Here is a 72,089-nt window from a genome sequence, read left to right as displayed (position 1 = left end):
TTATTCGGGTATCTTTCGCCCAGATATCGGACAGTGCTAATTCACTCGGGTTGCTGGTCTTCTCTTTTGTCGCGATGGGTACGAAACGATACGGAACTGCCTCACGTGTGCTAGTCGTCTCCGATGGAATGGTTCTCAAATCCGAGTGATCGCGAAGCGGATCATAAAACGACCCTAGTATCCGTCGAAAATGATACTTCCTACCACCACGTCGTATTCTCGGAATAAAGGAATTTATGATTTGGTAATGCAGAATAATAACTCGTGCAATTCGTACGCACCTCTAGTTATTATTTAATGGATGGTTACAATAACTCGTGCGATTCGTAAGCACCTCTAGTAAATAATAACCAAGGTAAAGGTTTCACGTTTATAGTGGTAGCCTTATTAGCTCCGAACTTGTCGACTGCGTAGTAGTAAGATCTTGAGGCTCACGAGAGAATTTAATGAATTTAAGTTAGAATTACGCGAGGCTGCCCGGGAAGCACAGCCGGGGTTATATGAACAAACACTGATTTAAACTTAACAAAACTAATTTATTAATAGTTGCCAAGTAACACTGTACAATCGTTTAAAATATTAGAGAACGAAATTCGTATAAGAAGGAGACGTAACGTATAGTAGCCACGTAGTGTAACTGACGAACGATGAAAAATAACCGAAGTGAATTGGTTGAACGACAGAACGATATAACCGAATTGTAGTAGTCGAACGACCGAACAATATAACCGAAGAGTCATGGAGCGCAACTACGTATATATCGGCTGCGCTGCGGTAGGCGGATCGAAGTAGCGTCGTAGTGGGAATAATGTCGTCGTGCGTAGTGGGGGATGTCGCCGCCGTGAGCCATGGCAGGGATGAATTTTAGAAAATTCCGTCTGAAAAACATGTGTGTTTTCACTTTCTTTAAATTCCTTCATCCCTTTCAGCTTTTCCGGAATTTGACATCGCTTTCACAAATTCCTTAAATTCCTTCGTCCTTTTCTACTTTTCCGGAGATTGACATTGCTATCACAAATTCCTTAAATTCCTTCGTCCCTTTCTGCCTTTCCTCGAATTTAGTGATTGTATGTTCGTTACTTATTTGCTAATGTGTATTTTATAATAATGTTAGTTAGTATTACTAGAGAATCCCTTTACATCTGTCTCGAATGTGTTATATAATTTTGTTAGTTACTAATGCAGATAAGGTTCTTATACGCTTCCTTGGATTAATAAAAGAGTTGGAAAAAAATATATTATAATGTGTAATACATAAAGTGTCCCCACTTACTTTCTATACTGAATGATCTAAGAAAAATTTTGTTCACTCACTATTTAAGAAGTTCTGTGATGGTTTCAAAACACTCGTCCACGATGTAAGCAAAAATTAAAAGAGTATGGATTCATAGAAAGTTGAAAACAATGTAGTTCGATATATAAGTAAGTTAAAAATGAAATAGCTCAATTTCGTTCTAGGCTGATAAGACACGATCATAATGATGATCAGTAAAAAGACAAACAAATTTTTATTAAATTTAAATTAATAGAAAAATTGTCAAATTATTAGGTATGAAATTTAGAAATTTACTTAGTAATATTCTTTTATAAAAGAAAATGTATTTATCATTCGATTATCTTCATTGATGCACTGACTCTACTATGTGAATAGTGTGATAATATAAAAAGAAAAATAATTTTAAACTTTACAGGAACAAATCATAACTCTGACTGACTGCTTTGCTCGCAGTCGATTTAATTGCATATGATACTAAACCTTAAATCGCGAAACATGAACGAAATTAAATTAACGAACGAAGGATCCTTCTAATTCATGATTATTATATTATTTAAACAGTACAACACTATCACCCGCATGATTGCATTGATTATTTGAAAAAAAAAGAAGAAAAAAGAAAGTTATTAGTATAATAATGAAAGATTTTTTAATGAAAAATTATAATAATGAAAGATTTTTTGAAAGATTTTTATAATTAAAGATTTTTTGAATTATGAAGGAAATATTTAAAAAAAAAATTTACTTACTAGTTTTTGCTGATCCTTTGCACGATGAGCATTCTGCCTCAAAACGATAATGAATGATTCTTCTTTTATTGAACCTGAAAAAAGGAAACAAAATTATTAGTATCATTGTTATATAATAAAAAATTATTAAAATTATTAAAGAAAAGTCTAAAAAGAAATTTACTTACCAGTCTTTGTTGATCTTTTGCACGATGACCTTTCTGTCCTAGGATCATGAAGAATATGTATCAACACTGACTCTACATCGCGAATTTATATTGCATCTAATTTTATTTGATCAGATTATTTTTAAAATAAATCAAACGGGTTACGAATAAATATATATATATATATCGACTGATATATTGGAAAAGGATGTACCTTAGAAAAAAATCTACTAATTATCTGTAATTATGCAAAACGATAAAATAACTCGTTACAACGTCGAAGATGACGAAAGAACCACTAATAGGGAACTGAAATAACTCCTGTAATTCGATTATTTCATATTACTGCGGATACAACGCGAGTCAATGCAAATATTATTATTATATTTATTTAGTTAAAAACAATAAGAACATGTAAAAAAAAAATATGTGAAAACATCAAATGTAATTAATTCGAATTGTAAATGTAAACAAAAATTTTGTTTCCTAATTAAATTTTAATATAAATATAGAAATATAAAATAGACTCACACATGAGTAAACGCGTATGCAGAACATCCGTTCTATATTACGCGCGAAATAATGAATAATTATTAAATCCAATAATTGGAATGATTTATCTATTTACGTATTTCTCTATTTATGCACATCTTTAATACGTTTCTACTTGCATCTGGGGAAGAATAAAACTTTGTCGAATTTTTATTTATAAATATTGAATAATAGGTCATTTACAATTATAGTTATGTGTATCATAATTTGGTAATAATTAGATGGGAATTGTTCGACTTTCGAAAAGGAGAAAATATATATACACAAACAACCACACACATATATGTAAATATCTAAATGTGAAAGGGTCAAAATTAATACATTCGTCTTCGAGAATAGAAAATATTTATATGGAAAATAATTATACGCGGACGAATGAACATTTTCCATAAATATTTTGTTTTCATATTTAGGAGCTTTATCTCTACAGGTATCAAATTGAATTGATTAATTTTCTCGTTTAGCTTGGACTGAAAAGGTATCCGTTTAGACAGTTTTAAAATTCTGTATCATATTTTTAACGTTTCGATATTTTAATATAATAGAAAAATTATAAGCTTTGTGAGGTTCATTGCACAGATGACATAATACGCATGAGCAACAATCCAATTAGTTTCTTTGCTAACGATGAATTAATCAGTTTGTATAACTTTGCGATATAGGCTGCAACCAAGTCTCGTCGTCTTGTAGGTAATTAGAATATTTTTTCAATTGTACACTTATTTTATATATTAATCAATTGTTAAATGGACGACTTTCGCGCGTTAATGTTGACATGACATGGCATCCTTTCGTTTAACAAATATCTACGAAAATAAAATCGGCGTCTCTGCGTTTCCTGGTGTTTCTATTTTGAATTATTGTATCTTATATTTGCAGTGTCAGTACTTGTTTCATTTTTAACGTTTTTATTATTTTCATAAAAAATTAGTGGAAAATTGTCGTACACCAAATCGTGGCTTTTCGAAAGTAATGCCATTTTTTCATCGGGCTAATGCTTCATTTTTATCTCGTTTTTAAACGTAAGTAATTAGTCTTAGGGAATAAGGATGACGATATCTATATGGTAGGTTTTGTGAAATTTCGGCGAAAGCTTTTGCTATTTACTGTTATTTTATTTCTGTCAATTCTTTTCCTGTCAAATATGTAGTGTCATGCGGAAGATACAATCTGTTTTCATTGGAGAGGTTTTTCCTAGTAATTTCTTAGCACATCTTTCTAATTAACGCGAAGTATGTTGCGTGACAATTAAGTCGAATTATTGTATTTATAAGTGAACTTGGCAAAGTTTAAATGTGAAGTAAAAAATGTCTAAGATAATTGATAGAACGAAGAGAACACGTACAATTTTTCGATTTTTCTTTCTGATCTTATGTTTAATTCAAATACATGTATTATACGATCCTCGTGATTGGCTAATTTTTAGCGCTGATTAAGAACGTTGAGTAGTTAGTAATTGGTGTCCTAGGAATACATTGGTTGAATAATTGCGTATTTCCACATTGAGCTCGTTGATTGGACGGTAGGTGCGGGTTAATAGGATGATGTTGTTTGATCGATCTTATGAAATAATAATTTTGTCTGGTGTATTTTGTCGGAACGAATTTATTTCATTCATATAGGAATATTTAGCTGTATTTAAAAATAAATATTTGAGAAATAGGGTTTTCGATATTGCGAGGTAAGATGTGATTTAAGCTTTCATGTGGCCGAGTGAGAATATTTTTCTGTTTTTTCCGTTCCTAGTTCCTTTTTTAGGGATGTTTGCAGTTTCTTTCTAGTATTTTACCAGCCTTGTTAATGATTCGAAATGAAAAAATGGAAAGGTTTAAATTTCGCCAATTACATAAACGGTAATGATCTTAAATGGGTTGGACATATATTCATTTTTATTTATAAGAGAAAAATCTTGTTGAATTGTGCGAGCGAAATTATAATATTCATTGGTACATTATCTTTCCTTCATATTAGCTTCTTTTTTAAGCAATCGAAGGAATGCTTTTAATGATTTTTTGATCCTTTGAAATTATACAATATGTGAGATTTAATTAAAGTTTAATAAAAGATTAAAAATTAAAAAAAAAAAGAAATAAAGAAAAAAAACTTGTCCAATTCAAACGCACTTTTTTCCAAATACGCTTATACTCTCCAAAACCATATATCAATGTTTTTTACAAATGCAAACCTGGTGAAATAGTAGCGCTGTTGTCAATAAACGTCTAAGGTTAAATTAGCTTAAGGTTAAATTAGCTTAAGGTTAAATTAGTTAAGGTTAAACATGATATTTAATGCTTATTTAAAAAATAGTTTGATAGATGCGTTTGATCCTATAATTTTTTCAAGTGATATGCTTTCGTTGTCTATAACAAAAATGTTGAGTTAATACCAATTTACAGAAAATCATTTGCATAACCATACTATCTACATATATATCATAAAATGATATCTTATTCATAATGTGTTTGTTGGGAATTATTCGATATCAACAACACACTATTTTTCTATTAGCTGCAAGGTAATTGTTCTTTTTTAAATTATTATAAATAACTTTAGTAAAAAAATTGTATTTGACGTTACTATATATTTTTTTTCTATCAGTCATTTTCTTTGTATATTACTGCTAATATTGATCATCATTAAAGATAATAAATATAAAAATCGTAGGTCGTTTTTTTCAGGGAATCGTTTCTAACTAATCCATCCAAAGGAAAGAGTAATGTCGTCGTTCAATTTAAAAGAGATTTCAACGCCACGTTTAGGTTATCTATTAAACAGGAATACAAGAAGCAAAAGATTCTATCAAGCATTTACAAAATGAAAAGTTGATTGAAGGACATTATGAACAGGTCCAGTTAATATATTGAAGGTAAATATGAAAGAAGCAATTAAACGAAGTAATAAGGCAACAAAAAATAGTGATAGGCCGTAATCGCAATGGAAAGACTTTTTGGAATATTTATGTCCACAGTTATTGTTTTCTTTGTCAGTAAGTATGAAAACATTGATAAAAAGTATTTATAACTCTAGGTTGATTTAATCTTCAAGCTACTTGAGATGTAAAATTTGCTCGTATTAAAGTAAATCAATTTTACACAATAAAATTTTCTTCCTTTAAATGTTTATACAAATGATGTGGCAAAAAATACTCTTACTGGATCATAGGAACAAATATAGATATAAAATTTATTTATCGACCGACAGATATTTACCTAAATTTATTATATAACATAAACTTAGTTAATTGCGTGAGGGCACTGTTTTACAGGACCCATGCCATCGTTTCTATCACCTATTTTATCTTATAGTACTTAAATATACTACCATTGTCAATGATGGTGGGAGAGAAGACATTAATATATTAGGAAAACTCTTAAAAGAATTGAAGAAAGTATTATCTACAGTCAAGGACGTGAATTATTTAGAAAACGAATTAAAAGTAAAAATCTAAAACGATAAAGGATCGTTAATTGTATAAGCTCGTCACAAATAAGAGATAGATGGGAAAAAATAAAATAGATTAAGTTAACTACCTGGAAATATAACATTTTAGAGGAATAATCGAATCTTAACAGCAAAATCATGGAGAAACAACAATGAATTAAAGGATTATTCACAAGAGATTTTTCATCAGAGGTAGCTTCTCATTTTGTATTGCAGAAAAAATAGAAAATGTTCAATATTTAGAAGATCATCCTCAAATTATCGAAGATGAATTGCACAAGTAAAAATTAATACGCAAAAATTACATGAGCATAATGTAATCTTTTGATGCATAAGTATACTTTGAAAATGAATACTGTGAATTTCACAGTCATTTTGACAAGACGTTGAAAAGGAACCGCCTGATGAAAATAAAATATGGAAATGGAATAAAGGATTCAGACCAAATAATTTGGATTTAGATCATCGAAGAAAAGAGCCTTCAACAATATTGTGAAATCTTGTGAATCACAATCTTGTGAATTCACAATCAATCTTGTGAAAGTCAAATTTAGCAGGAACAAATGATACGTCAGCTTACAGACTGCAACAGAGTATTCTAAGATATACACATCAATGAAAAAGTAAGAAGTAACGTTTTATATCAAAAGTCTAGCTCAGAATTGCGACAAATAGAAACACTGAATAAAATAAGCACCAAATCACACATTTCAGATAATCGAAAGGATGAAACTATTACACATATGTTATCTAATATTCAATCACCGCTTTGACGAAATAATAATGGAACGCAGAACGGTACTATGAAAAAGGATATTAATCAGCAACAACATAGTAATGACACAAACACATTTTGGTCAAAATCACTTGTCAGCTGATTGATTTTTAAACGTAACGGTTATTGAAATAACAATCGAAAACAAGAAACTTATTCAAAATTCACTTTTAGATTGCAATTAACAAGTAATATACTTTAATACGAACTTTAAATAAGCTAAACTTTTCATAAAGCTCACATCAGAAGATCCAAACATCTGAAAATTTCTAATAGCTTTATAGTCTACCATCAAAACATTTTTAGGATTGTATTCTTTAGGATCAATTATATCAATTACGCTGGATGGTGGACTTATATATTTATTTATCTTAGCGATATTCAAAATTTTATAAAGCGCTCTTTTGATCGCTTTCAAAAAAGAAATTGTGAAGGAAATATGAAGTACGAATGAATATTATAAATTCGCCCACACACTTTGACCAGATTTTTCTCTTATAAATGGAATTGAATATATCAAATATATTCAATTGATATACATATATATATATAAGAGGGTGGAGATGTCAACAGGTGCAGTTATTGCTTGGTTTAATCTCTCGTCCCGCCCGATCCGCTTCTGGTCTCACCACTCTCTTTAGAAAAGACTATATTTGTGACTAATTCGTCCTTATTGGCTGTTTTGCATTTTACACGAGTTGTTAAAATGACCCTCACGTAGTATTGGTCATTTTCCTACATTTTCATGCTTTTACTATTATTATTATTGTTATTAATGTTAACTTCGATTTGAAACTTATAGAAATTTCAACAAACAATTTTTTGGACGAACTTGCTTATCATCCGGAAAAAGAAAAAAACTTTGAAAAGTATAAATTTTGATAAAATGAAGTATTGAAGTGACAAATAATAGTAGTAATAATAATAATAATGATGATTATGATGATGATTATAATGATAAGAAAATTAAAAAATGAGAAAAGGAAATATAGAAAAAAAGTCGCGAATTTTTCATAAAATGGCTTTAAGCAATTAAAAATAATTTTTGTTTGAAATAATTTCTAATACATATTTATAGAAGTTAAATTAAAGTGTATGTGTAAGAGAGAGAGAGAGAGAGAGAGAGGAGAGAAGATGTCTTGCAAATGTTTTTTCCAAAACGAATCTTCGCGCTTCTCCATTTCGCGAGTTTTACCTATCGACCGATTGCATCTTCTAAACTTATTTAAACTTCACCATATTTATACCCTTGTTCGTAGACTATCACGAAATTCGTTGAACCAAGAGGGGAATTGGATAAAGGAGAAGGTTTACGAAAGGAGATCATTCGACTGTATCCATTTATTTTTAAGAGAACTAAATCTTTGAGAATAGATATCATATTAAACATTTGTTCGATTATTCCCATTTATTTTTTTTATTTCTTCAACTTCAATTTATTTGACCAGTTCTAATTTGTTTGTTTACGATTATTATTTTTTTTTCTTCTTTATCAATTCTATAATATTTATATGATTTTGCTGGCTCCTTCTTTCTTTCTCCTTCTTACATTGACTTCTCTATAAACATTTTTCCTATCCATAACATAATCATTTATAATTAAATCATATGGGTAAATATATACACACATATGTATATATATATATATATATATATATATATATATATATATATCAATACTTGGTTTTATCTATTTGATGAAAAATATAATTGTCATATATTTTCCAAATTAATATTTTATCTCGTATTAATTTCACACATAAATACATAAGTACAATAATGTAATGTATTTATATTATCTATTTCTCTTTCTCCCACCCTCTCTCTCTGTCTTTCTCTCTCCTTCTCTCTATCTCTCTCTTCCACTCTTGTATCATTAGTAAAACTTTGATTTAACACAGCGGATCAATGTTTGTTCTATCGAACTTGTAAAATGCAATCCTCTGATTGTATATTGTTTCTTCATTCCGCTAAAAGAGTATGAAATTTTCAAGATAGGAGAGAATTCATTATGGCCGGGAAAGCATAACGATCGAGAGCAATTTGCGGAGAGCAAGAATATATAAAACGTTTTGTTTCATGCGGATCTCAGCGAGAAAATAGCGAGAGATGACGGCAAGAAGTGTAAGATGATGAAGGAGGACATGGAGAATGTCAGGAAGATTATGATTAGAAAACTACTAACGCCATCAGATGATCATGAAGCCATTGTGAATCTCTGTTTCGACGAATGTAGAAGAAGTTGAATATATAGAGAGTATAAGGAAGAGAAACAGAGATAGAGACATAAATAGAGAAACGACTATGGAGGAGAAGGTGGAAGAGCATAACAAAGAACGGACAGGAGGAGTGATGTATAATGGAGAGGAGTGAAGGGGAAAGGAGCAAAGATAGGAGCAGAGGTAGGAAAGGAGAAGAGAAGAGAGGAGATTAGGTAGATAACTAGTTGAGAGTGGGAGTAGACTGGATGCAACTAAGAAAAAAAAGATAGAGTAAGGAGAGATAGAAAAGATGGCCAGTAGGGGGAGATATAATGAAAAAAGGAAGGCGTGATCAGGAGTACTGAGCGAGTCATGAATGAAGTAACACACGAAACGAACGATATAGTAGCCATGCCATTCTACGACTTTCCGGAACGTCAGCATTCCATTTTTTCTTATCTCGTTATCCTTCTACTTTTGCACGTCCTCGTGCTTTCTCGTGGATCCAACCACGCGATCTTATATTCCAATTTTCTCTTTTATATACGTCATTTATCGATTCTCCACTTCAAAGTAATGAAAGGTAAGAAATAAATTGTTGTGAAAGTTATTGTTCATTCAATTCTGTTTGTTTTGCGGAGTAATAATTGACCGATTATGCGAAAATAAACTTTATGTGCAATACCACTCGCTCATTTTTTGATTTTCTATGAGATTTACTGCTCATTTTCGTGTAATAATCAATTTTATGGAATGAAAATATAATGATGTCTCAATGATAGCATACTTTGACATATTACATAATTATGATTTGTTTTTATTAATTTGATTAAACGAAAAATATAATATATTATTTCTGATTAATACTTTCGAATATTATTATTTTGAATGTGCTACTTTCAGGAATAATTTTCAAGACTTGTAATGTATTTAATAATATAAATACAATAGCTCACATGAGCAAATTACTTATAATAGTCATTTTTCTGTCAGTAGGTTGTTTTACGTGATAGATAATTTGCTCTTTTAAGTATTTCTTAAATAGTTTTCATAATTTTTTATTATAATGATGATATTATTGCCTTCGTGTTTGTTTTCATCTAAAAGCAATTGAGCCATTATTCTGTTGTACTCTAAGAGTTTGTTATTCTGGCACATTATTTTCACTATACAAGGATCATCATAATTGAAATCAAAGAGAGCTTTGCGTGTATTTTATTTTTTGCTTACTTGTTTCTTTATAAAAAGAAATATCATGGAGTTCATTGTTCGCGTGACTGTCGTAGCTGTGACGTAGACGTGTTAGAGGACCATCGCAAAATTTTTCTAAGCGATGGGTGAATTTTTCAATTTCTTCGATTTTTCAATCATGCCAACGACGAATAGGTTCGAAAGTCTGACCCTACTACACCGAACTTGTAGTCACCAAGGTCATCCTTTCATGATAGCGTCTGCTGTGAGACATTCGGATTTTTCTGATTGCTTCGTTGATATATATGACGTCAGCATTTAGTTTACACTTGCGATTCTCATACGTCGATATTAAAGATTGCCATATTGAATTCTTATCGGTAATTCATACTTCTCTTACTATGATTTTGTACATTCTTTGGCTCAATAGATTAATATAACTATTAACATAATAAGCTACTGGATAAATTCTGAAATTGTAATAGTGATACTGCTGGGAATAGCTGTTACTTCTATTTTTATATAGTTAATTTTATTCATGCAGAAAGTTAATGCTAAGGACAATTGAATTTTCAATTAACTTAATCGAATTTTATCAGCTTTATCAAATAAAAGGTCTAAAGTTTCATCATATGTGATGACATATAACCGATAGAAGTTTTATTGATAAACACGCGTTATAACGAAAATTAGCAAATCTAAGGTATTAATTCTAGTTGCGACGTTCGCTTATACAATAGTTGAAACGATTTAAACATCCATTCGATGAACGGTGCCGATGTTATATTATATCCAGGGAAGAAAAATTTTTGAGAACTTTTCGAATATTTGGGATATAATATTTTTGCTTTAATCCGATAAAATCATAGGGAGTGCGCCAGATATGAACATTACATTGTTTCCGATATCAGACATTATAGTAATATTACATTTACTCCATAAATTAACGATTTACTAAATATATATATATATATATATACAATATGAAGTAGAAGCAGAGTTTATTCGTAATCGGTTTGATTTATTTTAAAAATAATCTGATTAAATAAAATTAGATGTAATATAAATTCGCGATGTAGAGTCAGTGTTGGTACATATTCTTCATGATCCTGGGACTGAAAGGTCATCGTGCAAAAGATCAACAAAGACTGGTAAGTAAATTTCTTTTTAGACTTTTCTTTAATAATTTTAATAATTTTTTATTATATAACAGTGATACTAATAATTTTGTTTCCTTTTTTCAGGTTCAATAAAAGAAGAATCATTCGTCATCGTTCTGAGGTAGGATGCTCATCGTGCAAAGGATCAGTAAACACTACAGTAAGTAAATTTCTTTTTTAAACATTTCTTTCATATTTAAAAAATCTTTCATTATTAAGAAGAACAAAGTTATTATACTAATAAATTTCTTTTTCTTTTTTTTTTTTTTTTTTTTTTTTTTTTTCAAATAATCAATGCAATCATGCGGGTGATAGTGTTGTACTGTTTAAATAATATAATAATCATGAATTAGAAGGATCCTTCATTCGTTAATTTAATTTCGTTCATGTTCCGCGATTTAAGGTTTAGTATCATATGCAGTTAAATCAACTGCGAGCAAAGCAGTCAGTCAGAGTTATGATTTGTTCCTGTAAAGTTTAAAATTATTTTTCTTTTTATATTATCACACTATTCACATAGTAGAGTCAGTGCATCAATGAAGATAATCGAATGATAAATACATTTTCTTTTAGAAAAGAATATTACTAAGTAAATATTTAAATTTCATACCTAATAATTTCACAATTTTTCTATTAATTTAAATTTAATAAAAATTTTGTTTGTCTTTTTACTGATCATCATTATGATCGTGTCTTATCAGCCTAGAACGAAATTGAGCTATTTCATTTTTAACTTACTTATATATCGAACTACATTGTTTTCAACTTTCTATGGATCCATACTCTTTTAATTTTTGCTTACATCGTGGACGAGTGTTTTGAAACCATCGCAGAACTTCTTAAATAGTGAGTGAACAAATTTAAAATACCTTCAGTGCTCAATCATACCATGATGATGAAAGTGCTCCGAATCAGCACAAGTTACTGATTGTAATTTTTTAAATAAGTTATTGACGAGCATGATCATAAGCAATTCCTCTTTTGTATTTATTCGCAAGTGGCATATTTTTAATTGTCTATATCAATTGTGCATTCTTATTTTTATTAGCTTAGGATAGGATCTTCTTGTTTCATCGGTTTAATTAATTATTTGTGCTACTACTATATTAATATATTATTATTTATATCGTTTTGAACATATTGCATGAAAATACTCGTATATTAATAGGGTGCATATATACTATTGTAGTATGTACTGGTAGTTTTTGCTTTAGTCATTTACGTAATAATCTTTACCCTTGACAATCGATTATAGCAATTGGTACGTACTCCTTATTAATTAAGAATCATACGTGCTTGAGTTAGGGTACCGCAAGTGCCTCAGGGCATACTTCCTATTTGTTTTTGCACTCTGGTGGTATGAGAGACAGTCGTGGAGTGTGCGTGTAGGAATGATCTTTTTGCTATTTTTTAAATACAGATTATTGGTAGGCAAGTAATACACGTTTTTCTGTGTGGTCCAATATTTAATTTTAAGCAGGTAGGACCGGTGAATGTTGTAATTTCCACTCGAGAGAAAAGTTCCGTCTTCGGGTATAACGCGAAGTTCTAGCAAATTTTATAATTATTCCAGTATATCTGTGTTTATCTTTTTCCCCTTATTTTGATGATGCTTTATATATATATATATATATATATATATATATATATATATATATATATGTATATATATGTATATATATGTATATATATCAGTTTCAAAGAGTTTAAAAGTCTTTGGATTTATTTAGAAATTCATTTCCTCGAATTAACAAAGATTTGTAAACTTGTTGGATACCAAGCATATTGATACTTTGCATTTTCTTTCGTGGTTGCTTCAAGAATATATAATTTGTTATACATGTAAATATAAAAAATTAAATGTATTAAGGATGCAAAGTAAAAATGATCCTATGAAAAACTGAGACCGCCAGACGTATCATAGATTTAATAATTTCGTTCGGTACTTTATAATTTTTTTAATGCAGAGTATTAATAGTAGGTTTATTGATTAGTTTAAATCTAGGATATATTGGTTTGTTATAAAGGTCAGTGATGAAATGATTGATGAAAATGAAATAAAGAATATAATGGTAGGTATTGTTAAAGATGAATTAGATGGCTTTAAGAAAGAGATAGAAGAAATGATGAAAAAGATGTGGAATATTGTGTCGGCCGGAGTTGCCCAGCGTAATTACTCTGATGTGGCAAAAGAAACGAAGAAAGAAAACATTATTATATTATAGCCGAAGTAACAATAGGAGAGTGAGAGGACAAAAAAGGTAAAAGAGAAGATTGACATCTAAAACATTCCTGTAGGCGTATCAAAGTTGAGGAAAGGAGGAAAGGGAACTCTTATCCTGTGTTGTGAATGTAAGCAAGAACAGAAACGACTGAAATCTACTGCTTTAAATAAATTGGTATTAAGGTACCAAATTATAGAGACGAAAGGTCTATAGCTCAAATCTTTGTAGCTCAACCTAAATTGCAAATATTCAATTTGGCCGAAGAGGAAATGGAATGTAAATGGGAATAAATAATTGAGATGTTACTAAAACAAAATCATTTGGACAAATCAAAGAAAGGGCTCCATATGAGAATTCTGAAAAATATAATTAGAACGAAGGCAGTAGTAATACTAATAGAATGAAGAAGGGTAATGATACATCAATAATTGAGGTGGATTATGAAAGTAAATATTAAATGGAGGAAATGTTATGTTGCTGATTGTATTAATGTAAAGAGATGTTTTGATTGCAATATTATCATGTTGCGAAAAATTATATAGGCCTGATAATATATTTGAAATATGCTGATGATCATAAAAGCAATGACTGTAAAACTGAGAAAGAAAAATGTGTATATTGTATGTATAACAATAAAACCCATACTTTGAAGTTTAATGAAGGACACTATGCTTGGAGTGGTGAATGTCCAATACGCAGGAGGAGGATAGATGAAGAATGGAGGAAAGTCGATTGGGAAGATGCGAAATAGCAGGTGCGGAAGGAAGAACTAATAGTATATACAAATGTACAAAGTTTGCTTAGAGATACAAAGACGAGATACAGCAACAGATTATGAAGAAACTGAATCCTCCAGTTATAGAAGTACCTGAAACTAAACTGACTAGTGAAATTGAGTATAGCAAGATGAATGTACCAGGCTATAGTGTGATTAGATGCGACTCTGAAAATAGAAATACAGTGGGAACAATCTTATATCTAAGATACGATATTAAATATAAAATATTAGTGACGAAAAAAATAGTGCTCAATTATGGTGTGGTGCAATAGGAGTGAAAAAAAAATTGTATAAATGATAATAAAGAAAATCGTATGAAAGATAAATTAGATAATAAAGAAAACCCTACGAAAGAATTAATTAGAGGCGAATCAAGGGATATGAAAAATATAGATAATATAGATTTTGAGATATTAGTCAATAATAATGGATATATCATAGCTGATAATTTCGACATGTATTATGTAAAAAATATTACTAATATAGAAAATCTGTAAATACTCATAAGTTGAAGTAACGAGTAAAAGGATTATGTATCTTAATGAAAGTACAGGGATTAATATAGAAAACTTTGAAATGCTTAATATATAGGATTTACATATTATGAGATTGTTAAAAAAGGAAGCTACTGAAGAGGGAATAACTACTGATATATTAAAGTTGGTGTTTTATGGGATAAAGGAGGAATTTGTTGAAATAATAAATAATTCCTTGAAGGAAGATTGCTATCCAGAGATTTGGAAAACATTAACGATAATACCGATTTTAAAAAACAAGCGATTATAGATCGATTAATATGCTACCAATATATGAGAAAGAATTAGTAGTGAAGAAGCAAATAGAAAGGTATTGGGAAAGAAGGGAAAAATGGTGGGAGTAATTTTTATGAATCTTAAGTGAACATTTGAAACAGTAGATAGAAAGAGACTAACTGAAAAATTATATCAAAATAGAATGAGAGGGAATGTTTTAGAATGGTTTAAATCATATCTAAATAACAGAATGTAGCAGGTTCGTTTCAACAACAAATGGTCTAAATTAATTAACACTGATTATGAAATGTAGCATGGATTTGTACTGGGTTCCTTACTATTTATTATATATATAATTGATATAATTAAAGTGTACTCTAAAGTATGTAATATACAAATGTTTGTGGATATTAATTAAATTATGTCGCTGGAGAAAGTAGTATGCAGTTAGAATGATAAATGAATAAAGCATTTAATACAGTAGAAGAATGGATGAATATAAATAAATTGAAAATGAATGCATAGAAGACGAAATATATAATAATTAGATGTCTAAGAAAAGAGCTGAAAGGAAATATTGTATTGATATGATTAGTTGGTATATTATAGAACACATAGAGATAATGAAGAACTTAGGAATAATTATAGATCATAAGGTTAAATTTAAGTATCATTGTGATTACATGTAAAAAAAAGGAAAGAAAACTGGTTTTTTTAATGGAATAGGTATTTATATAGGTAATTATATATCATAATATATTAGATGTACTATATGTAAACTGATCATAGTACTGGATTTTGTTTATAGTGTAACGCTTTTAATGGGTATGGGAGAGACACAGCTGGATAAATTGCAAAAAGTGCAATATCGAATAATGAAAGTTGTATTTCAATGAGATAGATACATATATATGCTTCAAGCGTTGCAGCTTATGTCCATAAGACAGAGGCCATACAAATATACTACAGTATATTTATTTTTAAGATCGTAAGGAAGTTGCTAGAAATAAGTTAAGAAATAAGTTAAGAAATAAGTTAGAAACAGTAGACTATAAAAGTGGCAAGGAAGACATGTAACATGACGCCAATATTGCAATACAATTTCGCATAACTCTTTGTGGGTAAAAGAGTTTATTCTGCGAAGGGATAAAAATATATAACGCCTTACCAGCTAAAATAAAGCAATGTGAAAGGCTCGATCATTTTAAAAGTATGTTTAAAAATTATGTGTATTATAATCTTTAATGTAATAGCTGAGAAAGCTGATATAGTCCTCCCCCCCCCCCCTCTCTCTCTGTTGAGTAAATATAACTATTTACATATATATATGTATATACATATACATATATATATATATATATATATATATATATATATATACATATATATATATATATATATATATATATATATATATATATATGTATGTATATGTATATATATATGCTTTTTTTCCTTTACAAAATCACTATCAAAGAAAATTCATGACAATATAATATCCAATAATATTTAATTCATGTGGTGCTTATCAGAATTTTTTCTTTAAATCGATATAAAGTATGCGAAGGATATTCGGTCAAAAAAAAATGGAAATTATTCGATACATGAGATAATCCTATAATCTGGCATGTAGCTTCGAAAAGACAATATATGTGCACCAAGCATATATTTTCTAGGCTATTTATCTAACAATATATACATAATCAAAGAAAAAAAGTTTGAAGAAATTTCTCAAGAAGAAAATATTTGTAAACTAAATAAACCATTATATAGACTAAAATAGACAGATAGAGAATGGCATTTAGTAGGTTTTTACTAAGTAAATATTTGATAATCATTTTATAATTATACATTTCAAGAAAAATGTAATTAATTCATGTGTAGATTCAGATATGAACAACGATATTACTATGATATAATAACGACGTTAATAATTAACTAATAAGATCGAAGAATTTAAACAAAATAAATGAAGTTAAGAGTATGCTAATAATTAGGTTTAAAATTAGCCATCACATCACAAACATTTTTTAGAAAGGTAGAAAAACGAATAATCAATTTTTATTAAAACGATGTCATTTTATTATTCTTGTAGTTTTTCACAAAATTTTCAAGCGGATTTTCTGGCTACCATTTGGATACTCGTTAAATTTACAAGCTTGACTTATATCCTTCTGAGGTCTTGATATCGATATCATATAGTATCGATGTTATATCGTAAGCGTGAATAATAAATATATAATTATATGTCCGATTAATTTAATTGAAGGATCGAAATTTTCTGAAATATATAAATGGTACATTTTATTAATTAATAATATAAAATTTTGTAAGAAAATCTTATTTAAAATTATGATTTCGATTTAATTGTTATTATTTTACTTTTGGTACCAAAGAAATATGAGAATCCAGAGCATTTTTAATTTCTTATCGAATATTACTTACGATTATATGATTAATACATCTTATTACTAAACTAGATCATCATAGATATACAGCGTAATGCTTAAAGAGGGCATTTTTTTATAAGCCAACTATGATTGGTAAAGAGATATGAGTTACCATTAAAGAAAATTTATGTGTTTTTGTTAGGAAACGTTGTTCTCCATTATACCAGTCTATAGTATGTATGCTGTCTATAGTATAATGCATAGGACTGTCTTAGAACAGGAAGTAAATCGATGCCTTTAAACATTTTCAGTAAATTCTCACTTTCCTGCCACATTGTTGTGAACACTTTATAACTATTACACCCTTAAATCAATCATGCATCCAACTCTCACCTCCTTAGACATAAATCAGTTTAGATCTCTTCCATCTTTCCTTGCAAATATGTTTTTTGACAAATTCTGTAAATCTTGGTGTTAGCCAGATCTTGCTTTTTGATGTAGTAGAATTCTTATGAAAGTATAGACCAGAATCATAAAAATAATATTGTCATCCAATAGGAAGCAAACTTTTTATCCTCGGTAAATTTCATAAGTAATCAGCTAGATGCATCTGAAGGGGAGATAACCAGAAGAGACTTTTCATTCTGTAATACCTAAAAATTAGAGATATAATAAATCCATGATTAATTCTTCGCTCCGAATTTTGTATTTAGTCATTAGATAAGTTGGTAATTAGCTAATAAGTCCTCATTTCGCAATCTGTAAAATCATTAACCAATAAAAATAATGAGTAATTAGTAAGTAATAAGTCCATATTTTCCATTTTGTGAGACTGTTCATAGATCAGTTAATAAATCTGTATATTGAATTTAATAAAGAATCTAATAAATTTGCAAGATTTTATTAAAAAATCAAAGAGTCTACAAACAGCTCTCTATTCTCTTACTGAAAATTGTCCAACTAACTCATTGGTACGTGAAACCACACTTGTACGTACACCACTTATAGAAGCTTGTAATATTTATTCTAATACTCTGTCTACTGCCTCATTCTTTCCCCAATTTATTTATCTATCAGATCGAATTTAGGTTTTTTAAGATCAATCTATGGTAAAAGAATATTATTTACCTATTATTATTTTTATTAAATTGCTTTACTATTACTCACTTATTATTAATAAATTATTTCCAAAACTAGTTTAATATATTTTATAATATTTAATAACTTATTCATTTATAGAAAACCACTTTTACATAAGAACAGTTTACAATTTCATTTATATACTATGTTCCATTCTGCTCTTAGCTGTGTCCACAACATTTGTATAATTCAACTTCATATTAAATTTCCAGCATATAACATTTTGCGCTCAATTGACTAAGTAAATTCTTGTTTCGCTTCACTGACAATTCTTTCATTTATGGGGGTTGGCAATATAGCACTATATATATGGCTAAAACACATGTGGAGATAAAGTAATTGCCTTTGTAAAACATCCTGTGCACAATGGACATCTTTCTATTGCTTTTCTTTTACTACCACTTCTGTTTATGTGAACTGGTAATATAGTACTATTACATATACATATGTATGAAACCCACTAATAAAATATACTCCGACATCTTTATAAATATTTAAAAATTCATAAGGTTTTACAGTAGATATATTGAATCTGTATTAATTTTTTAAGCGGTAAAAACAATGTCAATTTTAAATTCTCGAAAAACGACAAATGTGCATGTACACATATAATGACCGCAAAGAAATTATAGCAACATGTTTATCAATCCCAAATTTTTTTTATATTTATAAATATTACAAATAAAATGATCTGTTATCTGTTATAATTTTACAATCAGAATGTTTCTTACCAAAAAGAACTATTTCCAAGTTGCCAATTAGGTATTAATAATTGTTCATTTATATTTTTTCCTTCTTTTTTTCAAATGTATCGTTAATATTTTTCTAATGAATCCAGAGAATATGGAAATCATCGTACATTCTGTAACAATTATTATGGAGGTTAATAATTTGATTTGAAGGACTTTGTGATAAGGATGAAAATGTACATTTCCGAATTTTAACAGTTTTCTCAGCAATCTTTCTTACTCTCATGAATTATATTTTGATCATTAATAAATAACACACTTCATTGGTATCATTGAATTATGCATTGGCTATAAAATTTGAACAGTTATGGTTAAGTAATTGTGTTAGTATAATCAGGTTGCAATATTTTGCTTCATTTTAAGCTATTTGCACATATAATAGTTTATGTGATTGTTATTTATATATATTAAACTTTATTTCTTCATCTGTGAAAAGGTTAGCAAAAAGGGCAAGAACAGACAACCGATATTTCCAAGAAGCATTCTATCGAATTTCTGTTCTGTGTATTGCTTATATATATATATATAATTTATCGTATCTATTAGGTGAGGTGAAAAACGAAAATATGTTCCTCTGTGAACAAAGAAACGATAATTCACGTTTATTATTCACCCTACTTAAATTTTATTTAATATATTATCTTTTATAAAATTTCTTTATAACCTCTCGTGCTGTTCTCTTGCCTAAGTTCTATTTCCTGATGTCCGTTTCTATTCGAAATCTTAGCGGCTCGACTTGTAGATAACAAAAGACAATGGAAGGGCGGGACATGAGAAGCGCGGCAAATCTAACGTAAGAAAGTATACTTTCTTTAAATATATATATATATATAATATCTCGATTAGGTAAGGTGAAGTGATAAACGAAAATAAGTTTCTCTGTGAACAAAGAAACAGCCATTTTTTATTAATAGTTTATTAATAGTTTATTGTTCACTTTGTTTATATTTTATTTAATATCTTTTATAAATTTTCATATTAGCACTTGTGTTACCTTTCTCTTCTGTTATCTTTCATACTGCCTGTTTCTCTTCCAAATTTTATCGGCTCGATTTGTAGGTCACAAAAGATTTTGATTTGTAAATAACAAAGGACAGAAAGTTGAAGAAAGTATACTTTCTTTACATATATATATAACAACCATGTAAAAAAAGAGTCACGTTAACTCCCTGTTCTTGACTATACTAACTATCCTAAAACTATATTTAAAAATTTTGTACATAGTTCAATAACAGTTTACAAAAAGAAATATGAAAGAAATTTTAATGATTTAAACATTCATGAAATACAAGTTTTAGTCAATGTATTAAGTAATATTAGATAATATATATACATAACATTTCAATTAAAATAATTTAAATAAAAGTAATTGAACATTCAAGAAAAACTATTCTTTTTGATTTTTAAACACTTCATTAACTGTTTTCCTGTACCTTCTTACCAATACAGATGTTAAATCAACTTTGACTTAATTGCATTTTGTTACTGAATGGATATATATATATATATATATATATATATATATATATATAAGAATGGATATATATATGGATATATATACATATATAACATATATAATATATATATATATATATATATAATAAATCGAATAGACAAGGTGAGGTAATAAGCGAAAATAAGTTTCTCTAACAAAGAAACGACAATTTACGTTTATTATTTACATTGGTTAAATTTCACACTACACTCTCGTGCTACTTTTCTCGTGGCTTTCTATTTCTTACTGCCTGTTTCTCTCCCATTTCTTAACGTCTCGATTTGTAGGTAACAAAAGAATTTGTAGATAATAAAAGACATAGGAAGGACGGGGCAAATCTACCTAAAGAAAGTATACTTTCTTTACATATATATCGCCAATTATTCATGTAAGAGAAGTCATTGGTGGGCACTGGCAATTTTTTTCATAATGATAAACATTTCTCCAATAAATGCATATCTTCTATATTTGTGTTTCAAAAATTAAAAAAATATAAAGCGATTTGACTTTATAAGGAATTTAAATTTTGCAAGAATAATATCTTATCTCCATAACAAAATTTAACAAAATTTATATGGTGAAATTCAAAACCTTGGAAAACATGTTGAAAGATACAACATATAAAGCTGCTACTCTATTACGTCATTTGCTTCATGTTACATTAATTATGTATTATGATACGTCGTCGTATTTCTAACCTAACCTAAACCTAACACAATTACTACTACTACTACTTTCCTATATTACTAAACCAGTACTTTTAGATTATTTCCTTTTCTTCTATCTTTGATACAGCAACGGATATGTCGCGGATGCACTAGCAAGTAACTTGCAACATTTCTTGCAAAAGAAACTTTTGTGACATGTGTAACAAAATATGCGTAAACATATCTTAAATAATAACTGGTAAGTTGAACTAATTGCCGTAATTGCTTTCAGATAGCGAAACAACGTGTAATGTAAACAGTTTTTTCTTCTTTCGCATAGTTATTTCTAACTTCCAACGATGTCCCAAATATTTTATGAGAACTCGTGCGCTAAAGGTAATGGAAAAAAAGAGTTGAGCGAAGGATGGGATACTTAGATTGATTTCATAATGGATATATTTTTCCGAATTTTGGGAAATGAAAAGCAAAAATTATCGGAGTATAATACAAAAACGGAATGTCTTACATAATCTTTCGAGTGAATTTTATATCAGTGAAAATCTAATTACACAATTTACATACACATTTCTATCAGGAATTGAGAAAAATATAAGTAAAATATAGCGATAATAAGATAGATGATGTATATTCGAATAATCGAAATTATTTCTATGCCGTAATGTTTGTTCATGAAAAAGACTCAGATAAAAGAACTCTAACAATTTGGTAAGTAAAGCATACATAAACATATATGAGAATATATGCATAATATAGTATAATAATGAGCATATAAGCATACATAATAATATAAGAATTTTTATTTATATATACAACATTTATAAAACTTATTCAATATTTTTATATGTTTATCTTGTTATATCACATATTAATATACATTATATTTAATGTATTTCTACATGTGGGGAAACAAGATAGTTTCTAAATTTGTTATGTACAACTTCAGAAATTTCTGTATATTTATGTGCTTGTTCTCGTTTTAATTCTAATAAGTATGATTTTATCATTTCAAAAATTCTCCATTCCCCATCCTCCTCATCTCTATCAAAAGTACTTGGTATTGCATACAATTTATTTTCTTGTGTCTGAAGAAAATTGTGTTATACGCATAATGCTAACACTAAAAGTGGATTTTTTGTAAAAAGTTCTAGTGGTTTACTTGATATACTAAATAGATTAATAATAAGATTAAATACGTTTTCTACAATTTATCTAGCTTCCAAGGAACGATAATTAAATACACAATTCGGTGCAGGTTATTATACAAAAAGAGTATAATAATAGATAAGTTTTCATGGTAAACACATCATCAGCAACAATGACATGGAGTAAAGATTTCGTATGTTTGGATAAATGTTCTGCAGCAGGAAAATTTAGTGAATTATTTAATAAAGTATCCAATAAAGTACTATTCTTGGATACATTTCTATTAAAAACTTTTTCATTAGATTACGTCAAAATTTACACATAATTTACGTCAAGAAATGCCATTAGTTCTATACTATTGAATTCTTTTTAATTATAGTAGTAGCTTGTAGTACTTGGAGAAGCTTTTATAGCTATGTGTTTCTCTTACATCTGATTCTCTTACATAATGAGGAAAATTACAATATTCTTCAAATAACTGTGAATGCTTCTTCGAATTCTTAGATGTTTTTAGAATCTATAAAAAACAATGATAATAAACCTATGTTAAGGTTAAATATTAGTTATTCACATTTAAGAAAATAGAAAAAAAATAATATCAAATGCAACTGGAGCTATAAAAGCAAATGGAAATGAATTGACAGTGTTGGAAATTATATCATTGGGTACTGAATATTTTATATAATTCTACACCATCTGCTTCGTCATGGAGTAATTCTAGATCATCTCAAATATTAAATTTTTTTATTTCAAATATTTACATTAAAAGAATAATATCTATTTTATCTTATTTTATTTATTCATTTATTTGTACCTTTGGCTTAGAGTTTATTACAAGGAGATAATTGATTTGTTATATATACACATATCATATATACATATTAATATATTTATATTCGCTTAATTTAAAAATTTGTTATATTTACTTGCTGTCAAGAATGTAAAAATAATTCGTGCCTAGAGTGACAAACAAGACTCTAATGACGTGACTAATACGAACACGTGGCGACCCTCTGTAGTTTCTTTTTTGTTGCAAATCAATTTAAGATGTGTCTATCAAAGTACTCTCTATAATACTCATATGTCATATGCATCCTAATATTATTATCACGATTTTGTTAGTTGATGATTTAGGCAACAAAATCACGTATCACATTAAGTTATGTAGATTTTTCGCATTACTTACAAGTTTTTAAGTGTTATTGCATCACATACAATCATTTTCTTCGTCATAACCTGATAGATTATGGGCCCAAATATGCAATCGAATTAAAATAAAGAAAGGAAATGCATAAGAATATATTTTACATTGTGGCATAAAAAGAGTAAAAAGAACATGACTATTATGCTTCAACGCATCAAGTTAAAAAGCTTTGAGCGATACAAATTATAAATCTGGAAGCTGCAGATAAAAAGCGTCCTCACTTGCAACAAATTGTGGTTGTATATAAAAGGAATAAATTTTCTGACACAAGATAATCAGAATACTTGGAAATCAAAAGATGAAAAAGTCTTAGTGTTAATTTTATTAAATATGTCCAGGAATCAACTAATTTATATAAAATAGTTTTTTATCATCGGTAAGATAAGTTAATACGATCACATATTACACCTAATTAAAAAACGGCACTCGATTTATAAGAAAAAGTTTCAAAAGTTTTTTATAATAAAGAAAGTGTTTATTTTATTGAAAATGCTTTTTTTACTGGAAAAGGAAATATTCTTATATACATTATAGGTTCACAGAAGACATATTTTTGATTAAGGTTATTAGTCATTTATTTTCAACGTGTGAAATAAAAAGAATGATGTTAAAGCACATAGCAATAATGTTAAGATTGTTTTTGAAAGCATAGTTGATGTATTCGAATTAAATATAGTTACTATCGAGAATGAAATAGATCAATAGAAGAAAGAAATACACAGAAATAGGAAAAGAGAGGGAGAGAGAGTGAGATAGAGTATAAAAAGAAATAGGTGTACAGAAATAGAGAGAGAGAGAGAGAGAGAGAGAGAGAGAGAGAGAGGGAGAGAGAGTGAGATAGAGTATAAAAAGAAATAGGTATACAGAAATAGAGAGAGAGAGAGAGAGAGAGAGAGAGAGAGAGAGAGAGAGAGAGAGAGAGAGAGAGAGAGAGCATAAGTTTCGAGCTATAGTTTATCTTAAGCGTAAGATAGCCGATGAAGCTTTCGCTTCTTTACCTTTCTCATTCTCTCTGTTTCTCATTTCCTATTAGTATCTTCCTGATTCATCCTTTGTTTTTCAAATTCTTATTATCATTCCTCCAGATCCGATGCCTATCTGTTGATCACGTCAAATAGATTTAGAATAAAACAATACTTTTATATAAATAAGTTGCTTTCAATATTTTTAATATAATTTATAACTATTTAAAATCAGTCTCTCTCTCTCTATCTCTCTCTCTCTCTCTCTTGTTCTATCTTTTACAACTTGCTGATAGAGAAACTGAACACGGGAATAACAAGGAAGATTAAAATTGAAAAACTATATTAAATAAAATTAAATTAACTAATGAAGTTTCACTTTCATTATGTGATCGATACACAACCAGTTTTCTTTTTTTCTGTTGTTCAATTTTTTTATATGTAATATGAAAACGTAAATGTAAGTAATACTTACAATTAGTATATAGTATAATTGTACTAGTAGAAATAATATTATATAACTTTCATACAATATATAATTTTGTTTGTAGACACGAAAAAGGAATTAGATTTTAAAGGATTTAATTTTCAAAAGAGTAAGACAAAAAATTTTAAAAGAGTAAGACAATAAACTTCGAGACAAATATATATAATGAAGGATTTATATAATAGTCTTCATTGTTCGATTATTTTTTTAATATATTTAAAATTATTACTTTGCCGCAAATTTGTCGCTTCACTTTCTTCTACTTAGTAATCGTCCGAATATTTCGTATGATTTCCGAATTCTATCGATTCGTAATATTTCATTTCAATTATAAATTCTATATTAATAGACGTTTTTGAGTAAAAATGAATAGATACAGATAAATATTATTTCTTCAAAATATTTATAAGAAAGATTAAAATTTATTACGCAGATAAATTTATTTATTATTCAATTTATTATTCGTTCTTATGTATTCATCTGTTGTAACAAATGTACGCGATGAGGATGATTGCTTTAGGAACGTATTCACAACTTTTAGATAAATTGACATATAATTACTTTCATAGCTGAAAATGTATACGGATAAAAGTCTATATAATTTTGATATCTTTTAAAACTTTTATAAAATTTACAGGATGTACTGTTCCTTTCGGGGAATGAATGAAGGAGTCAAATATATATGATGAAAAGGCATATGATTTGCAAATTATTAATGCGGCCCTGGTCTATTGTACGAAATGTTCACAAGATGGTGCTATATATGTGGGACTTGTTACGCCTCTTACGGCAAAACACATAACTAACATGTCTCGGCGCCACCAAACGCCCACACGGGAAACCAATAAACAAAGATGACGAAAAAGACGCCGGAAAAACAAAGAAAATCATTGTTCTTTCTTAGACTCTTCTAGAGACCACAGTCATAACTGCTGGAAGTCATAATTTAATTATATCTGCTACACACTGAACAAAGTTAAATAAACCACAATTGTTACTTGATGTGCAAAGTTTCTCTCTACATAGTGGATTGTCAACGATAAACCCCAAACATCGTCTACTGCTATTATTATCAAGACCATATAAGATTGCGCGTGCTGGCACAATTTGCAAAGAAGTTTGTCGTTTTGCTGATTACAAGTAATCAACTTTATTTATTTTAAATTACAGATTCTTCCAATATACTAATCGATAGCTAAACATGTGATTTCTATAGTGTAGCATTTGCAAGTCGAAAAAGTGGTGCATTTGAGATATATTCGTGAAAATAAAATTGTAATCTAGACATGTCCCTCGTGGAGCTTATTGCGTTGTACTTGTTTTAGGATTTTCAGCTCTTATTTTCGTAATGTGTATTCTTTGTTAGGGTTTTAATAGTGATTAATGCAATCATTTTTAGGTTATTTAATCAATTGATTGTATTATGTATTATGTATTATATTCAACTTTCGTCTAAATCGTATATATACGGGTATACATATATCAGGATTGTTATTGCCAAGTGCGTAGTATAGACATTCAGGCATTCAGGTGACTGAATGTTACGATTGAAAAAAAACTTAAAAGGCAAAAAGAGGACATTCTGTATGATTTTGTGTTGTCAAACGGATCGTTAGTAGCATTATTATATACATATATATATATATATATATATATGTATATACATATACATACTCTTCAAATTATTTTGTGAGATTAATTGTTTCAATCATTCGCTCTAATGATTTTACCCATTCGTGTATATATATATATATATATATATGTAAAGAAAGAATACTTCCGATAGATTTGCCGCGCGTCTTATAGCCCGACCTTCCATTGTCCTTTGTTATTTACAAATCGAATTCTTTTGTGATCTACAAGATTTGGAAGAGAAACGGGCAATATGAAAGACAACATAGAAGAGAAAGGCAACACAAGAGCTAATAAGAAAATTTATAAAAATATTAAATAAAATTTAAACAGTATGAACAATAAACGTAAATTGTCATTTCTTTGTTCACAGGTAAGATTAATTAACAATTAAACATTAATTGACAAATAAAGATTTATATCTTTGTTCACAGAGAAACTTATTTTCGTTTATCACCACACCTTATCTATTCGAGATATTATAAAACGACAATTTTTGGTTTATAATGGAAAGAAAACAACAATTCGCATTTAAATGTGTGGCATCATCGAGCGACAGAAAAACAAATGTGATTGCTATAACTTCTATCACAACTGAGGACAAAGAAACATATACGTTGCCAGAAAATGAAAAATTGGTAAGTAATCACAGCGAACTAATAAAAACAGAAAGCTATAAGAGAATGAAAAAAAGCCTCAATTAAAGAGGCCAAGAGAAAAAAATATGGATTAAATGCACACAGGGAATGGAGAGTACGTATTTCGATGAGGATGGTAATTTAATGTTTAATGATCTATACCTAGACGAAATAGTAGAAGCGGACATAGTAGAACCCACACAGAAAAAAGAACACCAAATAGATCTAAAGGGTATATCGGAAAAACTCATGATTGAAAAATTTTTATGTAGACACTCAAACGCAGAACAATGGTTGGAGACTTTTGAAAAAGAATGTCAAAGATTCGAAATTAAAGAAGATAACACAAAACTTGAAATCCTAAAATTATTTTTTGACAAGGCAGGTTCAGACTGGCACTCAGCAATTTAATTAACAACGTTAACAATGGAGGCTAGTTGGAACAAATGGAAACAAAAATTCTTGAAATCATTTGAAGACAAGGGATGGGGTAATAGGTATATACGCTACATCTTACAAATATAAAGAAGGTTCACTAATAGAGTACGCTACAAGAATCGCTATTGGATGTGGACAACAAGATCAATACAAAAATCCTGATAATGCTTATAGCAGCAGTATTACCAAAAATTATAAGAGATAATATAAACAAAGGAAATTGTCGAAACTCAACAGAACTACTACAGGAGATAAAAAAATGTGAAAATCTAAGAACAATTTTAGAAAAGAGAAAGAGGAAAGACGAGATAATAACAAGAAATTTGAAAAAAAAAAAAACCATATAAGAATCGCGAAAAACTAAACAAAGGTATTAGATATCATTCAGAGGACGACTGTTGGTTTAAAAAAGAAAATAGAAAAGAAACCAGAATAAATAAAAACAATTCGATGGTAGAAGTAGACTTATGCAAGGAACAAAAAAACGAATAACCACACCATTGATCAAAGTAAAAATAGTATTAGAAGAAAAGTTAGAAGTAAACGGAACATATGATCCAGGTTCCCAAGTCTCTCTAATAAATTCGAGACTAGTCAAAATAAAAGAAAAAGAAAAAGAAGCAAAAGATAAAAACTGAATATTTTTGAAAACGGTCAATTGTGTGACACAAACAAAAGATTTAGTAACCATTAAAATAAAAATTTTTGACAAAGGGGAATACGTTGACGTATTTATTATAGACAGAAATGACTTTGAAGATTTCATTATTGGATTAGATATGATAAAGGAATTCAAACTAATTCAGGATGAGAACTTACAGGTATCTCAAAAGAGAGAAACACAGACAAAGAAATATATAAATACATTAGATAGAAAGAAAGAAATAAAAGAAGTTAAAATAAACTTTAACGAACATGTGAATCAAGACGAATTTAGATCGGATCTGAATCACTTGGATAATAAAGAAAAAACAAGGATAAAAAAACATATAGAAAAATATAATTTTATATTTGCAAAAAATAAATATGATGTAGGCACCGTTTCGGACTTCGAAGCTCGAATAGACTTACTGGTTGATAAATACTGCAGTAAGAGACCATCTAGATGCACTATAGAGGATAAAAAGGAGATAGAGGACCAGGTGGTAAAACTATTAGAAAATAAATTAATGGAAGAATCCTATAGTCCATTTGCAGCACCAGTAACTCTAGCATTCAAAAGAGATGAAAACAAACGATCACGATTGTGCATAGATTTTCGCGAATTAAATAAGATAGTTACACCACAAGTTCAATAATTCCCACTAATAGAAGATTTAATACTAAAAGCAAGAAACTGTAAATACTTCACCACATTAGATATAAATTCCGCTTTCTGGTCAATTCCATTACGTATTGAAGATAGACAAAAAACAGGATTCGTTACACAAGAGGGGCACCTCCAATGGACATGTCTACCGTTCGGACTAAAAACATCACCAGCCATTTTCCAGAGAATACTATCTAATATTCTAAGAAAACACAAATTAAAAGATTTCTCAGAGAATTACATAGACGACATATTAATTTTTTCAGTATCATTCCAAGAACATATAGAACACATAGAGAGAGTAATGAAGGCAATAGTAAACGAAGGTTTCAGACTAAGATTTAAAAAATGTACATTTGCAACAAAATCAGTGAAATATCTCAGACACATAATAGATCACAATACAGTAAGACCAGTAAAAGATAATCTTTTCTCAATACAAAATTTTCCCACTCCAAAAACTCAAGAGAATATTAGACAGTTTCTCGGAAAAATAAATTTTTATCACGAATACATACCGAAAAGCTCAATATTGCTAGACTCATTACATAAACTGTTAAGAAAAAATGAATGGTTTATATGGTCTGAGGAGTGTGAAAAATCTTCACAAATATAAAAAAATCATTATGTTCTCAACCAGTGTTGCAAATATTTGACAGGAATTTACCAATAAAAATTTACACGGATGCATCACTGAAAGGCATTGGTGCAATATTTAAACAAATACAGAGTGATGGTAAAGAAAAGCCAGTAGCATACTTTCCAAAAAAATTAAATGAGTCACAAAAAAGAAAAAAAGCAATTTACTTAGAATGCCTGGCAATCAAGGAAGCGGTAAAATACTGGTAACATTGGCTGATCGGAAGAAAATTCATGATATTCACAGATCATAAACCATTAGAAGGTATGAACATAAAGAACTAGCCCTAGAAAGAACAAAAAAGTCACATGAATATAACAAAAAGATATTTAACAAGAATAGAAAGAACCACCAGTTGAACACAGGAGATCTGTTATATATAGAAGATGGCAATAAATTGAACAGAAAGAAATTAGACGAATTGAGAATTGCCTTTTCCAAATAATAAATAAAATTTCAGAATCTATATACGAAATAAAAACAGGAAAACAAATACAAGAAACCGGATTCTTCCACATAACAAAACTACTTCCGATATCAAAAGATGGAAACGAGGACTAAAAATTGCAGGAATTTTATTCTGGGGGGGGGGGGGATGTAAAGAAAGTATACTTCCTTCAGGAAGATTTGCCGCGCGTCTCATAGCCCGTCCTTCCATTGTCCTTTGTTATTTACAAATTCTTTTGTGACCTACAAATCTAGCCGTTAAGATTTGGAAGAGAAACGGGCAGTATGAAATATAACGTAGAAGAGGAAAGTAACACGAGAGTTATAAGAAAATTTACAATATATATTAAATAATATTTAACAGTGTGAATAATAACCGAAATTATCGTTTCTTTGTTCACAGGTAAGACTAATTAGCAATTAAGCATTGATTATCAAATAAAGATTTATCACTCTGTTCACAGAGAAACATATTTTCGTTTATCACCTCACATTATTAATCCGAGATATTATATATATATATACATACATACATATACATATATATATATATTTGATTTATATTAGTAAAACACTTTCATTTTATAATACATAATATTCTACGAATCGACGAAGCTCTATACACGGTATAGTGGAAACGTAGGTTTATTTTTCACTGCTCTTCATATGTAGCCGAAGTTAAATGTGTGGTTTAAAAATTTTCAAGTAAATTCTAATAAAAGAACATACATTTAGAACGAACTTTCTATTGTTCTATTTTGCTGGGTATTTTTTAGGAAAGTTGTTTTGTTTTCCCATGATAGACAGGGAAGGTGACTTCACCCTCACTATCCAGTAATATGATTAAGGTACAATACAAGTACAATACAAATAGAGGTACATAAGTAATATTACTTATTTTCTTGTTGATTATATCATTGAAAATTTTATTTTATTTTATTTTAGGATAATTATCATTATTAAATAAATCAAAATTATTAATTCCTTTTTATTTCGTGCTGGTTTTTTTTTTATTTCAATTAGTTTTTACTAATAAAAATTCAAGTAACCTCTTTTTATTTACTTAATATACATATACTTTCAAGGAGTTTTCTTTATTATAATAATGATACTAGTAATATTGCTTTCGTTTTATATCAGTTCTTATTGTGCAGTTGTTCGTGCAGCCATGGATGAGTCTATTCTTGTTTCATTAAAGTAAAAGAAGAATCGTGAAGCTGACTGTGTTTTCACGTTTATTTAAATTTGTTTACGGTTTACAATTTCAATTAATTTTGTGCAACATGTGTATTTAATAGATGCAAAAGAATCTTAGAATCAATGTTTGTTCGTATAAAGTTTTATTTAACTTCTTTTTTATAGTCACATAAACTTCATAGGTAACCCCCTTATAATGATATAACAGGGTATTGAAATTGTTAGATTTTTATATTTTCACTTATTTTATTTTATTTTGTTGAAAATATTTATGCGTTATGTGCATGAAATTAAAATTTCTTCTGTATGTTAACTTATTTGGATTACATAGATGAGACAGAAATTATACCTATTAATCATGTCAGTGGCTTTTTATATCATATAAAAAAATTTTTAAGTAATGTAAAAAAAATTTCGGAAATTAACTTCGTCTGTTCTATTAGATCTGAGTCTCGTGTAACGGAATTTATATAACGTGTTATTTTTATGGAATGGAATATTTGTGTTATACTGTTATTTCGGTTATCTGTATTTACATATAAAACAAACAATAGATTTTAGCGAATTCAACTTATTGTTCGCCTCTTATTTAATGAATAATTATTGCGTAAAAGAGTTAGTGCATTATGGAAGATGATCAAGATACTAATATACTTCTTTTATAGAATAATATTAGTTAGTAAATATTGAATTGTATGTAATAGTATTTAGTTCATCCCCATTTAAAGAAGAAATACCCACTTTATATAATAAATATAAATTTTGTTTGTAATCTTTTTTCAGATAATCATTGCTTCTCAAGTCAATTTCGATCTACATTGCAAATGAGTATTTTGGAACCACCGTAGAACTTCTTAAGTAGTAAGTGAACAAATTCAAGTCACTTTAGTATCCGTTATTGTAGTTGAGTTTAGACCAAAGTATATGGAAAACTACAAATGTTTTTTGTCTGTTATCTCTCGTGATATACAAACTTACTCTCGTTCATTTTCTGGACATTCGATGCTCGGTAAAACTGAATTACTCTGCTCTGCTTTAATTTACCTTACAATTTTTATAATGTTTAAATTTACAATATACGATAGAAAATATTGAAATGTTACAAGCTACAATATATATATAATAATATATTACATAATATATATAATATAGTTGTTACAGTATTATTTCTACCATTCTTTCGACACTTACGTATAAATGAACATTTTCCGAATCCTGCATTATGCTGGCAATGAGTTTCGAATCGGCATAAGTTACTGATTATAATTTTTCCAATAAGTTATTGGCTAGCATGACTATTAGTAATTCTGTTTTAGTTTTAACAATTATGTTTTTTCATTGTTTTCTTATATTATGCATGCCTGTTTTTATTAGCTAAGCTTAAGTTCTTATTTTGTCAATTTAAAAAATTACATTTCTCCACTTTTTTATTCAGTGAACGTGGTCATGTACAAACTTCAATTTATGCTTATGGCGGCTTTATACTTCCCAATTAAGGGAGATTATTACTTTAATTGTTTGTATTTAATGAGCTTGCTTCTTTGCAGATTATGACTCATATTTCTTACATTTGTTTACACTTCTTTGGCGATTCGTCAGGCAGTCCCTTTATAATTCGACGCAACGTATAAAACTTTTTTTTGTTTCATATTTTTTACAATTTTTCAGTAATAGATATTCGGTAAATTGTTTATATATGGAAAGTAGCATATGGACAATGTGTTCATTGAGACATCTCTATTTATAAGATCATAGATCTAATATATTTCATATTGTTTAATTTTTTACCTAGTCCTCAGGGTATATTTTTTCGCACCTTCGCAGGATGTATTTCTATAAATATTATTGATTATCGGGATAAATTTGTGCCTTGTGAAGTGTTGTTTCTATGTGATCAGTAAATGTTTCTATTTAGTCTTCTGTATTTTTTCCCATGAGCCGTCGAGTTTTCGTATGTCCGGTATTGGTATTATTGATCTTTTATATCTTTTGACTGTTTTCCAAAAAGAATTTTGTGTCTTATGGCTTGTGTTACTGGTGAAAGTGATTTCAGGGATCTTTAAAGAGTATCTTTTGTTATTGTTATATTGTTATTCTGGATATTTTGTATGCTTTGGTTTACTTCTTTGATTAATTTGTTTAATTGTCTTTTGTTTATTCTTGACTTATTTTTCTACCACTTAGTTTTCTTTTGTCATCTTTGTTTGAATGAAAATATTGTCAGGATATTTCAGGTTTCTTTTGGATGAATCATTTTGTGTGGTTGTTATTCACGCGGTCTTTTGTATAACATCTTTATGTTGTTAACTGTTTCTTCAATTGGAAGAGGAATCCTTAGCAGAATGTTACAGTTCAGTTCTAATCATACGATATTTTTGAATAGCATTTAATTTGTCTTTTCGTTACACAGGATTCATGACTTTTTATAAACGATTGATCTGTTCCAGTATGTAATTAATATAATTTAGTGGTCAGAGCTGAGTTTTAAGCACGATTCAATTTTAAAATTTAATGGATTTAAATTTCTTAAGAATTTAAAATCTAATAGATAAGGAGTTTTATTATAAGTTAGCAGCTAGTAGATTGGCATATCGATAGTGAAAATGTTCAAATTAGTGTTATGTAAATATGGATTTAGTTTATTATCTCGTGATGTTATTTTTGATCCCCAGCTTGAATGCTTTGCATTATAATTTCCTGTTGCAATGAATTTGATAGTTATTGATTGTAAGAAATCTTTTCATTGGTCCATTGTGATTTTAAATCTTGGCAGGGCTTAAATTGCCGAGATGGAAAACGAATTATTAGTGACAAAACATTTCCGAATTAATTATTTGGTAGAAGTTTAAAAAAAGCAATTCCCTTATAATTCTTCCAAATAGAAAGCATCTCTTTTATTGATGAATATCGGTTTTCGAAGTACTTTGAGCGACCTCATCTCTTCTGCTCCATTATTTCTTGTCTCCAGTTATGATTAAGCTTTAGAAATGGATCATTTTTTTGACGCTTGAGTCGCAAATCATAATCCGACGGAGCAATCTCTTTCTATAAGAATATATGGAACCCATATATTGATCTTTAAAACAAAATCAAGTCGTTTCACGTAATTATAAATGGTCGAATACAACAGATTTAATTTCGTAGCGATGTCATGTGTTATTATTGGGCAGTTTGCAGTACCTTTATTTTTAGTCTTTATCAACTTCAATTGGCCTTCCAGAACATGATGCATTTTCAATATCAAAATTGCTGGAACGTAATTTTTCAAATCAGTTTTAGCACTGGGGTCCCAAGTAAGACGTCTTCTCGATATATGTCACATAACTTTTCTCTCGCTTGAACTGCATTTTTACCTTCTTGGTAATAAAAAATCAAAATATGCCAAAAATGCTGCTTTTGATTTTTCATTTTTGATACGACATCAAGAAAAAACAATTGCACAGAATCAAACAGAATTGTTTACAAATACTCCTTTAAATGTTAGGTGTCAAAATATATAATAATAATATAGTTTAGCATGGAGTTAGCTGCTTAAAAATATAAATAATGCTTCTGTTGGGAAAAAAAACGAAATTACTTTCCGAACAACACAATATATTTGATCCGTGTTCTATTTGCTAAGGAGGTGGAGAGAAATTAGAAATATTTGCGCTTGTACAGATTCCAAGCATGGATTGTGCAAATTTTCAGTTTGTAAGTTTCATGATATCAATATTTCTTTCTGGTATTAATCTTCCTCTCTTGTTACTTCTGTAATTTCTTAAACTTTTAGTTACGACAGGACTTTCCGCGGGATTGTATCTCTGTACAGCATACTTCCAAAGGACTTGCGCGTAAACTGTGCATGACGCTATTTACTATGACATTAAATCGGAGTAGAGTTATAAAGGAATAAATTATAATTTACTTATACATTTTTATGTAAAAAGTTTGAAATATACTTTATTAATTAATAGTATAATTATATATGATAAAACAAGGAACGACGCAGAGTCACATATCACAATCTTTACATTCGTACCGTGATCTTCTTATATCATTTTTTGAGCACCTTACAGAATTTCGCAACGTTTTCTTGCTATTTATAATTTTATAGAATGACGGGTAATATTTATCTGTTAATCATTATGACTGATAGGCAGTAGATTTATCATGATTGCTATAATTATTGTTTAACGTCTTATGTTTTTTGACTATATATTTTAGTAATTGAAGGTGAAATGCATGCATTGTCACTTTTTCATCTTGTACAAACAAAATGCATTCCAAACAGTCACATCATGTAAAAGAAAAATTATTTTTTGTACCGTTTAGTATTTTTATTGATGGATTCAACGTTAGTTATTACTGTATCTCTATTCTATTATCTACCGTGCCCATATTTGCAGTATAGTCCACTATGCAAGACTGTTTTTTGGATAACTTGCTACATTCGATAATTTAATCTTTTTGTGATTATAAAATCTGCGAAGTGGAAAATGATTAGCATTTATATTTTGCATTTGCCTTGCCATTTGAGCGATAACATATTAGGCAAAGATCGAAAACATATTTCACGTGCCTTTAATTTTTCATTCATGATAATCATATCCTTTCTTGTATGTTGTTTTACAGTGCATTTGTTGAATTATTGTGGAGACAAGCGAACACTTAGTCAGGCTAATATAAGTCAGGCTAATATACCAGTTATTAATAAATAAGTGTGCTTTTTTCCTACATATGGTTCTAATAATGAAAATACAATTTCATCTAATTTTTCGTAAGAATTTTCTGTTATTTTTGTTTTCTCCGAATCCCTATTTGCATATATAATAAAATTTGAAACGTATCCATTTTTACAGTTGCAGAATATAAAAGATTTGAGGTTAAATCTATACCGTTTGGATGGAATATACTGTTTGAACGATAACCTACCCTTGTATAATAATAAACTTTTATCGATGCATATGTCACAAAACGGGTTAAAATTATTTTGAAATGAAAGGCATAGATTATTATACAATTCTCTTATTTTTACTAGCCTAACACTAATCTCAATGAAATAAAGCATTCGCACGAGAAATATTTATATATATCTATTTATATATATCTATTTATAATACGTTCGAAAATGTTAATATGCAAAAATTTACCTTTTGTCTAACATTCGGAGTAATATAATTTTTTAACTCACGACATTAATAACCTAAGTACAAAAAACAATAAATCTCACTCAGAGTTGCTACTTGTTCATAAAGTTTTATAAATGAACACAGAATTTTTATCTTATGTCAGATTCTTTTTTTCAACTGATTTGTTTTTTCAACAATTAAAATCAATAAATTCTTCGGAAAAGAATAGCTCGAAATAGTCTAATGGAGTAGCAAATCGATTAATTCGTGTTTTCATTCCAGAGTCATTTGAATTAAGTTTTTGTACTTATTTTTGTTACTTTATCATTATTCTTATCAATATTGTTACTTAATGTTCGAAGTTCTTTCCACATAGTGGGATGTCAGCAATAATTTGATCACAATTGATGACCTCGACGTGATCTTTGTGCATCAAGAGTTTCTACAAAAGGAAAAATGTATCGGTGTCAGCCATACTGCCTCATGTTCATAACACTTGAAAAAGAATCACAAACATCGGACACCATGTTAGGATCTCTGGTTCATCATGGCTGAGGCTGAATTCATTACTTTTGGAATCGTTGATGATAAAGTAAAATACCTGACCGTCCTTGAGGCCCTGATTTCAGACGTGATACAACAGGAGCCCGCTACAGGTAAATATAAAGCTCTAAGAAACGAGATAGTCTCACGACTCTCTGATTTTAGACAAAAACAAAGAAATTTTTAAGTGAGTCAATGCTCCCAAATAGAACACCTTCTCAGCTACTGCGACAAATACGCGAATTGGCTGATGGTTTCGCTGATGATACCATATTGCAACAACTTTGGCTTGAACGAATACCAACATATATCAAACCCTATCTGATTACCACAAGTAAACTTCCACTTGATGCTATAGCCGAGTATGCGGGCCGTTTTTACAAGCTGATGCCTTACGTTCAACAGAATAACCAGGTTATGTATGGCAATCTTTACACGCTATTTTGCATCACCGACTCTTTATGACATTGACTCGAAGTTCATAGATATTAAAAAATCTTTTGTGATGGAGTTCAATGAGTTTATATCACAATTGATTCTACTGCAACAACAAAACCAAAAACTGTAGGCTTGACAATCTCCGAAGCATCATAATCGCAGCAGTCCAAGATCATAGACACCTATTTGTAATAGAATCTCCTATTATCATCAAAGTTTTGGCAGCGAAGCAAAACGCTGCCTTTTACCTTATAAATTCGCTTCAATTGACAACTTGACAACAACAAATCAGGGAAACTAACGTCGCTGTCATTTGTAAGAGCAGTGAAAGACAGCAACTCCAGACCAAAAGAGCTCGGATTACACTACCAAACAGAAATTCTTGATTGACTCTAGGTCAGTCGTGTCCATAACATTCGCTAAAAAGTTTCATAAAAATAGAAATACCGACTCACACTTTATGCTGCAAATTCATCACAAATATACGGCACTAAAATTATCATCCTTGATTTAAATCTCCGCAGAGATTTTTGCTGGTCTTTTATCATCGCACACGTGGAAATAGCAATCATCGGAACCGATTGCTTAATTCACTAAAACTTGTTGATTGATTTAAAATACCAACAATTGGTAGATCTAGTGTCTCATCTCTTGTCAAAAGGTAATGCAATGGAAGCAGATCATTACGGCATCTCATCTATAAGTTCAGATTTGTCTACTGAGTATGCTGAACTTTTAAAACAATTTGTTGAGATCACTTGGTTGATTATCAAACCATGCTTAAATTTAAAAGCATGTTCATTTGCGCACAAAATTATTGCGCATGGTCCACTAGTCACTGCCCGAGCACATAAACTAGCGGGTGAAAAGGCAGCGGCGGCAAAAACTCAAATCAGAGAACTTCTGAACTCCAGAATCATTAAATCCTCCAGCGGAATGTACGCCTATCCTATTCATATGATACGAAAGAAAGACAACTGTTGGAGAACGTGCGGTGACTACCGTAAACTCGATAATGCTACTGATCCTGACTTATAGTTCTCCGCTCATTGAAGATCTCTTAACGTATTTACACGATAGAAGATATTACAGCAAAATCGACAGCGAAAAAGCATATCTACAACTATCTACGCACGTGAACATTGAATAACTGGCATTATAACACCTTGGGGTTGAGTACTTAGGTATGCCTTTTTGTCTAAAAAACCGCACCCAGTCTTACCAACGAATTATGGACGCACTTTTCAGAGACCTGGACTTTGTCTTCGTCTACGTGGATGGCATTCTGGTATTCTCTGACGATGAAGACTAATATCTGGAACACATACACATTGAACGCTTAAAAGACAACAACCTTATTATTAATCTCATAACCTGCCTGTTTAAGCAAACGGAAATAAACTTCCTGGGATATTCCATTAATGATCATGGTTACAATCCAACGTGTGAACTAGTTGGTACCAATAAAGGATATCAGGAACCTAAAACTATCGTGGAACTACGCAGATTTCTTGGCATGATCAATTATTATTACTGTATACTTCAGAAAATTCAGATCATGTTGCCTCTCAACGGTTACCTTAAAGTGTCAATAAAAATGATATATCCAAGATCGCATGGATTCCCGAAGCCAATAAGGCAGTTGAAATATGCGAAAATACTTCGCAACAATCACATTGCTCGCTTTTCCGATTTCTAACGAACCAATTACTCTCACAACCGACGCATTCGCAACTGCTATCGGAGCTAAATTAGAACAGCTGGAAGATGATACCTAAGAACCCATATGGTTTTTCTCCAGATAACTGAGCCAAACATAAAACAGGAATACAGCACATACGATCGTGAATTTCTTGCTATTTTAGCATCAGTCAAATTTTTGCATCACTTGTTTGATTTCCGTCAGTTTGTCATCAAAATGGACAACAAACGACTTACTTTTGTCTTCAAACTAAAACTGAACTAAACATCGAAACGTTAACTACTATACCTCGAATATATCTCACAATTTTTCACTGAATTAGTCCATATGAAGGGTGATGATAGCACAGTCGCAGATATACTATCCTAATTAATACTATAAACATGCCATCCATTCTCACATCTCTTGAAATCCAACAAGCACAACTGAACGGCAATGATCTAGCTGATCTGATGAGAGATACAACTTCATTGAGACTACGAAAACTCACACTAGTACCAGGAATGAACATCTATTGTGACATTTTGGTAGGATTCATCAGACCATTCTTACCAGAACCATTACGCTAGACAGTTTTCAAAGTCATTCAGAATTTTTCACATCATAGCGGCTGGACCACATCTATGAATTTATGCGAAAAATACATTTGGCCTGATTCTTAAGGACGCATTCAAATGGTCTAGAGAATATCTTGCTTGCCAAAAAGGAAAAATTCACCGTCACAATAAGATCAAGCCAATCCACATAGATGTACTTGATAATCGCTTTAACAATATTCATTTGGACATCACCTTTCTACTGAAGGTCAAACACCACCGATATTGCTTAATTCTTTCGCGACGGCACACCTATTCCAAACTTTGTTGTCTTCCGCGAAAGCGCAGTAACACTTTGTCAGTAACACTTTGTAGCGATCTCTACTCATAATTTTGCAAAAGATGTCACTTCGCAATAATTTATTTTTGCTTCAATATTCATCAATTGATAATTTCTTCTCTCTAGACATTAGTAAGCAAACAGCGATAAAACAGTACAGTTCGTCTTTGTCCCAGGTTCAGGATTACTATTATCTCTTCGTCTCCATTGATTAGTTGTTTTTTTCAACAATGAAATCTATCAATTTCTCAGATACGAATAATTTGAAAAATCGCAAAATTTTCCAAGTATCAGAAATGTCTGTTTGAATTCCCGATTGTTGTCTTGTAAAATCATGAATGGTGAGCCCACAATTTTGGGAAGTCCATCTGATATTCGGATTGATGCTTTGTTAATTAACATCTTCAGTTTCATCAGATTTCGATGTACTAAGTAAATTTAATCACCTTATTTTACGAAATGTTGTATTTATGTAAGATTCGTTTTCATCATATCTATCCGAATTAGTCTCGCTCACCGGTTTCCGTGTTATATTCCATTTTAACCCTTTGAGTGCTGAATACTCGTTGCCTGTGTAGTCCGTACGGTCGGCGCGCGGCAGGCACTGACGATCGCTGGGGATTAAATACTTTTTCGCGCAGTATGGTTTATAACACATAATATACGGTCGACGGTTTATAACACATAATATAGTATACAATCCAACTACTATTCTGTTGTCTATTCCACATTGAATGAAAACATTTTTATTTTCAATATTTACCATTTACTCACCTGCTAGAATTTGAAATCCCAGTAATTTGATAATGTATTTGGATATTCAAAATCAGAAAATTTAACAAATCATAAGAAGGATTATATAACCATGGAAAGGCTTCAAATATATATATTTTAAGAAATTAACATTTAATACATTGATTTTTTAAGAAAAAACAATAGGAAAATTAATAATTCATTTGCGTATGATAAATCTCAAAACAAGTATCAACACATAATCCGACGTTGCATTTTTTACATTCATATGGTGTATCCATCCTTCTTTGCTGTCTTCTACAGACAACACATTTCCTTCTTGTCGATTTTCTCTCTGCATTTAAAATTTTTGAAGGGAAATGTCTCTCAGTCAAACGAAATGGTAGGTTCTCTATGCTTCTTTTGCCACCGCTCACTTGTTTTCTATTTTGCAGGTATTTTTGCAGAATTTGTTTGATTAATGATAGATGAAAATCCTTATGTTGTAGTTTTTTTACCAGTCACACATTGATACAGGACATACGAGTTATATAATGAGATGTCTACTAATTGGAAAAAATACTTCTTATATCACTTCAGCCATTTTCTGCATGAATTAATTGTACTTAGAACCATGTCAACGTGGTCTACAGAGCTCATTTTGATGTATTAATCTGCAACACATTCAGGTTTTAACTTGGGCGATTCTGTAAGATAATTTCTTTGGCCAGATTCTATCATTTTCGGTTCGTATGCACTTAATAACATCCATACATCTTTTCTATCTCGCCACTTCAATGCCAATAAATTATCTGTACATCTGTAGTCAAATTGTCCTTTTGTTAATTTTTCCTCGATATGGGGCATATCTCTTCTGTTTTTTTCGTACTGTCTCAAACGCATTAGTTTTATGTTTATGAAGTACATTATACAAATGCGGGGTTGTGTACCAATTATCTGTTATCGATAAATGGCCTTTTTTAAGGTATGGATGTAAAAGTATCATAACAACATCTGCCGATTGCCCAATGGTTGTAGAATTACGTACAGTATCTATTTTTTTTCAGTATATATTATATAATCTAATACATAGTTTGTTTGCAGTCGCACAAGATAAATGGTTTGATACCAAATCTTCTTCTTTTGGACGGAATAACTTGTTTAAAGTAACACCGACCTTTGAATAACATAAGGCTTTCGTAAATGCACAAATCTTTGTACGGATAAAATGACTGTGAGAAAGAGTTCTTCAGAGTATCAATTATAGGTCGTATTTTTATCAATAGACCATCAATTTGTACATTATTATCATTAAAATGCAACATTTGTAATAATATCATATATCTGTCTCGCGCCATAGTTCTTCGAACAATATTATTTTTTAACATGTGATTGGTCGACCAATACTCTTTTAGAGTCAATTCTTCACCCGCGGCATTAACATCGTGATAGCAAAAAATCCGTACATCTCACATATTGATGTGTCTTCCCAAGTATTAATAAGAGAATACGTTTTAAATGTTGTAATTTCAATAATAAATTTATAATAATTGTTCGTCTCCTCCGTAATATGTGAAACTATCCCTTCTGAGAAGAAGAATTGAAAAGCATCTAAAGGCGTAGCTTTTGGAGTTAAATTTCCTTTTACTTCAGAATTTTTATCGTCAAATGCATGTAGTGGGGGCTTGAAATCGTTTTACGACCATGACAACGTTGGAAGAACTTCATTCAAGTCGGATCTTTCTAAATTCGAATTTGAATTTATTTAAATCATCCTCATCGGAAGATGTGCTAAGTATTCTTTGCTGTTTATTTTTCCTTCTACATATAACTATCTCATTATTTACGCTATTTTCTGTATCTTCCGAATTACGTATTTACGTGCACTATAAGTTTAATACGACAATATGCTAATGTAACAGTTACAACTACATGGCGTAACAAATGAAATTATCAGAAACTAACTGAAATGGCGTCTAAAACTAAATTTTGTTTTTTATTGTTGCTAAGTGATGAGGTATGTGGTTTCTGCGAGTGTCGCAGACAGAATGTTGGACAATAAAAACAATTGTCGAACATAAACGATTGACCATAGTACACTGATCATTTTTGCCAGACGCTTATTTGCGTCTATAGTCCATACTGATAAAATCTATCGAGCGTGTATTTGGATCTATAGTCTATATGGATAGATTTCCCTGGACGCATATATGCGTCCATAGCACTCAAAGGGTTAATATGCTATCGGTCGGTTGGCGATAAAATGCCGATTAATAGGCTATCGGTCGGTAAAGTGTTAAGTCATTGTTTCAGTCGAAAAAACAATAACGAGATATCTCGTGACCCGTATGCAATGTGTTAAAAAATCAAGGACAGTGAACAGTTTTAACAGATTTTTCTAAATTGTTTTTGGTAGCTTGTGGCTCTGTTTTATGGAGGAGTGAGTAATAAGAATTGCTGAGTGGTATATCTTGAAGGCATTTTTTTGAAATTATAATCAAAAACATTGTGTTTTTTGTATATTTAAATAAAATTATTTCAATGGTCAGTACTATGACTCCAGCTGTTTATTATATGAACATAAATGATATAGTCAATATATTTTGCAAAAAGAAGATTGTGCATTAAATTATTCTCTGATGACACGTTAATATACTGGTGATAGTTGTACGGAATTGAAGAGAAAGGTGAATGAGGCCTTAAGCATTGTGGAAGAATGGATGAATAGGACTTAATTAAAAATGAATACAGGGAAAATTTAATACGTAACTATAAGTAGTGTAAGGAAAGAGATGAGACGAAAAATTGTATATGAATGTATGAATGGAATAGAGGTAGATAGAGTGGAAGTAATGTAGTATCTTGGTATAATGATTGATGATAGACTTAGTTTTAAAGACCACTGCGAATACAGGTTAAAAAAATTAGGAAAGGAAGTTTTCTGAACAAAGTAGTCCAACAGAGCAGTACTGTTCACATAACCATTATCAGGATATACTAGATTCATAGCTTAAAAAGCAATTATTGTACCTGATTTTGAGTAAGGTGAAACAGTGTTAGTAGGTATGAGTGTAAAGGAGTAGAATAAACTGCAGATTAAAGTTATAAAATCGAGAGTTCAACTTAAATTGAAAATTTTCAATTTGGGCGAAGAAGAAATAGAATATGATGAAGACCAGATAATAGAAATGATAATGAAACAAAATCATATGGACAGTACAAGAAAATGATTGCATATCAAAGTTTTGAAAAGGATATTTAGGAAACGTTATGAAGATGGTAGTATGGAATGTAGAGGAGAGATGGTACACTGATAGTTTAAGTGGATGACGCAATACATGCTGCGATGTTAGAAAATGGAAAAATATATATTGAATGGAAAAAAATGCTGTTCCATGTATGGGTAATGATTTCTTGAATTAAATGATGCACGAAGATTATTATTTTATTGATTGAAATTATCAGAATATATTTGTTAAAGTGAGATAGAATTGTTTGTTGTTCTTGTGTGATTATGTACAATTAGTTATGTTGGCTATTTCTAAAGTCTGTAATGCTTAATAAAATTTGGAAGTCTAGATGCGAGTCCGAAAGATATGTTACGATTTAGATTGTGCTGGATATTTCCATCTGAGACATAGCTAGTGATATTGATAAGACTCGGTTGTCTAATTGGTGAGTATGAATGCTTAGATGCGATAAATGTAGATTTTTTTAGAAATATTTAAGAAGGGATTAATGAATTAGGAAAGGAAAATGGAAAGGGAAAGGAATATTCTTATTGGTGGTGATGTTATAGTTCGTTTGGAATGTATAACAAAACTCATGTGTGTTCTGATGACTGTGTGGACCCATGAGTGTTACATTGTTATTTGAAGGATGTTTAGTTCAACACATTATCGAAGACTAAGTCTAATAATACCTAAGCAGAAAGGAAAAGAAATGAATAAGATACATTGAAAGAGTTACAAATATCATTATGCTAAATGACTAATTACATACAAATCAACTAATCAGTTTAAGTTTCGGTGTCCCATGGAAGTGGGCAGAATCTCCTTGCAGGCCTTTTGCAAATTCAGTTTGTGATTTCAATCGTGGTAGAGCGCACGACATCGTCGGAGCCAGTGATCTATTTCGACTCGTATCGTTGACTACAACAATGGTGGAATCTTCTTTTTATGAACTATTCCTAAATCTTCTGATTTTAACGATCTGGTTTCGTGTTTTCATTTTGTGCATTGCTGCAACTCAATGTCAATAGTCGAGTGATCACCATTTCCAAAAATGTTGCTGATTTGTTCAATTCGCTATCATCGTGATAACCGGTTTTCTTTGGTATCTAGCAATGTAGTCTTTGAAAGAGCCGCGAAATGTTCTTTAATTGGAAAATGCGAGAGACTGAATTGGGTATAATTGTTAGGATTGTTAAACAATGTGATGAGGAATCGGGAATTAACCCTTTCGTTACGACAGTGTACTCGTCGGAGTGACTCCGCTGAACGGCCACTGTACCGCCAGAGTAGCGCCACTAAATGGAGCACTGCGCCGGAAAGTGTACATTTTGCAAAATGCGTACATTTTGCGCTTAGCAAAGTAGTGTTCGGGCTTACATATTTCGGTGCAGCCTTGTCATTCTCCGGATCGTACTCTTCCTTAAGTATTACACAACGACATATTTGGAGTTTTTGTAATTATTATAAATGCAAATATAATTTAGAGTAATTGATATGTCAAATTAAAATTCCCAATAATTTAATTCACAATGATAAATTTTAAAGTAAGGGTCGATACATAATCCGACATTACAGTTTTTACATTCATACGTAGTTTCGCGTCTGTTGTCGTTCGCATTGCAAACGACGTACCTTCTTGGTTTTTTCCTGCCGATATATAAAACGACGGAAAATGTCGTTCTGTTAATCTCAGTGTACGATTATTGCCCGTTCGATGTTGATGGCTTATACTTTGATGATACTTTCCCAGTATTTTCCTAATTAATTGCAACTGAAATTATACATAGATAAATTTTGCCAGAGAATGAGATAAGTGCCATCGATGTTCAATCGATATCACGCTGACGTCGTCTATAGCCGACGCTCGTATTCACAGGTCATCACGCGGAAGCCGTCTATAGCCGACGCTCGAAGCAAAAGGGTTAACCACAGTAGATAAGGACAGATGTAATCTTGTTAATCCATTCATGCGCATCAATAATTAAATGACGAGGCATTTGGCTATTTTTTTTTAAAGTAGGAGGGGAGAAATGCATTACACACAACAGCCATGTTGTTACTGCTCCGTCTGGGACTCATCACTGTGACAATCCAAGTAAAAAACCCACTCCTCTACTTCATTATGCCTAATTTATAAGCAGTACGATGATGTCGTGGTCCATTATCCAACTCCGGTGCGTTCTTCTGGTCTTGGTGTGGCAAATTTCGCATGATAGAACTTTCAGAACCCAAAGAGACCTCCAATCAGGACTCGTTGAGATCACCATGAGTTTGGTTGGTTTGAGAATGCTGTTGTTTGTGAGGTATTGGGCAAATTTTTTGCTCCAAGTAGCTCTGTATAATAGAGATATTTACATTCTTTACGTCGTATCTTTCCTTGATATGCTCTGTCAGCTTTTTATATTCCTCTGTTTTGATTCGATGCGCGATATCGTTGTTCCTTTTCTACGATATTGTGTTTTGTGAAGTACCTGTTTCACATAAGACAACCGCATTTTTTCGATCCATACGTGCTTTATGTGTTCGGTACCACTTCTGCAGAACGTGATTTATCGTCTCAATCGCTCCGGATCTCGCCAGATATGTGCGGTCTCTTATTCTTTCACTTGTTCTAGATCTATTATATAGTGCATTGATCATTATTTTAATTAAGTTGACGAAATCACGCTCAGATAGGAATCTAGTGTCATCTTTTATCCACTGGTGTTGTTGTGGGACTTCTCTTGATTCTCTTAAATCGCTGTCATCCAATGTCCTATGGAGAGCTTTCGCCCATCTTATCTCCAGTTTTTCGCGAGAATCGGCAATGATTTGTCTGTCACGTAATCTCTTTTGAGCACTTCCAATTTCCTGTTTAACGTAAGAGTCGTTTACATCGCTAGTCCTTCCGCTGATTAGGCGATGCCACCGATGTACTGGCTTAAGCCACTTCATGGATTGAATTGGCAGCCCCCCATCTTTAACAGGTTGAATGCCACGGGGATCACCGGTGATCGGCACTTAACTTGGCTGTGACGTTATGGGGGTCACTGGTGAACGGCGTGCCCAGATTGAAAAAAAAAATAAAAAATTTGGATAAATGACAATACTTATAATTTTTTATTATTATTATCGTCGATGTAGTGGTGTGAAGAAATGAATGCAGTATAAAACATCTGAAAATAGTTTTATTTGTACATGTAATATAGTTTTATTATGCGCGTACGTTACGATGTGTCGTATTGAAACATTCCAAACAAAGAAAGGGTGAACCAGCACAGTTTTTACAATATGTCATGATTTTTTTGCTACAGTTTCTGCAATTATTCTTCCTAGCTTCTTTGAATTTTTTTGGTAACAAATTTTGCATAATCTTCGCACCGTTCGAGCTTTTCCCGGCATTGCTTTTAATTCATGTCGTGGTTTTCTCAGCAAGCTTTCACGTGGAGAAATGGAAATTTCAGCATCATTATTACGAGATTTTGTTAAATACAATGCAACTTTCATTCTGAAGTCGGAAATTTGAATATCTTTTCTTGTTACCTATAAGAATAATATCATTGAAATTACTATACATGTATTCAATAACAGTTCTATTGTTAATTTTTTATACCACTTTAAAGTTTTGCGTAGTGGTGAATTATAAGCTATCATTTGGTCTGATAAATCGACTGATGATTTTCCTAGATTATATTTACCAACCATTTCTGGTTTTTCACACGAATAAAATTTCTTATGTATAGTAGTCATTTCTGCCGAATGTTTCGTTGAAAGCATCAATACGTCTCTCCTGTCTTTCCATTTTAAAATTGTTATTCCGGATTTATTTTCGCGAGCAATGAGTTCTCCACGTTTTAATTTTTTGGATACTACTTCTACTGTATTTCCACGTCGATTCTTTCGTAGTGTACCCATTAAATGTGTATTCTTTGCTATTAACTTTCCTGCCAGATCAACACTCGTATACCAGTTATCTGTGCAGATAGTATGCCCTTTACCCAATATATCTTTGCAAAGAGACATTACAATCTCGGTCGATACGGTTCCTGCTGCTTTATCTCTATTTTTTTCTTTTCCCGAGTATACTTGAAAAGAATAAGTATATCCTGCACCACAGCTTAATTTAAAAACTTTAATTTCATATCGATGCCGTTTCAGTTTCAAATATTGTCGAAATATTATGCGGCCTTGAAAGGAGACCAATGATTCGTATACACATTATTTCATCTGGATTGTAGTATTCTTTAAAACTTTTGTTTAATATGTCGATAATGTGAATAATTTTGGATAATCTATTACTAGGATCATTTTCTTCATTGTTACTGAAAATAATTCAAAGCGATTTCCCAGCATCACTGTACTTGGGAATGTCTGATGATATTTTTCATTTCTATTCCAATATAAGTGAATTTTGGGTAATCGCACTAATCCAATCCATATAATTAAGCCAAAAAATCTTTTTATTTCATTCGGATTTGTTTCAATCCATCTATCAAGACGACGTGATCGCTGTTCTGATACTATTTTCGCAGCATATTTATTTGTTTGGTTTGCAATTATTTCAAATATTTCATTAGAAACAAAAAGACAATAAAAACTATGCGGTTCAGAGTAAATTCAAAAATTTCAGAATGATGTGTATTGATCTTCGCTGAATTAGAAAATATAATCCTTGGTTGATTAAACGAAGGTATATGCTAATTTATATCACGTACCTCTTCTTGTGTATTATTTTCGTCATTATTACCGTTATCTTAAAATTCGCTTTCACTATATGATTTAATTCAACGGCGATGTACTGAATATGGTATTATCATCAGACAAAGTGCTCGAGGTACTTTCCTCACTATCTGACAACGGCATCGTTTTGAAGGATTTGTTAAAAATATATCATCAGTTGAATTGCTTGACGCAGAATCTTCATTTGAAATCATAACTATATGGGCTAACTAAAAAATTAAATAGGAGATACGAAATGCAAAAATTTTTGTAGTATATAAAAGTATAATAGAGGTTCTTACCTGATTGTTTAACACTCTAGAAAATAATAAAATCGTGACACTATTACTCAACAACGCGAAGAAGCAATATGAGATAATTGACGATCGCTCGAAATTGTACGCCAGCGCCACGGGTGTCTATGTGACCCCCAGTGACCCTCGCCGCGATTAACATGCCAAATATGTTTATACGCTGTAACTTATCAGTTGCAGATATTTCAACATTATATGTATCGCTAAATAGAAAATTTATCGTAGCGCCACGGACAATCTCGGTAAAATTGGCGTGACATTCAACCTGTTAACGTTAGCATGAAAATAGGCTGTTATTGTGTTGTCTGGTAGCCCTAGCCATTTCCTTGTATAAGCTCTTACTATGCTGTCAATCCTCTTTAACCGTTTGGCTGCTGACGTATTTTTTCGGATATATGCCAAAACTGCGGTACTAATTGCGCGTGTGTGGGAAAAAATGTAAAACATTTTTCATACAATAAACTCTCTTGTATTGCTTTCCAACAACAAAAATTAAAAAATACCCTTTATTTACATGAATTTGTTTTAATTTTGTGAATAAAATTGTAAATAAACTCTTTTAATTCAGTCAAATTAACACAAATAATTTCTTATGATCTTTTACACGGGTGGTTTTCTATATAAAGTGCGTGAATTCCCTTTTTACAAATAGAGCAAATTAGATTTGAACGTTTAACTCCTCTACCATATTTATTGCTGCATTCCACGCATCGCCGCAAATTTCGTCCAGGTAGCTTTTCAAGATTAAATATTTTGCTTGGTGTAGATGATATAGGTTGTTCATATGCGTTGTTTGCGAACTATACCTTTTCAATTTCATCAATAATACTTGAAACAAATTGTAACTTGGTTAGCTTTTTACCTTTATAATTTTTGGAGTATATTATTGGGTTGGCAACTAAGTGATTGCGGAAAGTGTAAAGTTTATCTATCGGCAAAACCCGCAATCACTTAGTTACCAACCCAATATGTAGGCGTTTAAGACTATTCTTCCAATATTGTTGAATACAACTTTTTTCCAATACTTCATTGTTTTTCTTTCATCCAGGTATGCATAAAGCATTTTATCTGATTCGTCCACACCTCCCATGAACTTGTAATTATAAACAACAGCAGTTTTCGTCTTTTCTGACTCGTAAATTTCTCTTTTTTTTGTAACGACTACGATATCTGTGGTGCAGTTCGTTGAAACCAATATGACGGGATATCTTTGAAACTTTTTCTCTCGATAAGAACACATAAGAATTCCATTGCTTTCAAAATATTTAGATTTACCAATATCCGCAAATTTAGCCTGATTTGGGACGTTTTTTCTATTTTTTCGAATAGTACCAGTTATATATGTATTTTTTTTATAATAATACTTTTGCTAGTTGGATGATTGTAAAGAAGTTATCAGTGAAAACATGAAATCCTTTATTCAAATAATTACCTAAATTTAATAATTGTTGGACAACAACATATTCCAATCCATTCTTTTTTATTTCTTTCTTACTTTCGGTTGACTTTGCGCCTCGATAACAAAAAATGCTAAGCAATATTTTGAAGCAGCATCATTAAACCTCCAAAATTTGATCCTCCATTTGAGGTGCTTTTTATTAGGAAGGTACTGTTTATACTTGATTGACAATGAGTACCCACCAGTGATTTATCTATACTGAACTGTTGGTGCTGTGTATTCTGTTCACGAAAAATCTTATTGGCATAATCTACAGGGAAGTTAAACTTTCTACATGGATCGTAATCTGGATGTCCTAGTGGTGCCAAAGTGGTATTGTCCACCAGATGGAAAAACTTTATGATTAATAAAAACCTATCCCTAGGAAACATTTCTCTAAATCACGGTGTTTTCCTTGAGCCTGGATTCCAATAAGACATTATTTTTGGACGTTTAGTAATACTCATTTCTAATAAAACAGCAATAAATGCTTTCATTTCCACTGTGGTAACAGGTTTCCACCTTCTTGCACGTGAGTTACGCTTCAAAATCTTGTTGGAACTCAAGAATGGATGAGTGTATCGGTTTGTTTCGGTACCCATTGTAGAGAGTAGGGAAATCGCAAAGAATATGGAGATATTTTCAATTGGTTTTGCATCAGGATCAGGCGGATGTTGTGTCAGGAGGATCCTCCGTAAAATAATCCTTTTCATTCGAATACGATGAATTCAAATCCAAAATTCATTAACAGAGGCATGTTCGGTGCGGGCTCCATTTAGTTCATCATCGCTGCTCTCACTAATAGCCCGTAATCTCTTTTTAAGTATAATAATATCACTTGCGGTATCATTTTCGTTGTCACAAATTTGCACTTCATCATCAGTCCACGATTCCGAGTAAGTTTCATTCCAAATATTAGGCATTGTTTTCACTGTTATTTAACAGAAAGAAAGAAAATAGATTTGAAATATGTTATATTATTACAATAATTAAAAATCATATGCTCTGTAAACGCAACATGCTTCACTGAACGCGCAAATTCTAGAAATTTAGAGCAGCGTTATTACGCTCTTCGCAGTCTTGGCATAAAAAAGAACAGGAGCGCTATCGTGCTCTTTGCATTTTTGGCCCAATATAAGAAAAGCGCGATAGCGCTCCTCAGCAGTCAAACGGATAATGGCTTCATGTATCATGATCAATTCGGGATGTGCTTCTTGTGGGTTCGAGATTAGGTAGATTTATATCTTGTTCTGTAGTTTCGCATTCTTCTATCCACGAAACTGCCAATTTGTGGAGAAAATGTTTTTATGTAATCTTCTTTCCGCTTAGAGCTGTATATACTTTAAAGAAATTAAAAAGTGCACAGTGGATAAAGAACATCACGATCCGTTTAGTACATTTCTTTGTCTTTCTAAAAATTGAGAAACAGGACAGATATTGATCTGCGCGATCCATGCCCTTCATATAATTATTGTTATCTATTATTGAAATAGGTTTCTATATGGGGCAATCTGATGTCTTACTTCTGCTTCCAGATTCGGCCATTTGTGTAGAATGTATTGTCGAGATTATATTTACGTTCCTTTTGCCATTATTCCTTACTTGTAATAGAATATGGTCATCTGTATGGAATTCATGTCGGCCTCCTGAAAGTTTGGTTGTTAGAAGTGGTTGAGGAAGATCTGTATTCCTTTGAGTTGTCTCGCACACTCGCACTTTATTTTTTAAAAGAATTTAAGCCATTTTGACACTATTGTAATAAATGTCTTTATATATATGGTGTCACATGTTTTTATACGATTCAATGACCAGCGCTCTAACCAGTATTCCGTATTTTGTGATTTTTGCGGGATTATGTTTTGATTGAAAGTCTACCTTTCCACTGAATAATACATTCATCCAGAGACAATTGTTGATATGGTTTATATACATCGTTAAACTTTTGTTTTAAATAATCAACAACAGGCTGGACTTTCGCAAGTCTATGAGAATTTGGAGAAATGCTGTCATTGTTACAAAATTGCCAGCTCTGAATTATTTGTAAAAATCTGCCTCTGCACGTTATTTTCGAGAAGAATGGTGTTTCTATAGTTGGATCCGTGGACCAATAGTCGTAGAGGGCGTCATTCTTTACTTGTCCCATTAGAACTATTAGACCCAATATTTCTTCATTTTAGATACTGTGATATCTGTCCATTTTTTCGTTGTTGGTATAATTCTATATTTTTCTAAGACTTTATAATGATATCTATTGGATTCCCTCACCAAGCAGGTCATTTTCAATGAATAAATTTACAATATCAATTACACTTTCAGAGGAACTTGGCACAATTTTTACGCCAGGTCTGCCTTCGAAAGGTTCCAAAATTATTGTCATGTCGTTCGTCGAACATGTACCATTGCTGTCTTCAACGTTATTATTTATATCACCGTCTTCTGAATCACTGTATATTAGTGGTAATATAGAACGTCGCTTTCGAATTATTACATCATTGTTATCACTTTCGCTATCAGTATTACTTGCTGAAGAGCTGTCAAGACAAACTGACAGATCATCGAGATAAAACTCTTCAATACTATCCTTTTCATTTATCGTGAAGGATAAATTTTTAAAAACTGTATAAAAATGAGTGCTTTCAGAGCCAAGCAACGAGTGTCTGACAACAGAGTAAGACATACCTGCTACTTGTCAGCCTAATCTAACCGAATCTAACGGATTAATAAAAAAAAATTGATCAATCGGCTACCGGTCGGTTAGCACTGTGGACTAAAAGTCGATTAATCGATTGCCGGTCGCTAAGCACTGGGAACAAAAAGTTGATGAAGCCGATGAAGTCGATGAGCCGGTCGGTAAAGTGTTAAAAAATTGACATTACAAGTGTATCAGCAGGCATTAATTCTAGATACCGTGATGTCCAGCAACGGTTAATCGTCATATGAGCTTCAATTCTCCGGCGAGTAACACGCGGAGCAAGGTATTCATACAGATTGTAGTTTTGAGTCGTTAGATGTCCAAACGTCCCCGGGACATTCCTAACTTCATCCAAAGGGATGGCATTACTCGGATAGTTAAAAGATACTACGTCACCATCCGTAGTGGTCGTTTCGCCCACGAGTGAAAAGAAATCCTGGATAGGAACGGAATACAGCATTTGATTAAGGTATGCCGTTACGTCGCTCTTGGCTTTTAATGTCCCTTACTTTATTCTCATTTTGTTGGACTTTAATTAGGTTTGTGGCTTCACCAGTGTAGCATGAACACACATAAGGATATCTTTCTATTAAGTCGTTTTTCGATGACTTGCATATCCCTGTATGATCTTTCTATGATAAAAATAGAGAAATATAGAGAAATTTATGTTAGCTCTATAAAGTTGATCTACCGGTATGAACCCAACAATTTGGGCGACCGCCGACCTGGTTCTTTCCGCGCCGATGGCTGCGATTTTCAGTAGATAGGAACAATACTTTGTAAAGTTGAAGAACAGTAAGGTGCCTGCATCCATGCAATTTCGCCCTTACGGGCATAGGCTACAAAACCATCTACAGATAGCAGTCACCACTGCCGTGACAGCGCACTTACAAAACACCACTCCTTCCGGCGAGGCAGGTTGAGCGGTTTAGCCACGATTAACATCCGAGCAGCAACGAATTACCACGGACAAGCCTTCCGTGCTTACAGGGAATCAGGATGAGGACTACCCACTGTACCACGATCACTGACACGCGTTCCCTAGAATAGGATGGGGTTGGTAGTATATCGGGTCGTATGGAGATTATTTTGGTGTTTTGAGAATAAAAAATAGGGCGATGCAAGCGAGCGTATCTGACCCTATTCTGTCCGAGAATGAGTTAATCCTTTGCACTCCGAACCATTCTGGACGTTGGCTACCAGCTACTCGGTGCTACTTTATGGCAGAAACGTGCATTTACAGACATTTTCCTATCAGAACAAACAATGCAATCTCGTTTTCTGTGTCTCACATCAGGAAAATGTAGTTTATTGTCTAATCTATTGTCCGCAGAAGATGTGTATGGACGCGTTCTCGATTCACGAAAATCACATCTCAACATTTCCTTCCGGATATCTTAGTAATTTTAATATATTATGATTTGATTTCTTGTGCCATTTCAAGAGAAAACTTAAGGGAAGCATACATGTCTCAAAAAGTTGCGCTGAAATAACTCAATTAGCCGTAATCACTAATCAAATTTAATGTCCCCTCAGAGGGAACATCCGAGTGATATGCTAGAATTACGATGTCCCACGAGAGGGTACAGCCGAGTGCAAAGGGTTAATCTGAGAAGATTATGGGCACCCAGTTGAACAGGATTCAAGAAGTAATAACCCTTAATGAGAAGCATTTCTTTGAAAAATTCCGCGAAGAAAGAGAAGGAGATAATCTTGGAGACAAGATGTCTCACTGATTCCGGTCAGTTCCTATCACGGAGAATTTCTTCCAGAGCCATCCTCTGGGGTTCGAAAATCGGACAATCGACGATGTGATGCGAAACCGTGTCCTTTTCGCCACATTCGTATGCTTCTTCCGTGATAATGTTCAGCGACGTCAGCTTGGCCTTGAAAGCTCTGTGTTCTGTAAGAAACTGTGAAATGAAGTGGTTAGGAGAGACGAAACAGGCACTCGTCCTGTTCTTGGTATCCGGAAAAACGCGTATGTTTTCCTTTCCTTGGAGGAATTTTTTCATCTGTTCTGCCAATTCCTAAGGATTTCCTCATTTATCTGTTTTACAATCGCTAGCTTAACCTTTGTGCCTTCTAGTTCTCGCGTTGCTGCTTCAGTGCTGTTATTTTTCCATAATATCGTTTAATTTTCTACGTTTTAACAGTTGGAGATCAATCGGGGACCCCGCTGCTACGACGCAGAGAGATTCCGTAGCTTTTGTGCGATACGCGGATGTGACCGAGATGAGGGCTAATTGCTGAATTGTGCTTACCTCCTCAAGGTCCCCTTCCATGCAGTGATCAGACCATCCTGCTGCCGCGTAGGCGACCGCAGGGGTAAACACGCCTCGATAGATCACTCGGAGGGCGTAGTGACGAAGTCCACATTCGCTAGCTGCTAATCTACCTAACTTCGCGAACAAAGGACCGACCTTGTCATTAAGGTAACGGCAGTGCGTCGTGACCCCCAGCCCTTTTTCAAATTATACCCCGAGGTATCTAACGGAATTCCTAAATTTGATGTTATTGTATCTTTCTGGTGGGAGGCCTATTCGCTAGGTCGGTCTTCTTCGCCGTTTTCCGCTTCCTATCCGGATGTTGTCCCCTCTTCTACCGATGGGTTTCCTTTTCACCCAGTCTCTCTTAACTTTTTAGGTACGGTTGAATTCTTCATGTGGTTATTTACCTGAACTACAGGGTCTAACTTGAACGATGTATAATCAATATAACACTGCGAAGTGTGACGGGCAATCCCTTTCTGTGCACGAGAACATGCAAATGAAGTTTTTGATGATTTAATCATAACTTTTTAAAAATATATATTACACATATTTTAATGATAACAATTCATTTTAATAATTAATAATACAATTGAGTATGATATATTTTGAAACATGGTACAAAACAATCCTACGTCACAATTTTCACATTTATGGCGACATCTTCGCCTTGTATCGTTTTTCGAACACACTATACAATTTCGGAGCGCTTTTTTAGAATTTTTAGATTTGCAGTATGATGGAAAATGTTTCTCGGTGAGTCTGAACGGTTGGTCCACGGTATATTTACTGCAACTAGTGTTATTGTTCATGTCCCAGTATTTTCTTGAAAGTTCTTTGAGTAATGTAAGATGAAATGCTCGCATTGTTACGTTTTCTTTTTGAAACCTACGTAGGCAATAAGCATTCCATATTGACACGTCCAGTAGATGGAAAAAAAATTTCTTATATCACTTTATAATTTTCCGAATTAACTGCACAGTCGATATAACCTTGTCGCGATTGTCGATTGCACCCATATTAACAGTATAATCAACAATACACGATAGCTTTTGTTTCATTTCTCCAGTCCGATAGTCAATTATTTTGGTATTTATGAAATCCGCGCAGTGGCAAGTTGATAACATATATACCTCCCGTTTGTCTTGCCACTTGAGAGCGAGCATGTTGGATGATGATCGAAAGGATATTTCATCATGTTTAAGTTTTTCGTTTATGGCAGGCATGTCTTTCCTTCGCGGTTTTACCATGCCACAGGTGTTAGTTTTATTTTTATATAAATAACTGTATAATGTCGGGCTGGTATACCAATTGTCAACGAACAACGTATGCCCTCTCCTAAATAGGATCCTAATAATGTAACTGCAACCTCGCCTGACTTTCCTAAATATTTGTGATTTAGTTTTGTTATCTCACAATCAATGCCGCCATATACAATAAAATTTAATACAAAACCCGTTTTACTGTCACACAATACGAAAGTCTTGATGCCAAACCTATTCCGTTTGGAGGGTCTATACTGTTTAACTGACAACCGTCCCTTATATAAAAGTAAACTCTCGTCTACACATAAATTACGGAACGGAGTAAAACAATTTTTAATGGAACTACAAAGTTTGTCAGACAATACCTTAATTTTTGTCAGTCGGCTGGATCTTTCTAATTGAACTGTATTAAAATAAAGATTACGTAACATAAACGCGTATCTCTCCCGGCTCATAATTTTCCCGAAAACGTCAGTTCGCCAAAACTTATCTTTCGTCCAATACTCTGTTTAATGTATTTTTTTTACTCTTGTCATTAATAGTCGAATAACGAAGAAATTGTATATTTCGTTCAGTGTTGCTTCCCCTTCGTGAGCTTTTGTGAGCGAGCGCCCGGTAGTGTTCATTTTGAATCTTCGATAATCATTTGTTTCTTGAACAATAAATGAAACCAAATCTTCCGAGAAGAATATTTGGAAGTAGTCGATCGCAGGTGCCGATCGATTGAGCCGAATTGTCATCCCAGAATTTCGAGAATCAAATTGATGTACCTGCGGCTCCAAATTTGCAGGTGACTAGACTATTCTTTCAAAACATTCCTCTTCGCACATAGCAAAATCTTCTGACTTAGAGGAACTGATTATTCTCATTTTTTTTATCTTCTTCTTACTCTGCATGCTTCTATTGATGTGATTTTCGACTTCCGAGTCGGATTCTGAATTGTCAGAAATTGCCCTTTGTTTTCTCTTTTTATGTGGCATTTTGAGATTAGAGACTTAAGTATGTATAAGGACATGTTAGGAAAAAGCAAATTGTATATTTATTTAAGGAAAAAGCCATAATTCATACTTGACACTGCCGTAAAAAATAAAGAAAATATATTCTGTCTATTATTGATTTATACTGTTGTAAATCAATGTAAAGAAAAAAGAAGTGTACAACAATTATTCATATGAAGACAGTTTTTCCATTCAGATGGTGAGAGAGTGAGTGGTAAGAGCAAGCCACTACACTGACGCGTCGTTTAAGAATCACATCCGCGAAAGCCATTATAGTGGCGCGTCCTCCTGAAAGATAATATCCGCAAAAGCCACTATAGTGGCGCGTCGTATTTAAAAGATAATATCCGCAAAAGCCACTATAGAGGCGCGTCGTACTTAAAAGGTTAAGGACGATCGCTTCAGTCTTACGCTCGGAGATTGACAATTTCGTCAATGTGCACCATCCGGTGATGCTGTTTACCACGCAATTTCCTTTCTCCTCAAGTACTTTCCTGGACTATCCATCTACGGTAACGACTAGGCTGTCCGCGTACGCGATAGCGTTGACTTCCGAGGATTCTTCCAGTATCCGTAGGAGCTGGTCGAATATGAGATTCCAGCAGAAGGGGCCACAAGGACCGATCCTTGTGGGCATCCTCTCGAAGCCTGCTTAGAAACCTCATGCTCTCCTATAGCGATTTTTACCTTGCGGTCCGCGAAGTAGCTTGCATCACGTTAAAGACGTTTCTCAGGCTGTTCCGGTCTTGGAGTTCCTTGAGAACTAAAGGCCACCAAATGTTGTCGAAAGCTCCCGAGATGTCGAATAACAACGCGATGACATATCTCCGTGAGGAAGCAGAAACGATTCGACGTATCTCTAGGATTGCGTCTTTTGTGGAACGTCATTGGACAAACCCAAACTGTTTGTCCCATATATTTCCCGGCGCTAGGGAGATTTCGGTGAGGCGCAGCTTCAGGATACTTTCCAGAACTTTTCCTATGACGGATAGAAGGTATATCGGTCTGTAGGACTTGGTATCTTCCGCGTCATTCTCGTCGCCCCTGAGGAGTGCTCTTAAGGAGCTCTCTTTCCAAATTGATGAGAAGATACCTCATTGAAGGTATCCGTTGAAAAGATTAACGAATAGGTATGGGATAATGGAGAATGCTGTTTTGAGCACACAAACCTCGATAAGATTCGGCCTCAGGGCATTGCTGTTTTTAAGGGACTCTACGAACCGCGCGACCACTTCCTCCGTGAAGAGTGGGACATTCGCCGTTTCGGGAACGTTTCTTGATAGATTCCGTACTGCTCGCTGCTCTGGTGTGTCTTCGAATACGCTGTCGTCCGGGACATGCGTATTGAGAAGGACTGTAGCCGTTTCTTGCACGTTCGTGGTCTTCCCTCCGTCTCGTTTAAAAGTATTAATTACTAAATCCTAAACTGCTTCCCTCTGGCCTTGCCGTGGTGAGAGAGCAAGCGCTCAGCGAATAGGTCTCAGTCTGCTCTCCTATTGATCCTCCTGTTCCTCGCGCCCCGAGTACCATCCCCTCGACCCGACTTGGCCTCTGGGGGAAGTGGCGCGATGTCTATTGAATTGTGATCACTGGACGTCCGGCCTGTTCTTACTTTCCATTGGCTAATAAGTCGGCTTAACTTTAACCGATATAGCGTCAGCGGCATTTGTTTGTCTGGCTTAGAAGATGGCCTCAGCAAACTTCTATCGCACCTTCCCAAAACTATTATGGCCTATCGAAGACTACCACCTGATGCAGTCCGGGCTGTGCGGTGCAAGGAATGCAATGGGGAGACGCTCGGTGAGTGGCCTTGAGCGACGATCGTGCACTACGCCGCCCTACGCTGCCCTACGCCGTAAGTGCATCCACTCGTCACCTGGGTTGCGTTAGCTGCATTCAGCGACGTTATGCACGAGGTTGTCCACACGACGCCAACCTACCCTGTGAAGGCCTCCACTCGAGAGATCCTAACGGGAGGCTAGTTTACGTCCGTAATATTTTTCGCCACGCGCAACCATCATGAAATTTAAGGGACCGACTTCCTAAATAAACATATGAAAAGAAGACGCCGAAGGAAAACTTAAGCTGAAAGAAAACTTTTAAGCTGGAAGAAAACGCATTAAAAAGTAATAATAATAATAAGTGAAGGGAAGTTGTACCTCTCAAATTATATTTTAATTGATACTTTCATTAATGATAGAGTAACGGTGCGATGAACGGACTACCATTGAGTTACTTTAATGAAATGCTTTACATGAAAGGGCTTAAAAGAGTCGGTGGAAATCATCTAGTCTGGGTGCTGTATTATAACAATTTAAATTAAGGACTTAGGGGAATAAATAAGGAACATGTAATCAAGGTATTCTAGCAGGGGCACTATAAGTAAAAGGGCTTAGATGGGAAAAGAATGAAATAAGATCAGAGTTCTTTTATAAAAGTACTTTAAGTAAAGGGACTCAGGAGGAAAAAAGAATATATGATCAAGGTTCTTATAGTAGAACTTTAAGTAAAAGGGCATATTGAGAGAGGAAGGAACATATGGTCAAAATTCTCAGGTAAAGTACTTTCTGTAAGATGACTTGGAATCAGCAGAACATATGATTAAGTACATTAGTAGAAGTACCTTGAGTAAAAGGGGTTAGAAGGGAAAGAATGATTTTGTAATGAAGTGCTCTGGCAAAAGTACTGTGAGTAGAAGGACATAGAAACTAAGGAAAGAGCATATAGTCAAGGTAATTTAGTGAAAGTACCTTAGGTAGAAGAGCTTGGAAAAGAAGAGGAGAGACATATAATCCAAATGTTTTTGTAAGAATACTTTAAGTGAGGCGACTTGGAAGGAAAAGAAGGATCATATGATTAAGTACTTTGGTGGAAATACTTTACATGAGAGGATTTTGGGAAGGAAAGAGAAAGCACACAATCAAGGTTCTTTAATAAATGTACTTTGAGGGGCAACCGAAGGTGCCTGATCTATGGTTCCTCGCTCATTTCAAGCATTTGCAACAAAATATTGTCCTCCTAGCCTGTCTTGCGTACGAAAGGTACCTTAGTACTAAATGGTGGTGCTTTTCAGCGCCTGGGTGAGAAACCACGTTTCCGGTGCAGGACCTGGAAAAATCCCATTACTCGGAGGACAGACCGGGAAGACAATTTCACCATGTACCACAAGATACATGCCCACGGGGAACCGCGTGGAGGTATGCCCCGTCGCTCTGCCTAGCGACGTCCCGTATATAGCCCGTCAGCATTTAATATAAGAACGCTTGTGAACGTTAATCTAACACTGATCCAACTGTATGTAATCATACTGATCCAACCCAGAAGACTTCGAAAGGAGTTCGGTCGATCCCCGTCGGCCGTGTCTCCAAAATTCATAGGAGTAGTGGCATTTCGATGCTCTTTATTCCTAACACAAGGGACTATCCACCCATGTTCGATGGTGCTAGGGGAGCCGGCACGGCGGCAGTAGATAGGGACAGTATATTGTAAAGGTGGACATCCGAGAGATGCCTACATCTATGCTACCTCGCCCATTAGGGCATACGCTACGGAACTATCTACAGACAGCAGCCACCACTAAGAAGAAACCGGATTCGGTAAAACCCAAATCTCCTGCCGGAGGGCAGGGTGAGCGGTTTTGTCACGACCAACAACCCCGTAGCAACGAGTCACCACGTTGATGCCGGCCGCGCCCACGGGGAACCACGGAGAGAGCCCCACTCACAGTACCACGAACTTTGGCACTCGTTCCGTACGATTGGATGGGATTGGGGAGGATAGCAGGTTGAGGCGAGAGTTTGGTACTGGAGAGAAAAAAAGGGAGATGCATGCGAGCATCTCCGACCCTGTCCTGCTTGAGAGTGGGTTAGCCTGAGATGATTACAAGCGCCCAACCCCATCACCGGGGCTCCGACAACCCAAGCTGATTAGGATTCGATAACTAATAACCCTTGATAAGGAGGGTTTTCTTGCAAAACTCCGCGAAGAAGGAGAAGGCCTCAGACGAAGAAACAAGATGCCTCGCTGCTTCCGGCCAACTCCTTCCACAGAGAATTTCTTCTAGAGCCACCCTCTGGGGATAAAAAAACTGGACAATCGACGACGTGGTGCGAAATCGTGTCCTCTTCGCCACACTCGAGCGAAGTGTCGAGTGTCGAGCACCATCCGGTGATGCTGGTCACCACGCGATTCCCTTTCTCCTCTAATTCTTTTCTAGAGTCCCCGTCTATAATGACGAGTAGGTCATCCGCGTACGCGATCACGTTGACTTCCGAGGATTTCTCCAGTTTCCGTAGGAGGTCATCAAACATGAGGTTCCAACAAGAGGGACCAAGGACCGATCCTTGTGGGCATCCCCTTGAAGCCTGCTCGAAGACCTCATGATCTCCTAGTGCGATTTTGATCTTGCGGTCCGCTAAGTAACTTGTAATGACCTTGAATATATTTCTGAGGCAATCCCGATCATGGAGTGCCTTGAGAACCAATGGCCACCAGACATTGTCGAAGGCTCCACAAATGTCAAACTGAAGCGCAACGATATATCTCCTCGAGGAGACAGAAACAATTCGACGTATTTCTACTATCGCGTCCTCTGTGGAGCTTTCCGGGACAAAGCCATATTGCTTGTCTGAAAGTTTTCCCGGCGCGAGGGATGTTTCATTGAGGCGTAGCTTTTGTAGCCTCTCTAGAACTTTTCCCACGACTGAGAGGAGGCATAGGGCGTATATGACTTAGGGTCTTCCGCGTCCTTGTCAACACCTTTTAGGAGACCTCTTAGGGAGCCCTCCTTCCAGATGGAGGGGAAGATGCCCTATTGGAGACATCCGTTAAAAAGGTTTACGAAGTGGGATGGGTTTTCGGCAAACGCTCTCTTGACCAAGCACACTTCAATAAGATCAGGCCCCGGGGCCTTTCCGTTTTTAAGGGAGCCTATGACACGCGCGACCTCTTCCTTAATGAAGAGAGGGGCATCCGCAGTTTCGGGAACTTTCCTGGGCGTATTCCGCACCACTCGCTTTTCCGTCGTGTCTTCGGATACGTAGTCATCCGAGACATCCGTGTAGAGGACCGTTCTTGCAGGGTCGCGAAAGTTCATTGTTTTACGGCCTTCTCGTTTTGGAGTGTTGGTCACTCTTTCTACACGAAGTTTAACCGCTATTTGTTTATAAATATATCCCTACGGTTCCGAGTTACCCTGATCCGTGACGAATTTCCTCTAGCTCTCTATTTTGGCATGTCGTACCGCTTTGCTATAATCCTGCAACGATGAACGATATTTACGTACATCCCGAAGCGTACCTTGTAATCTTTCTCTAGTTGGAATGCGCGTCTTAGTCTAAATACTGCTTTTTTTTTTTGAATGGTAAGCGCTGAAGTCCTCCATGGGTTGGACTTTCGATGAACCTTTTTTCGAGACATGGATTCGGAGCACGCGATTTGTAAGATACTTTTGAGCACATTGGCTCTTGTCTCTACTTCTGAAGCCGAATCTAAACTGCTTCCCTCCAGCCTTGCCGCAGAGAGGGAGAATAAACGATCGGCGAACAAGTCCCAGTCGGCTCTCTTTGGGTTGAACCTCCTGTTCCCCGCGCCCCGAGCGCTCCCACCAACACTTGACTTAGCCTTTGGTGGATATATCCCGATGTCTATCGAATTAGGGTCACTGCACGTTCAGTTAGTCCTAACATTCCATTGGCCAATGAGTCGGCTCATGGATTGTGACGAGAGGGTAACGTCGATATAGGAGGAGCCTCCCGTCGTTCAGAATGTGGGTGCCTGCTTCGCATCATTAATGACTCTAATCCCGGATGCCTTAAGGGCTTCTAGCTTCGAACCTCTCTCATCGGTAAACTGTCGGCCCCAGAGAGCCGATCGTGCGTTTGCGTCCAGTGATACTATAATTTTCTCCCTCTTTGAGCACGAAGTACCGATTCCAGGTCCTTAAGGTGCTTCTCTATTCATCTACATCACTGTATTTAAAATATTGCGAGATAGAGGAAGCCAGGTGCTTGCACTTCTGCACAGATGCAGTGCGGAGTGCTGAGCTGCGAGATGAAGAGTCCCATGTTTAGTTGTAACAGATGGATTTTAGAGGACTCACGATTTACTGGGGCGGATTGGGTTGTTTCCGAGATTGAATCATATCCAAGGATTGTTGCATAGGGTTCTGCGAAGGTAACCCGCGGTGTCTTTGGTTCGGGGTGCGCTCTTATCGCGCCTATATTATCGGGGGTTTCGCGTGTGGCGTCTTCCTCGAGGGATGCCTGCACCTATGCTACCTCGCTCATTCAGGCATATGCTACGGAGCTATGCACTACCAGCAACCACCTCGGCCAAATGACCGGACTCGGAAAAACCCAAAACTCCGGCCGGCAGGGCAGGGTGAGCGGTTTAGCTACGATCAGCCTCCTCGCTGCTACGAATCATCACATTGATGCCGGCCGTGCCCACGGGGAACCACGGAGAGGCATATTCACAGTGCCACGAGATTTGGCACTTGTTCCGTAGGATGGAATGGGGTTGGTAGGATAGCAGGTTTAACGGTGAGGGTTTGGTGATGGAGAGAAAATAAAATAGGAAGATGCTTACAAGCATTTCCTAACCTATACTGTTCGAGATTGGGCTATCCCGAGAAGATTACGGGCACTCATCCCCATCCCCGGAACTCCGACAATCCCGGCTGAACAGCAATCATGAACTAATGACACTTTATGATGAGGGTTTCTTCGCAAAACTCCGCAAAGAAGAAGATGGCCTCGGGGGTGGAAACAAAATCTCTCACTGCTTCCATCCAGCACCTTTCATAGAGAATTTCTTCTCTCTTCTATTAAAGAACTCTGATTATATGCACTTCTTCTCAGAGCGAATCTCTGGGGTTCGAAAATCTGACAATCGATGATGTTATACGAAACCATGTCGTCTTCGCCGTACTTGTATGCTCCTTCTGTGATGATGTTCAGCGACGTCAGCTTGGCCTTGAAGGCTTCGTGTCCTGTAAGAAACTGACTTGTGAAATGGTTAGGAGAGACGAAACGGGTACCCATTCTGTACTAGATGTCCAGGAAAAACGCATGTGTTGTCGTTCCCTTGGAGGAGTTCTCCCATCTAGACTTCCAAACCCAAGAGATTTTCTTAGCGACCTGACTTGCTACCGCGCGCTTAACCCTTTCGCTTCGGAAGTCCAGTCCGCCGAAGTGTCGTCGCCGTACGGAAGCACGCGTTAGAAATGTGCACAGTGTACGTGGTTTTTCTATATACATTTTTTAAGTCTTAAATAATTACAATGACTAATAAAACAATTGTTGCTCTAATATAGCACGTATTCCTTACATTTTTAATATGAAAACACTTAAACAAAATTATATTAGTTACTCTAAAGACATTCGACTAATTACAGTTGACAAATTTTTAGCTACTTACGTATTTACAAGAATTTATAATTGAACATTTTATATTATTAATAATGTAACACAAATTATTATGCTAATATTTAGAAATTAATAGTGTAATTCTGTATGGTATTTCCTAAAACATGGATCTATACATAATCGTACATTACAATTTTTACATTTATATCGCGAATCAGACCTTTTATCACTTTTACTACACACTACACACCTTCGACTTCTGTTTTTTCCTTTTGATATATACAGTGAGGGGAAATGCATCTCTGTCAATTTCGCTGGATTATCAGCGGCTCTGCTTTGACAACGAATTATGTTATGATGGTATTTTGAGATTATTTGCTCTATTAAGTCTAACAGAAATTTTGCCATAGATGTGTTCTCTGCGTTTGTATTTATATAAGAAATATGCGTTCCATACACAGACGTCGATAAGGTGGAAGACAAATTTTTGATACTATTTTAATGATTTTCGCGTTGAATTGACTTTACTTATCACACTATCCACCTTGTCTGATATGCCCATTGACTTATTGTAATCTATAACGCACACGGACTTCTACACACTCTGTTTCCTCCATATTTCGATGTTGCAAAGTCTGCAGTGTGCATACTCGAAATCATATAAACTTCTCTTTTATCTACCCACTTCATCACCAAAATCTTTTTGAAAATCTAAAACATGCCTCTCCTTTTTTAATTTTTCTTCAATCTTCGGCATTCCTTTCCGTCGTTTTTCCATGGTCCTGCTTACATTAGTATAATTATTGTGTAAAACGGTAAATAACGCTGGACTTGAATAAAAGTTATCAACGTAGGGTGTATGTCTTTTCCTTATGTACGGTTTCAAGAGGGACAAAACTAATTCCCCAGATTTTCCAATTCCCGTGTTTTCAATTTCTGTAATCGTTGACTTTCCGGAATAAACTATTTTATCTTGTACATATCCTGTTTTACAATCACTAAGCATATATGATTTGATACCAAAGTGGTTTCGTTTTGTCGGAATATATTGCTTGAAAGACAAGCGACCTTTATATTATAGTAAACTTTCATCAATGCAAAGTTTTTGGAAAGGGTGAAATGTGTCCTTGAACGATTTTCGCAGCATATTGATTACATCTCTTATTTTACTTAGGCGATCTTCAGTGCGCCCAAGTTCATGTGAAAAATGTATCATCCGTAGCAACGAAAGATAACGGTCTCTAACCATTACCTCACCAAAAATATTACTTTGTAAATATTTATCCCTACTTCAGTACTCTTGAATTGTTAATTTTTTGTTTTGTGACATTAATAATGATAAAAAAGTAGTCTATAATTTTGTGGGAACTGCGTATTTTTTTGTAACTCCCGACATCTGTGAGGAAAATAAATGGATTTTTGGTTTAAAATTATTGGATGTTCACGGTATGTTGCAATAGGTGTCCTGAAGTTCATCGTCAATTAACTCTGTTTCTGACTCCGACATGCTGAGTATGTTTCTCCGCCTTCTTTTGCATAGATGGAAATTATTTTCATTTTCCTCAATTGAATAATTTTCCGAATCGATAATTTCGTTTTGGAATAAAATGCTTTTATTATTTCTTGTACACATTCTGAAAGGGCTTAAACTGTTCCTAAATAAAATTTTAAACAATTCCTAACCTAAAATTTTTCATTCTTAAAAAAAGATTTATATCTAGAGCTGATCCATTCTTAATTCTTATAGAACACGATGTGTATTCGTAAAAAAACGAATATAATCCGATAGATATTTTGGATGCCGTTTTTATGTAACACTAAAGAGTAGGTGTAGTATGTGATTAATCCAATACATCAATAAAATCAGTTCAGAATGTTCTGACGATAATGAAGAATTTTTCATTGATCACAGATGGTACCTGTATACACATCATGTTGATGCTGGATATATCCGGCGCTTGTACGTACAAGTCGCCGCGCGGATGCCGGATAAATCCGGCGCTCGAAGCGAAAAGGTTATTCTTCGTGCCTTCCATTTGTCGAATAGCTGTCTCGGTGAACCTATTTTTCCTAATGTTGTATAGTCTCCTTCATTCCAGTAACGGGAGATATATCGGGGGCTTTGCTGCTACGACGCAGAGGGATTCCGGAGCATTTATGCAAAACGTGGACGTGACCAAGATGAGGACCGATCGCTGGTTTGTGCATAACTTTTTCAAATCCCCAACCGTGCGGAGATCCGTCTATTCTGCTGCCGCATACGTAATCGTAGGGGTGAACACGCCTTTATTGATCGTTCGGAGGGAGGAGTGGCAGATTCCCCATTCCCTAGCTGCTAACCTACCTCGCTTTGTGAACACTTGGCCGACCTTGACGGCAGTGTGTCATAACCCCTAGCCCTTTATTGAAGTATACGCCGAAGTATCTAACGGAATTTCTAAATTTAATATTATTCTTTTCTATCTTTATGGTGGGAGGCCTACTGGCTAGGTTGGTTTTCTTCGCCGTTTTCCGCTTCCTATCCGAACGTTGTCCTCCCCTTCTACCGATGGGTTTCCTCTAAACCCAGTTGTGTTCAAATTCAATCCTATCCACCACGGAATTTTTTTTCCCTTCTAGTTCCTTCCTGTAATATTCGTCTACGATAACGAGTAGGTTGTCCGCTTACGCGATCGCGTTGACTTCCGGGAATCCCTCCAGTATCCGTAGTAGCTGGTCGAGGTTCCAGCAAGAGGGACCAAGGACCGATCCTTGTTGGCATCCTCTCGAGGCCTGATTTGGAAACTCATGCTTTCCTAAAGCGATTTTTACCTTGCGGTCCGCGAAGTAACTTGTCGTAACGTTGAAAACGTTTCACGGGCAATCACAATCCTGGAGTGCCTTGAGAATTAAAGGCCACTAAACATTGTCGAAGGCTTCCGAGATGTCATATAACGATGCAACGACATATCTCCGTAAGTAGGCAGAAATGTTTCGGCGCATCTCTACTATCGCGTCCTCAATAGTTTCCCGGGGCAAAGCCATATTGTTTGTCCGAAAGTTTACCCGGCGCGAGGGATGTTTCATTGAGACGCAGTTGAGGCATATGGGCCGATAAGAGCTCTCCTAAAGGGCGTTGATTAGGTCCTCCCTGTCCTAATCAACGCCTTTTAGGAGAGCTCTTAAAGAGTCCTCTTTCCTATTGGAGAGGAAGATGCCTCATTGGAGACATCCGTTAAAGAGATCTACGAATTGGAATTGGATAACGGCAAATGCACTCTTGAGGACGCAAATCTCGATAAGATCAGGATCCGGGACTTTTCAGTTTTTAAGGGAACTTATGGCACGCGCGATCTCTTCGTGAAGACAGGGAAATCCGCAGTTTGAGGAACGTTTCTGGAGGTATTCGGCACCGCATGCTGTTCCATCGTGTCTTCGGACACGCAGTTATCCGAGACATGCGTGTTAAGGAGGACTCTTGCCGTATCACGAACATTCATAGTCTTTCCGCCTTCTCGTTTGAGAGTGTTGGTCGCTCTTCCTACGCTAAGTTTTCTTGCCTGCCGTTGGTATATGTATCCTGACGGTTTCGCATTACCCTGCTCCGTGACGAATTTCCTCCAGCTTTCTAATTTGGCACGTCGTACCGCTTTGCTATAGTCCCGCAACGACGAACAATATTTACGTATTTACTCGTGGCGTGCCTATCATTACAGCGAGGCTTGTCACTACTTCTGAAGGCGATCCTAAACTGTTTCCCACCAGCCTTGCCGTGGTGAGGGAGATTAGACACTCGGCGAACAAGTCCCTTTCGGCTCTCCTGGCGTTGAACATCCTGTTCCCTTCGCCCCGAGCGCACATCGCACCACCCGACTTAGCCTTCGGGGGATGTATCGCGACGTCTATCGAATTATGGTCACTGGATGTCTAGCTTGTCCTAACGAATTGACAATGGGTCGGTTCATGGATTGTTACAAGAGGGTTACACCGATATAGGAGGAGCTTCTCGCCGTCCAGAATGTGGGAGGCTGCTTCGCGTCGTTAATTATTCTAAACCCGGATGCACGGATGAGGTCTTCTAGTTCTAATCCTTTCTCATCTGTGCACTGAGGGCCCTAAAAAGGCAATCGCGCGTTGACGATCAGTGATACTGTAACTCTCTCTCCCCTTAGGGCAATAAGTACCGTTTGCAGGTGCCTAAGTTGCTCTTCTACTTCATCGCTGTATTTAAATTAATGCGAGACTATATAAAAAGTGGAGTCAGGTGCTTGCACTTCTGCACATACGCAGTGCTGAGTGCTGAGCTGCGAGATGAAGAGCAACGCGATGTTCGGATTGGTCGCCGCGACCGCTGACCAGGGTCTTTCGTCGCGGGTGGTAGCTATCCTTGTTGGACTGCTTAAATCTAAGTTCTCGTATCCTGCGCCGTGTATTTGTACGTACGGTTAGTGTAGTAGCAGAACGTCCAGGCGCTTCTTGCTAATCAGATCGCGAACTTCATCCGTTACTGTCCTAGAGCGGCCCATGTTTAGTTGTAACAGGTGAATTTTTGGGGGCTCGCGATTTACTGGGGCGGATGGGGATGTTTCTGAGATCAAATCATGTGCGAGAATGGTTGCGCATGGTTCGGCGAAGGTAACTCATGGGGATTTTGGTTCGGGTTGCGCTATTATCGCACTTGAAGAGTCGGGGATTTCGCGGGGGTCGTTCTCCTCGGGGGTCCCCGAGGGGCTTGGTCCGCTTCTACGACCTCACCTGATAATTCATCTGACGATTCACCAGACAATTAAGTGGGTGAATCCTTACCGGCTTCCCCAGCGTCTTGCTCAAAGGTCTGGGGTTTTGGGTTGTTTTTGCCACTCTTTACGTTTATTTTCCTACGGGGATTATGGTAATTGCTAGGGTGTTCGATCCGCTTCCGAAGGGTGTTGCGCGGTGAGCATTCGAACTTGTGCGCGGGTTCGCGGTCGCGTTGCAATCGATGCGCTCTTGAGTTGATAGGGACAGTATATTGTGAAGGTGGACACACGTATAGGGTGCCTGCACCTGTGCTTCCTTGCCTTTTTAGGCATACGTTACAAAATATCGTCCTTCTAGTCTCTCTGGATGTTCGAGTCGTACCTTCGTACCTGATGTGTGTGGATGCCCTTACAGCAAACTGAGTGAGAAACCACGCTTTAGGTGCAGAACTTAGAAAATTCCCAGGACCCGGAGGACGAACCGGGAGGACAATATCGCCATGTACATTGCGGTATATGTCCACGGGGAACCGCGTGGAGGAATGCCCTGTCGCTCGGCCTAGCGACGTCCCGGCTGTAGCCCGTCAGTATTTAATAGAAGATCGCGCGTGGACGCTAATATAACTCACATACTAATCGTGCCCCGAAGACCTCGAAAGGAGTTCGGTCGATCTGCCGTCGGCCGTTTTTCCAAAACTCACAGGAGTAGTGGCATTTCGATGCTCTTTGTTCCTAACACCAGGGATTATCCACCCATATTCGATGATGTTAGGAGAGCCGTCACGATGGCAATAGTAGATAGGGAGAGTATATTGTAAAGGTGGGCATCCGAGAGATGCCTACACTTATGCTATCTCGCCCATTAGGGCATACGCTACGGATCTATCTACATTCAGCCTCCACCCCCACGAAGAATCCGGGTTTGGAAAAAACAAAAGTTCCTGCCGGCAGGCAGGGTGAGCGGTTTTGCCACGACCAGCATCCTCGTAGCAATGAGTCACCAGGTTGATGCCAGCCGGGGTACCACGGGGAGGCCAACTCACAGTACCATGAGCCTTGGTACTCGTTCCGTAGGATGGGATGGTATTGGCTAGGATTACAGGTTGCGGGGAGAGAGTTTGGTGCAAGAAAAAAAAAATAGGGAGATGCATACGAGCCTCTCCGACCCTGTCCTGCTCGGGGGTAGGCTAACATGAGATGAATACAGGCACCCGCCCCCACCACCGAGGCTCCGACAACCTCGGCAGACCAGGACAGTAAAGCTAATAACCCTTGATAAGGAGGGTTTCCTTGCAGAACTCCGCGAAGAGGGAGTAGGTCTCAGCCGAGGAGACAATATGTCTCGCTGCTTCCGAACATCTCTTTCCACGGAGAATTTCTTCCAGAGCTACTCTCTGGGGATCAAAAACCGGACAATCAGCGACGTGGTGCGAAACCGTGTCCTCCTCGCCGCAATCGCATGTTTCTTCCGGGATGATGTTCATCGATGCCAGTTTGGCCTTGAACGCTCCATGCCCTGTCAGGAACTGAGATGTGTAATAATTAGGAGAGACGAAACGGGCACCCATCCTTTTCTTGATGTCCGGGAAATAGCCGTACGTGGTCCTTCCTTTTGTGGAATTCTCCCATCTTGACTGCCAGTACATAAGAATTTCTTCATCTACTACCTGTCTCGCTACCGCTCGCATTCTATTAGGGCCTTCCAGTTGCCGGTTCGCTGATTCTACGGTTCTGTTCTTCCTGATTTCGTATAGTCGCCTACGCTTCATCAGCTGGAGATCTATCGGTGGCTCCGCCGCCACTACACATAGGGACTCTGTCGCCGTCGTACGGTATGCTGATGTGACCGAGATAAGGGCCGATCGCTGGGTTGCGCTTAACTTCCTAAGATCCCCTTCGGTGCAGAGGT

General features: G+C 34.2%; 3 long non-coding RNA genes across 7 annotated transcripts in view; 1 reads left to right on the top strand and 2 right to left on the bottom strand.

Moving 5' to 3' along the window:
- Positions 1-730, bottom strand: part of LOC124957523 — a 2,013-nt gene extending 1,283 nt beyond the window's left edge. Inside the window, exon 1 of the long non-coding RNA XR_007103649.1 lies at positions 1-730. This exon is cut by the window's left edge and continues 148 nt beyond it. This is a non-coding gene — a long non-coding RNA (uncharacterized LOC124957523).
- A 17,229-nt stretch (positions 731-17,959) lies between these two features.
- On the bottom strand, positions 17,960-20,321 carry LOC124957506. Its single transcript, XR_007103590.1, has 3 exons — positions 20,190-20,321; positions 19,508-19,638; positions 17,960-18,289 (listed from the first exon to the last, which is right to left on the bottom strand). It is a non-coding gene; the product is annotated as an uncharacterized LOC124957506 (long non-coding RNA).
- Positions 20,322-26,121: 5,800 nt separating this feature from the next.
- Positions 26,122-44,171, top strand: LOC124957507. Of its 5 annotated transcripts, XR_007103594.1 has the most exons (7): positions 26,122-26,624; positions 27,348-27,489; positions 27,551-30,991; positions 32,569-32,646; positions 37,259-37,552; positions 37,649-39,061; positions 39,126-44,171. It is a non-coding gene; the product is annotated as an uncharacterized LOC124957507 (long non-coding RNA). The 5 variants fall into 5 exon arrangements; XR_007103593.1 differs by having other exon boundaries at positions 37,273-37,552; positions 37,649-44,171; XR_007103591.1 differs by having other exon boundaries at positions 37,649-44,171.
- The last annotated feature ends 27,918 nt before the right edge of the window (positions 44,172-72,089 follow it).

The sequence above is a fragment of the Vespa velutina genome, unplaced genomic scaffold (assembly GCF_912470025.1).
Source record: "Vespa velutina unplaced genomic scaffold, iVesVel2.1, whole genome shotgun sequence".
NCBI lineage: Eukaryota > Metazoa > Arthropoda > Insecta > Hymenoptera > Vespidae > Vespa > Vespa velutina.
The sequence above is the reverse complement of the archived record's forward strand: the minus strand, read 5'-3'. Positions and strand labels throughout refer to the sequence as shown.